The sequence below is a fragment of the Triticum urartu genome, chromosome 7A, assembly GCF_056163025.1.
Source record: "Triticum urartu cultivar PI428250 chromosome 7A, HENAU_Tu73, whole genome shotgun sequence".
Taxonomy (NCBI): domain Eukaryota; kingdom Viridiplantae; phylum Streptophyta; class Magnoliopsida; order Poales; family Poaceae; genus Triticum; species Triticum urartu.
Genome location: NC_141879.1, coordinates 740,647,408 through 740,719,496, shown reverse-complemented (window position 1 = coordinate 740,719,496; position 72,089 = coordinate 740,647,408). Strand labels below are relative to the sequence as shown.

Sequence of the window (72,089 nt, the reverse complement as noted above, 5' to 3'; positions counted from 1 at the left end):
TTACAAAACTGCTTTGGGGGATTGTTCCTTGGTATGTGACTCCTCCAATGGTCCAATTAGTTTTTATTCTAGTGCTTTATTCATTGCATATTTTTGCTGCTTAGGTGACCCTGTTCTTGAGCTTGCATGTCAAATTTATGTGGTCAAAAGTAGTTTTGATGCATCATATTGCCTCTAGGCACTTGTAGGAGTAGTTGCTATCAATTTTGTTGAGTTTGGTTCACTTTTATTTTGAAGTTACTAAAAATTTCAGATATTTTCAGAAAAATATGAAGAGATTTTTGAGGGGCTCATCGAGCCGAAGCTCGAAGGATAAGAAAAATGAGGAGGATAAGAGGCCCAAGTATAATCTCCCTCGCACCGCGGAGGTCCGACCGTGTGAATGGCCTAGTGATGATTTCTTGAGAGCGGTCGGGATTTATGATGATTTCTATGAATTGGCTGAGAATGCAGGCCTCACCGCCTTCCTCCACGACCAACGCGAACAGTATCTCTTACTCACCAATATCTTTGTGCAAAACTTTCATTTCCATGCTAGGAGCTCACCACCTGCGGTGGAATTTTATTTATATGATGAGCATAAGGAGATGTCACTTCGTGATTTTTGTCGGGTTTGTTTGATCCCTTTTGAGGGCAGTGTAGAGGAAACACATCGTGACGATGTGGATGGGTTTATTGATACCATTGCTGTAGGGGAAACGAGGAAGGTTTCAGACGCACGAATTACTAGCATACACTTTCCTGTTCAACGTTACTTTACTATATTTGCTAGTAGATGCTTAATTGGGCGCGAAAACTGTGGAAACCTGAGTGCCCCTGATATTGTTATTTTGTGCCATGCCTTATTTCGTGATGACACATTCAGTATGGGCGCTATTGTTTCAAAACGGTTAAATCTTAACCGTACTAAGGGTCCCGTCCTTGGAGGCATCTTCGCCTTGCGCCTTGCTGCACACTTTAACATACAAGGCATTATGAGAAGGAAGAGAAGTTGTTGCCTCCTGTTTATCTAGACGAGTATGGTAGCACATGACTTTATTCTTAAGAATAGGGAAAAGGAGCTTAAGTACAAATTAATATTTGGTAAAAATCATCCTGAGACTATTACCTTGCCTGCTCCTTCCTTGTTTGATTTATCTGCAGGCAAGTACCTTGTTTCGTTGGAGGCCATTCATGCCTACCGGAGCCCTACATCAGCTACAGAGCCAAAGCCAGAACCACAATTTGATCCTCCATGACAGTCTGATTATCAGTGGGCTCTGGAGGCGATTGCCAACTAGTGGCAATCTGAGGCTTCTTCACAGCACGACCCCAACTATTACTATGGATATCCGCCAGGCCAGCCGTGGCCATAGACCAACTTAAGCCAAAAGCCTAAACTTGGGGGAGTATGTATTTCTCACCGACATTACATTCATGTTCACACACTCATTGCTAGTTGTCGGTGCTCATACTTTTTCATTGTATCATCCATGTTAGTTTAGTTTCCTTTTTATGCTTTCTTCTTGTGTGTTTAATAAACCTTAAGAAAAACAAAAAAATTAGTTGTAGCCTTTAACTAGTTTACTTTCCATGTTTGTAGTAGTAACTAAAAAGAAAACCCAAAAATATTTCTCGTTCTTCTTTTGCTTGTTGGGAGCTTTCCCGTGTAAATAGTTTTATTTTTTTATTTTTCTTTGGGGGTCGATAGGAGAAGACCATAATGAAAATGTTAAAGTGGCTCTCATATGCATTATCGTTGATCTGACGAAGAGCCCATATTACCTTGTCTTCTCTCTTGAATTGAATGCTTGCAGATTCCAGCTTAGTCCAATGCACGTGCACTATTATTATTATCCACACTATTCGGTCGTGCAAGTGAAAGGCAATAATGATGATTATATGATGAACTCATTGAGATGAGAAAAGATGGTATGAACTCGACCTCTCTTGTTTTTGTAAATATGATTAGTTCATCGTTCCTGATTCAGCCTATTATGAATAAACATGTTTGCAATGACAATTAGAGATTATAGTTGCTTATGTCATGCTTAATTAGCTAGGAGCTTATAATGGTTTACCTTGCGTGCCAACATGCTATTAAAATGGCTGTGATGTGGTATGATAGGGTGGTATCCTCTTTTGAACGATTTGAGTGGCTTGACTTGGCACATGTTCACGCATGTAGTTGAAACAAAATTAACATAGCCTCTATGATATTTATGTTCATGGTGCATTATATCCTACTCATGCTTGCATTCGGTGTTGATTAATTTTAATGCATGTTCATGACTGTTGTCGCTCTCTAGCTGGTCGCTTCCTAGTCTTTTGCTAGCCTTCACTTGTACTAAGCGGGAATACTGCTTGTGCATCCAATTCCATAAACCCCAAAGTTGTTCCATATGAGTCCACCATACCTACCTATATACGGTATCTACCTGTCATTCCAAGTAAATTTGTATGTGACAAACTCTAAACCTTCAAATAAACATTCTGTTTTGTATGCTCGAATAGCTCATGTATCAACTAGGGCTATCCGTATCTTCCATGTTAGGCAGGTTATTCTCAAGAGGAGTGGACTCCGCTCCTCACTCACGAGAAAATGGCTGGTCACCAGGATGCCCAGTCCCATGCTTTATGCAAATCAAATCAAAATAATTGCCGTATGCATCTTTCCAATGCAGAGGCCGGGGTGATGTCTACTACACAACCTTCTTCTTGTAGACGTTGTTGGGCCTCCAAGTGCAGAGGTTTGTAGGACAGTAGCAAATTTCCCTCAAGTGGATGACCTAAGGTTTATCAATCCGTAGGAGGCGTAGGATGAAGATGGTCTCTCTCAAGCAACCCTGCAACCAAATAACAAAGAGTCTCTTGTGTCCCCAACACACCCAATACAATGGTAAATTGTATAGGTGCACTAGTTCGGCCAAGAGATGGTGATACAAGTGCAATATGGATGGTAGATAAAGGTATTTGTAATCTGAAAATATAAAAACAGCAATGTAACTAATGATAAAAGTGAGCGTAAACGGTATTGCAATGATAGGAAATAAGGCCTAGGGTTCATACTTTCACTAGTGTAAGTCCTCTCAACAATACTAACATAATTGGATCATAAAATTATCCCTCAACATGCAACAAAGAGTCACTCCAAAGTCACTAATAGCAGAGAACGAACGAAGAGATTATGGTAGGGTACGAAACCACCTCAAAGTTATTTTTTCCAATCAATCCGTTGGGCTATTCTTATAAGTGTCACAAACAGCCCTAGAGTTCGTACTAGAATAACACCTTAAGATAAAAATCAACCAAAACCCTAATGTCACCTAGATACTTCAATGTCACCTCAAGTATCCGTGGGCATGATTATACGATATGCATCACACAATCTCAATTCATCTATTCAACCAACACAAAGAACCTCAAAGAGTGCCCCAAAGTTTCTACCGGAGAATCATGATGAAAACGTGTGCCAACCCCTATGCATAGGTTCCCAATGTCACGAAACCCGCAAGTTGGTCACCAAAACGTACATCAGGCACGTGGTATCCCATTGTCACCACAGATATCCACGGCAAGACATACATCAAGTGTTCTCAAGTCTTTAAAGACTCGATCCGATAAGATTACTTCAAAGGGGAAACTCAATTCATTACAAGAGAGAAGAGGGGGGAAGAAACATCATAGGATCCAAATATAATAGCAAAGCTCGCGATACATCAAGATCTTATCATCTCAAGAACACGAGAGAGAGAGAGAGAGAGATCAAACACATAGCTACTGGTACATACCCTCAGCCCCGAGGGAGAACTACTCCCTCCTCGTCATGGAGAGCACCGGGATGATGAAGATGGCCACCGGAGAAGGATTGCCCCCTCCGGTAGGGTGCCGGAACGGGTCTCAAGATGGGATCTCGTGGATACAGGAAGTTGCGACGGTGGAATTAGGTTTTTGGATCCATCTTTGGTCTAATGGGGGTACGTAGGTATATATAGGAGGAAGGAGCACGTCGGTGGAGCTCCGAGGGGCCCACGATGCAGGGGGGCGCGCCAGGGGGGGCGCGCACTCCACCCTCGTGACCTCCCCGGAAACTTCTTGGAGTAGGGTCCAAGTCTCCTGGATCACGTTCGGTGAGAAGATCACGTTCCCGAAGGTTTCATTCCGTTTGGACTCCGTTTGATATTCTGCTTCCTCGAAATACTGAAATAGGCAAAAAAACAGCAACTCTGGGCTGGGCCTCCGGTTAATAGGTTAGTCCCAAAAATAATATAAAAGTGGAAAATAAAGCCCAATATAGTCCAAAACAGTAGATAAAGTAGCATGGAGCAATCAAAAATTATAGATACGTTGGAGACGTATCAGGCATCCCCAAGCTTAATTCCTGCTCGTCCTCGAGTAGGTAAATGATAAAAAGAGAATTTTTGATGCGGAGTGATACTTTGGCATAATTTCAATGTAAATCTTCTTAATCATGGTATGAATATCCAGATCCGAAAGGTTCAAGACAAAAGTTCATATTGACATAAAAATGATAATACTTCAAGCATACTAATCAAACAATTATGTCATCTCAAAATAACATGGCCAAAGGAAGTTCATCCCTACAAAATCATATAGTTAGGCTATGCTTCATTTTCGTCACACAAAGATGTTCCCAACTTCTATACCCCCGATGACAAGCCAAGCAATTGTTTCATACTCAAATAATCTCAAACTTTTTCAACCTTCACGCAATACATGAGCGCGAGCCATGGACATAGCACTATGGGTGGTATAGAATATGATGATGGGGATTGTGTGGAGAAGACAAAAAAGGAGAAAGTCTCACATCAACGAGGCTAATCAAAAATCTATGGAGATGCCCATCAATTGATGTTAATGCAAGGAGTAGGGATTGCCATGCAACGTATGCACTAGAGCTAAGAATGCTCAACAAAAGAAAACTAGTGGGTGTGCATCCAACTTGCTTGCTCATGAAGACCTAGGGCATTTTGAGGAAGCCCATCGTTGGAATATACAAGACAAGTTCTATAATGAAAAATTCCCACTAGTATGAACAAGACAACTTATGAGACTCACTATATGAAAATCATGGTGCTACTTTGAAGCACAATATATGAGACTCACTACATGAAGAACAAGGTGCTACTTTGAAGCACAAGTGTGGAAAAAGAGATAGTAGCATTGCCCTTTTTATTTTATCTTTTTTTGGGGCCTTTCTTTTTTTCTTTTTGGCCTTTCTCTTTTTTTTTTGATTGGGCAATGCTCTAATAATGATGATCATCACACTTCTATTGATTACAACATAATGATTACAACTCGATACTAGAACAAGATATGACTCTATATGAATGCCTCCGGCGGTGTACCGGGATGGTGCAATGAATCAAGAGTGACATGTATGAAAAATAATGCATGGTGGCTTTGCCACAAATACGATGTCAACTACAAGATCATGCAATGGCAATATGACAAAAGTAAAGCATGTCATGATGATGATGATGATGATGATGGTGGAAGTTGCATGGCAATATATCTCGGAATGGCTATGGAAATGCCATGATAGGTAGGTATGGTGGCTGTTTTGAGGAAGATATAGGGAGGTTTATGTGTGAAAGAGCGTATCATATCACGGGGTTTGGATGCACCGGTGAAGTTTGCACCAACTCTCAATGTGAGAAAGGGCAATGCACGGTACCGAAGAGGCTAGCAAATGGCGGAAAGGTAAAAGTGTGTATAATCCATGGACTCAACATTAGTCAAAAGAACTCATATACTTATTGCAAAAATTTAGAAGTCATAAAAAATCAAGTACTACGTGCATGCTCCTAGGGGGATAGATTGGTAGGAAAAGACCATCGCTCGTCCCCGACCGCCACTCATAAGGATGCACAAGCCAGGTACACTTCATGCTTCAAATTTGTTACACAACTTTAACCATACGTGCATGCTACGGGACTTTCTAACTTCAACACAAGTATTTCTCAAATTCACAACTACTCAACTAGCACGACTATGATATTATCACCTCCATATCTCAAAACAATTATCAAGCATCAAACTTATCTTAGTATTCAACCCACTAAAAAGAAAGTTTCACATATCTTGAATACCAAGTATATTAACATTAAGCAAATTACCATGCTATTAACGACTCTCAAAATAATCTAAGTGAAGAATGAGAGATCAAGTTTCTTTAAAACAAACCACCACCGTGCTCTAAAATATCTAAGTGAAGCACTAGAGCAAAAATTATCACGCTCAAAAAGATATAAGTGAAGCACATAGAGTAAACTATTAAGCTCAAAAGATATAAGTGAAGCACATAGAGTATTCTAACAAATTTCAATCCATACATGGCTCTATCAAAAGGTGTTTACAGCAAGGATGATTGTGGTAGACTAAAAAGCAAAGACACAAATAATACAAGACGCTCCAAGCAAAACACATATCATGTGGTGAATAAAAATATAGCTCCAAGTAAATTACCGATGGAAGTGGACGAAAGAGGGGATGCCTTCCGGGGCATCCCCAAGCTTTGACTTTTTGGTGTCCTTGGATTATCTTGGGGGTGCCATGGGCATCCCCAAGCTTAGGCTCTTGCCACTCCTTGTTCCATAATCCATCAAAAGAATTCACCCAAAACTTGAAAACTTCACAACACAAAACTCAATAGAAATCTCATGAGCTCCGTTAGAGAAAGAAAACAAAAGACTACTTTAAGGTACTGTAGTGAACTTGTTATTTATTTGTATTGGTGTTAAACCTACTGTATTCCAACTTCTCTATGGTTTGTAAACTATTTTACTAGCCATGGATTCATCAAAATAAGCAAACAACACACGCAAAAACAGAATCTGTCAAAAACAGAACAGTCTGTAGTAATCTGTTACTAACGCAAACTTCTAGAACCCAAAAAATTCTACCAAAATTAGAAGACCTGGGAAATTTGTTTATTGATCAGAAGCAATTGGAATCACTATTTTATCACGTTCTGGTGATTTTTGACAATTCGGGCACTGAGCGCAAAGATTCTGGAAATTACAGCAAGATCAAATAACTATCTTCCAAGAAGATCTAATAGGTTTAACTTGGCACAAACACTAATTAAAAGATAAAACCACATCTAAAAAGAATCTAGATGGATTATTTATTACTAAAGAGGAACAAAAGTCAAGGAACAAAAATAAAATTGGGTTGCCTCCCAACAAGCGCTATCGTTTAACGCCCCTAGCTAGGCATGATGATTTCAATGATGCTCACATAAAAGATAAGAATTGTAACATAAAGAGAGCATCATGAAGAATATGACTAGCACATTTAAGTCTAACCCACTTCCTATGCATAGGTATTTTGTGAGAAAAAATTTGTGGGGACAAGAATCAACTTGCATAGGAAGGTAAAACAAGCATAACTTCAAAATTTTAAGCACATAGAGAGGAAACTTGATATTATTGCAATTCCTACAAGCATATGTTCCTCCCTCATAATAATTTTCAGTAGCATCATGAATGAATTCAACAATATAACCAGCACCTAAAGCATTCTTTTAATGATCTACAAGCATAGAAAATTTATTACTCTCCACATAGGCAAAATTCTTCTCATTCTGAATAGTGGGAGTATCATAGGAAAGTCGAATACTATAAATTGTTTCCATATTAAAAGAGTAAAGTTCAGAGAAGGGGTAATCATAATCATGACAAGTTTTATAAATATAATCATCACTACTTTTTATAGCATAAGTTTCATCACAATAATCATCATAAGTAGCAACTTTGTTCTCATCATAATCACTTTGCATATCAAAACATGGAAGGCTAAAAATATCATCATTATTAAACATAGAATCCCCAAGCTTGGGACAGACATTAATTGCAGCAAATATATTCTCAAATATGTCATCCTCATCAAACATAGCTTCCACAAGCTTGGGCCTTTTCGTATCATAAGCATAATCACTCTCATCATTAATAGCATGGATAGCACCAATAGTATAGCAATTATTATATTCTTCCAAGCATGTGCCAAAAAGATTTTCAAGATCATAAGAAGTATCATTATCTTCCCAATCATAATCATCACAACAAGCAATAGGCATAACGAGATCATCATCAAGTGTATCATCTTCATTTTCATGAGGCACAGCAATAATAGGAGCAACTTTATTTAGGAGAGATACCTTTTTACCTCTCTTCCTTTTTCTTTTCTTCTTCTTTACCACATCGTGTGTGGGTTCAATCCTCTTTTTGGAGCTCCTTATTAATGAGATTGGTTGAATAGGAGGCTCCTCCTCGTTGCCTGATTCATCATAAGAGATAATAGGAGGATATTGGGAAGTCTCTTCCCTTTCATTAGTATTCTCTTCATCTTCTATTTGTTTCCTTTTCTTTATGTAGTTGGCAATATAAGGATTTTCAATGCAATTCACCGCACAATACATATAAATATTCTCTAGATCAAAATCAAGAACTCTATCGAGATTAAACTTTGGAATACCCTCAGTTATACGTTTCATTTCTTCATAACCCAAAAGAAGGCTAAGCTCTTTATGATGCTCAAGGGCAATCAAATTATCACAATGTTTGGACACGACTTGATCATGAAACAAATAGCATTGGAGCTTTAAATGACCATGTTCATTGCAAAGTTCACAAGGGGCACGAAAAATATTGAATCTTTCAGCACATTCATCTAGACTTTCTTGCAACAATTTAGTTTCTAAGTACTTATGCCTCTTACAATATCTATCTTCCCTATTCGGTGTGTACTTGCAAACCCAATCTACTCCACAAAAATTGACATGTTTATAGGAGGTATTTTCATCATAACTAGTGCAATCATCATTAGCATCATGGATATTCAAAGAATTCGTACTAACAACATTGCAATCATGCTCATCATTCAAAGATTTAGTGCCAAACATTTTGTAGGTTTCTTCTTCTAGCACTTGAGCACAATTATCCTTTCCATCATACTCACGAAAGATATTAAAAAGGTGAAGCGTATGAGACAAACTCAATTCCATTTTTTTGTAATTTTCTTTTATAAACTAAACTAGTGATAAAACAAGAAACTAAAAGACTCGATTGAAAGATCTAAAGATATACCTTCAAGCACTCACCTCCCCGGCAACGGCACCAGAAAAGAGCTTGATGTCTACTACACAACCTTCTTCTTGTAGACGTTGTTGGGCCTCCAAGTGCAGAGGTTTGTAGGACAGTAGCAAATTTCCCTCAAGTGGATGACCTAAGGTTTATCAATCCGTAGGAGGCGTAGGATGAAGATGGTCTCTCTCAAGCAACCCTGCAACCAAATAACAAAGAGTCTCTTGTGTCCCCAACACACCCAATACAATGGTAAATTGTATAGGTACACTAGTTCGGCGAAGAGATGGTGATACAAGTGCAATATGGATGGTAGATAAAGGTATTTGTAATCTGAAAATATAAAAACAGCAAGGTAACTAATGATAAAAGTGAGCGTAAACGGTATTGCAATGATAGGAAATAAGGCCTAGGGTTCATACTTTCACTAGTGTAAGTCCTCTCAACAATACTAACATAATTGGATCATAAAATTATCCCTCAACATGCAACAAAGAGTCACTCCAAAGTCACTAATAGCGGAGAACGAAAGAAGAGATTATGGTAGGGTATGAAACCACCTCAAAGTTATTTTTTCCAATCAATCTGTTGGGCTATTCCTATAAGTGTCACAAACAGCCCTAGAGTTCGTACTAGAATAACACCTTAGGATACAAATCAACCAAAACCCTAATGTCACCTAGATACTTCAATGTCACCTCAAGTATTCGTGGGCATGATTATACGATATGCATCACACAATCTCAATTCATCTATTCAACCAACACAAAGAACCTCAAAGAGTGCCCCAAAGTTTCATCACGACGAAAACGTGTGCCAACCCCTATGCATAGGTTCCCAATGTCACGAAACCCGCAAGTTGGTCACCAAAACGTACATCAAGTGGCACGTGGTATCCCATTGTCACCACAGATATCCACGGTAAGACATACATCAAGTGTTCTCAACTCTTTAAAGATTCAATCCGATAAGATTACTTCAAAGGGGAAACTTGATTCATTACAAGAGAGAAGAGGGGGGAAGAAACATCATAGGATCCAAATATAATAGCAAAGCTCGCGATACATCAAGATCTTATCATCTCAAGAACACGAGAGAGAGAGAGAGAGAGAGATCAAACACATAGCTACTGGTACATACCCTCAGCCCCGAGGGAGAACTACTCCCTCCTCGTCATGGAGAGCACCGGGATGATGAAGATGGCCACCGGAGAAGGATTGCCCCCTCCGGTAGGGTGCCGGAACGGGTCTCAAGATGGGATCTCGTGGATACAGGAAGTTGCGGCGGTGGAATTAGGTTTTTGGATCCATCTTTGGTCTAATGGGGGTACGTAGGTATATATAGGAGGAAGGAGCATGTCGGTGGAGCTCCGAGGGGCCCACGAGGCAGGGGGCGCGCCCAGGGGGGGCGCCCTCCACCCTCGTGACCTCCCCGGAAACTTCTTGGAGTAGGGTCCAAGTCTCCTGGATCACGTTCGGTGAGAAGATCACGTTCCCGAAGGTTTCATTCCGTTTGGACTCCGTTTGATATTCTGTTTCCTCGAAATACTGAAATAGGCAAAAAACAGCAATTCTGGGCTGGGCCTCCGGTTAATAGGTTAGTCCCAAAAATAATATAAAAGTGGAAAATAAAGCCCAATATAGTCCAAAACAGTAGATAAAGTAGCATGGAGCAATCAAAAATTATAGATACGTTGGAGACGTATCACGGGGTTGTCCCCATTTTCAAAAAAAAATCAAAATAATTGCAAACAAAACTCTCCTGGGACTGTTGTTAGTTGGAGGCACTTGTTGTTTCGAGCAAGCCATGGATTGATGCTTGTTGGTGGAGGGGGAGTATAAACTTTACCATTCTGTTTGGGAACCGCCTATAATGTGTGTAGCATGGAAGATATCGCCATCTCTCAGTTGTTATGTTGACAATGAAAGTATATCGCTCAAAATATTATTCATATCTATTTCAAAACCGAGCTCTAGCACCTCTACAAATCCCTGCTTCCCTCTGCGAAGGGCCTATCTATTTACTTTTATGTTGAGTCATCATCCTCTTATTAAAAAGCACCAGTTGGAGAGCACCACTGTCATTTCCATCCATTACTGTTAGTTTACATTGAGTATGACTTGACTGGATCTCTTTTACCATGAATTACAATGTCTAGTCAGTCCTTGATCTTTAAAGGTACTCTGCATTTATGTTTTGCGGTCTCAGAAAGGGCTAGCGAGATACCATCTTGTTATATCATATCATGATTGTTTTGAGAAAGTGTTATCATCCGAGATTTATTATTATTGCTCGCTAGTTGATTATGTCATTGATAGGAGTAAACATGAGACCTAAACGTTATTGTGAATATGGTTAGTTCATAATCTTTGCTGAAAACTTGAATCTTGGCTTTACATATTTACAACAACAAGAGCAAATAGAGTTTGTAAAAGTTTTTCTTTATCACTTTCAGTTTATCAACTAAATTGCTTGAGGACAAGCAAAGGTTTAAGTTTGGGGGAGTTGATACGTCTCCGTCGTATCTACTTTTCCAAACACTTTTGTCCTTGTTTTGGACTCTAACTTGCATGATTTGAATGGAACTAACCCGGACTGACGCTGTTTTCAGCAGAATTTCCATGGTGTTATTTTTGTGCAGAAATAAAAGTTCTCGGAATGACCAAAAAATCAATGGATAATTATTTTGGAATATATAATAAATACTGGAAGAAAGATCCACGTTAGGGGGGCCTCCACTTGTCCACGAGGGTGGGGGCGCGCCCTACCCCTTGGGCGCGCCCCCTGCCTCGTGGGCCCCTTGACGCTCCACCGACCTCAACCTTGACTCCATATATTCACTATAGGGGAGAAAAAAACCAAGGAGATGGATTCATCGCGTTTTACGATACGAAGCCGCCGCCAAGCCCTAAACTCTCTCGGGAGGGCTGATCTAGAGTCCGTTCGGGGCTTCGGAGAGGGGAATCCGTCGCCATCGTCATCATCAACCATCCTCCATCACCAATTTCATGATGCTCACCGTCGTGCGTGAGTAATTCCATCATAGGCTTGCTGGACGGTGATGGTTTGGATGAGATTTATCATGTAATCGAGTTAGTTTTGTTAGGGTTTGATCCCTTGTATCCACTATGTTCTGAGATTGATGTTGCTATGACTTTGCCATGCTTTATGCTTGTCACTAGGGCCCGAGTGCCAAGATTTCAGATCTGAATCTATTATGTTTTCATCAATATATGAGAGTTCTTGATCCTATCTTGCAAGTCTATAGTCACCTATTATGTGTTATGATCCGTTAACCCCGAAGTGACAATAATCGGGATACTTACCGGTGATGACCGTAGTTTGAGGAGTTCATGTATTCACTATGTGTTAATGCTTTGGTCCGGTACTCTATTAAAAGGAGGCCTTAATATCCTTTAGTTTCCAATAGGACCCCGCTGCCACGGGAGGGTAGGACAAAAGATGTCATGCAAGTTCTTTTCCATAACCATGTATGACTATATTCGGAATACATGCCTACATTACATTGGTGAAGTGGAGCTAGTTCTGTGTCACCCTGTGTTATGACTGTTACATGATGAACCGCATCCGACATAATTCTCTATCACCAATCCATTGCCTACGAGCTTTCCATATATTGTTCTTTGCTTAGTTAATTTTCTGTTGCTATTGTTACAATCACTAAAAAACCCAAAAAAATTACTTTTTCTACCGTTATGTTTTCTATCGTTACCACTACTATCATATTACTTTGCTACTAAATACTTTGCTACAGATATTAAGTTTCCAGGTGTGGTTGAATTGACAACTCAGATACTAATACTTGAGAATATTCTTTGGCTCCCCTTGTATCGAATCAATAAATTTGGGTTGAATACTCTACCCTCGAAAACTGTTGTGATCCCCTATACTTGTGGGTTATCACACTTCCATCCATCGCTAGATTAGATTAGATCCCGTGTTGTCCATCATGCCTCGTCCTGCGCAATGCGCAAATGCGCATCCAACACCCACTCTAGCAGACGAACGTGCCATCTACTGCTACATGTAGTACTACTACTGTGCAGTTTGGATCATGTCCAAACCATGAGACGCCTCGCCTGGAGCTCTCCTAAAAATTGTCTAACACTTATTTCAATGGAGTCCTTAAAGTTTTAGACCTGGCTTACCCTGGATTGCTCAGGCAAAAAAAATTAGCTTGCTAGGTGTCCCGTTCGGTCGCCTGGACCGTAGGCAGCAGCATCTTGGTTTTTTTTTGAATCAAGAGCTTCATTAATTAAATAGCAATATTTATGTAGAAAATCAACTAAAAAATTAGGAACATAACTGATCCATAAACATCTGTGCCTACTAACAGATGCCTGCTTAGCACAAAGATGTGCCCCAATATTAGCTTCACGCCCAACAAAATTCAACTGGAAAGAAGCTAGATTGTTGCTAAGCTCTTCAATGTCGTGAAGAATTGATGCTAGCTCTGATGTTCCATCCATCCTCGCCCTCCATGGCTTGACAAGTTCAGTGGCATCCATATCAAAAATGATGTTTCTGATGCCAAGATCACATGTAAGTTTGACCCCATCTTTGGCAGCAAAAGCCTCCATGATCAACACATTTGCAGCTCTGACATACCAAATAGCTTGTCCTCTGATCAAGGCACATGTATAGTCACGGAGAAAAAGGCATGTAGCACCCTCATCTGATTGTTGGGGAACGTTGCAGAAAACAAAAAAATTCCTACGTTTCACCAAGATCCATCTATGAGTTCATCTAGCAACGAGTGATCGGATTGCATCTACATACCTTTGTAGATCACGCGCGAAAGCGTTCAAATAACGGGGATGAGGAAGTCGTTCTCGACGTGATCCAAATCACTAGAGATCCTAGCGTCGAACGGACGGCACCTCCGTGTTCAACACACGTACGGTCAACGTGACGTCTCCTTCTTGATCCAGCAAGGGGGGAGGAGAGGTTGATGAAGATCCAGCAGCACGACGGTGTGGTGGTGGATGCAGGGGTCACCGCAGCAGGGCTTCGCCGTTCTACTGCGAGAGGGAGAGGTGTAGCAGGGGAGAGGGAGGCGCCAAGACTCAAGGGTGCGGCTGCCCCTCCCTCTCCCCCCCTTTATATAGGCTCCCCTAGGGGGAGCGCCGGCCCTAGGAGATGGGATCTCCTAGGGGGGCGCCGGCCAAGGGGTGGAGTGCCCCCCAAGCTAGGTGGGGCGCCCCCACCCTAGGGTTCCCAACCCTAGGCGCATGGGATGGGCCAAGGGGGGCGCACCAGCCCACTATGGGCTGGTTACCCTCCCCACTTTGGCCCATGGGGCCCTCCGAGATGGGTGGACCCCCGGGACCCTTCCGGTGGTCCCGGTACAATACCGGTGACCCCGAAACTCTCCCGATGGCCGAAACTGCACTTCCTATATATAATTCTTCACCTCTGGACCATTCCGGAACTCCTCGTGACGTCCGGAATCTCATCCGGGACTCCGAACAACTTTCGGGTTACTGCATATTATATCTCTACAACCCTAGCGTCACCGAACCTTAAGTGTGTAGACCCTACGGGTTCGGGAGACATGTAGACATGACCGAGATGGCTCTCCGGTCAATAACCAGCAGCGGGATCTGGATACCCATGTTGGCTCCCACATGCTCCTCGATGATCTCATCGGATGAACCACGATGTCGAGGATTCAAGCAACCCCGTATACAATTCCCTTTGTCAATCGGTACGTTACTTGCCCGAGATTCGATTGTCGGTATCCCAATACCTCGTTCAATCTCGTTACCGGCAAGTCACTTTACTCGTACCATAATGCATGATCCCGTGACCAGACACTTGGTCACTTTGAGCTCATTATGATGATGCATTACCGAGTGGGCCCAGAGATACCTCTCCGTCATACGGAGTGACAAATCCCAGTCTTGATCCGTGTCAACCCAACAGACACTTTCGGAGATACCCGTAGTATACCTTTATAGTCACCCAGTTACGTTGTGATGTTTGGTACACCCAAAGCACTCCTACGGTATCCGGGAGTTACACGATCTCATGGTCTAAGGAAAAGATACTTGACATTGGAAAAACTCTAGCAAACGAACTATACGATCTTGTGCTAAGTTTAGGATTGGGTCTTGTCCATCACATCATTCTCCTAATGATGTGATCTCGTTATCAATGACATCCAATGTCCATAGTCAGGAAACCATGACTATCTGTTGATCAACGAGCTAGTCAACTACAGGCTTACTAAGGACATGTTGGTGTCTATGTATTCACACATGTATTACGATTTCCGGATAACACAATTATAGCATGAATAAAAGACAATTATCATGAACAAGGAAATATAATAATAATCCTTTTATTATTGCCTCTAGGGCATATTTCCAACAGTCTCCCACTTGCACTAGAGTCAATAATCTAGTTACATTGTGATGAATCGAACACCCATGGAATTCTGGTGTTGATCATGTTTTGCTCTAGGGAGAGGTTTAGTCAACGGATCTGCTACATTCAGGTCCGTATGTACTTTACAAATATCTATGTCTCCATCTTGAACATTTTCACGAATGGAGTTGAAGCGACGCTTGATGTGCCTGGTCTTCTTGTGAAACCTGGGCTCCTTGGCAAGTGCAATAGCTCCAGTGTTGTCACCGAAGAGTTTGATCGGCCCCGACGCATTGGGTATGACTCCTAGGTCGGTGATGAACTCCTTCACCCAAATTGCTTCATGCGCTGCCTCCGAGGCTGCCATGTACTCCGCTTCACATGTAGATCCCGCCACGACGCTCTGCTTGCAACTGCACCAGCTTACTGCCCCACCATTCAAAATATACACGTATCCGGTTTGTGACTTAGAGTCATCCAGATCTGTGTCGAAGCTAGCGTCGACGTAACCCTTTACGACGAGCTCTTCGTCACCTCCATAAACGAGAAACATTTCCTTAGTCCTTTTCAGGTACTTCAGGATATTCTTGACCGCTGTCCAGTGTTCCTTGTCGGAATTACTTTGGTACCTACCTACCAAACTTACGGCAAGGTTTACATCAGGTCTGGTACACAGCATGGCATACATAATAGACCCTACGGCTGAGGCATAGGGGATGACACTCATCTCTTCTATATATTCTGCCGTGGTCGGACACTGAGCTGAGCTCAATTTCACACCTTGCAACACAGGCAAGAACCCCTTCTTAGACTGATCCATATTGAACTTCTTCAATATCTTATCAAGGTATGTGCTTTATGAAAGACCTATGAGGCGTCTTGATCTATCTCTATAGATCTTGATGCCTAATATATAAGCAGCTTCTCCAAGGTCCTTCATTGAAAAACTCTTATTCAAGTAGGCCTTAATGCTGTCCAAAAGCTCTATATCATTTCCCATCAAAAGTATGTCATCTACATATAATATGAGAAATGCTACAGAGCTCCCACTCACTTTCTTGTAAACGCAGGCTTCTCCATAAGTCTGCATAAACCCAAACGCTTTGATCATCTCATCAAAGCGAATGTTCCAACTCCGAGATGCTTGCACCAGCCCATAAATCGAGCGTTGGAGCTTGCACACCTTGTCAGCATTCTTAGGATCGACAAAACCTTCCGGCTGTATCATATACAATTCTTCCTTAAGGAAACCATTAAGGAATGCCGTTTTGACGTCCATTTGCCATATCTCATAATCATAGTATGCGGCAATTGCTAACATAATTCGGACGGACTTCAGCTTCGCTACCGGTGAGAAAGTCTCATCGTAGTCAACCCCTTGAACTTGTCGATAACAGTTAGCGACAAGCCGAGCTTTATAGATGGTCACATTACCATCCGCGTCTGTCTTCTTCTTAAAGATCCATTTATTTTCTATGGCTCGCCGCTCAACGGGCAAGTCAGTCGAAGTCCACACTTCGTTTTCATACATGGATCCTATCTCGGATTTCATGGCTTCCAGCCATTTGTCGGAATTCGGGCCCGCCATCGCTTCTTCATAGTTCGAAGGTTCACCGTTGTCTAACAACATGATTTCCAAGACAGGGTTGCCGTACCACTCTGGTGCGGAACGTGTCCTTGTGGACCTACAAAGTTCGGTAGCAACTTGATCTGAAGTTTCATGATCATCATCATTAACTTCCTCTCTAGTTGGTGCAGGCACCTCAGGAACATTTTCTTGAGTTGCGCCATTTTCCGGTTCAAGAGGTAATACTTCATCAAGTTCTACTTTCCTCCCACTTACTTCTTTCGACAGAAACTCCTTCTCTAGAAAGGATCCATTCTTGGCAACAAAGATCTTGCCTTCGGATCTGAGGTAGAAGGTATACCCAATAGTTTCTTTAGGGTATCCTATGAAGACGCATTTTTCCGACTTGGGTTCGAGCTTTTCAGGTTGAAGTTTCTTGACATAAGCATCGCATCCCCAAACTTTTAGAAACGACAGCTTAGGTTTCTTCCCAAACCATAATTCATACGGTGTCGTCTTAACGGATTTCGACGGAGCCCTATTTAAAGTGAATGCGGCAGTCTCTAAAGCATAGCCCCAAAATGATAGCGGTAAATCGGTAAGAGACATCATAGATCGCACCATATCTAATAGAGTGCGATTACGACGTTCGGACACACCATTACGCTGAGGTGTTCCAGGCGGCGTGAGTTGTGAAACTATTCCACATTTTCTTAAGTGTGTGCCAAATTCGTGACTCAAGTATTCTCCTCCACGATCTGATCGCAGGAACTTGATTTTCCTATCACGTTGATTCTCAACCTCACTCTGAAACTCCTTGAACCTTTCAAAGGTCTCAGACTTGTGTTTCATTAAGTAGACATACCCGTATCTACTCAAGTCATCAGTGAGGGTGAGAACATAACGATAACCACCGCGAGCCTCAACACTCATTAGACCGCACACATCAGTATGTATGATTTCCAATAAGTTGGTTGCTCGCTCCATTGTTCCTGAGAACGGAGTCTTGGTCATTTTACCCATGAGGCATGGTTCGCATGTGTCAAATGATTCGTAATCAAGAGACTCTAAAAGTCCATCTGCATGGAGCTTCTTCATGCGTTTGACACCTATGTGACCAAGGCGGCAGTGCCACAAGTATGTGGGACTATCATTATCAACCTTACAACTTTTGATACTCACACTATGGATATGTGTAGCATTACGCTCGAGATTCATTAAGAATAAACCATTCACCATCGGAGCATGACCATAAATCATATCTCTCATATAAATAGAACAACCATTATTCTCGGATTTAAATGAGTAGCCATCTCGTATTAAACGAGATCCTGATACAATGTTCATGCTCAAACTTGGCACTAAATAACAATTATTGAGGTTCAAAACTAATCCCATAGGTAAATGTAGAGGTAGCGTGCCGACGGCGATCACATCGACCTTGGAACCATTCCCGACGCGCATCGTCACCTCGTCCTTCGCCAGTCTCCGCTTATTCCGCAGCTCCTGCTTTGAGTTACAAATGTGAGCAACTGCACCGGTATCAAATACCCAGGAGATACTACGAGTACTGGTAAGGTACACATCAATTACATGTATATCACATATACCTTTCGTTTTGCCGGCTTTCTTGTCCGCTAAGTATTTTGGGCAGTTCCGCTTCCAGTGACCACTTTCCTTGCAATAAAAGCACTCAGTCTCGGGCTTGGGTCCATTCTTTGGCTTCTTCCTGGCAGCTTGCTTGCCGGGCGCGGCAATTCCCTTGCCGTCCTTCTTGAAGTTCTTCTTACCCTTGCCCTTTTTGAACTTAGTGGTTTTATTCACCATCAACACTTGATGTTCCTTTTTGACTTCTACCTCTGCTGATTTCAGCATTGCAAATACTTCAAGAATGGTCTTTTCATCCCCTGCATATTGAAGTTCATCACAAAGCTCTTGTAGCTCGGTGGAAGCGACTGAAGGATTCTGTCAATGACCGCGTCATCCGGGAGATTAACTCCCAGCTGAGTCAAGCGGTTATGTAACCCAGACATAGTGAGTATGTGCTCACTGACAGAACTGTTTTCCTCCATCTTATAGCTGAAGAACTTGTCGGAGAATTCATATCTCTCGACCCGGGCATGAGCTTGAAAAACCATTTTCAGCTCTTCAAACATCTCATATGCTCCGTGTCTCTCAAAACGCTTTTGGAGCCCCGGTTCTAAGCTATAAAGCATGCCGCACTGAACAAGGGAGTAATCATCGGTACGTGTCTGCCAAGCGTTCATAATGTCTTGTTCTGCAGGGAGAACAGGTGCTTCACCTAGCAGTGCTTGTAGGACATAATCTTTCTTGGCAGCTATGAGGATGATCCTCAGGTTCCGGACCCAGTCCGTATAGTTGCTGCCATCGTTTTTCAGCTTGGTTTTCTCTAGTAACGCGTTGAATTTGAGGACAACATTGGCCATTTGATCTACAATACATGTTGTAAAGATTTTAGACTAAGTTCATGATAATTAAGTTCATCTAAATCAATTTATTCAATGAACTCCCACTTAGATAGACATCCCTCTAGTCATCTAAGTATAACATGATCCGAGTTAACTAGGCCGTGTCCGATCATCACGTGAGACGGACTAGTCAACATCGGTGAACATCTTCATGTTGATTGTATCTTCTATACGACTCATGCTCGACCTTTCGGTCTTCTGTGTTCCGAGGTCATGTCTGTACATGCTAGGCTCGTCAAGTCAACCTAAGTGTTTGCATGTGTAAATCTGTCTTACACCCGTTGTATGTGAACGTTGGAATCTATCACACCCGATCATCACGTGGTGCTTCGAAACAACGAACTGTCGCAACGGTGCACAGTTAGGTGGAACACTTTCTTGAAATTATTATGAGGGATCATCTTATTTACTACCGTCGTTCTAAGTAAACAAGATGCAAAAACATGATAAACATCACATGCAATCAAATAATAATAGTGACATGATATGGCCAATATCACATAGCTCCTTTGATCTCCATCTTGGGGCTCCATGATCATCTTGTCACCGGCATGACACCATGATTTCCATCATCATGATCTCCATCATCGTGTCTCCATGAAGTTGCTCGCCAACCATTACTTCTAGTACTATGGCTAACACGTTTAGCAATAAAGTAAAGTAATTTACATGGCGTTTCTCAATGACACGCAGGTCATACAAAAAAAATAAAGACAACTCATATGGCTCCTGCCGGTTGTCATACTCATCGACATGCAAGTCGTGATTCCTATTACAATAGCATGAACATCTCATACATCACATATATATCATTCATCATTCATCACAACTTTGGCCATATCACATCACAAAACACTTGCTGCAAAAACAAGTTAGACGTCCTCTAATTGTTGTTGCAAGTTTTACGTGGCTGCAATAGGGTTCTAGCAAGAACGTTTTCTTACCTACGTGAAAGCCACAACGTGATTTGTCAACTTCTATTTACCCTTCATTAGGACCCTTTTCATCGAATCCGCTCCAACTAAAGTGGGAGAGACAGACACCCGCCAGCCACCTTATGCAACTAGTGCATGTTAGTCGGTGGAACCGGTCTCACGTAAGCGTACGTGTAAGGTTGGTCCGGGCCGCTTCATCCCACGATACTGCTGAAGCAAAATAAGACTAGTAGCGGCAAGAAAGTTGACAACATCTACGCCCACAACAAATTGTGTTCTACTCGTGCAAAGAGATCTACGCATAGACCTAGCTCATGATGCCACTGTTGGGGAACGTTGCAGAAAACAAAAAATTTCCTACGTTTCATCAAGATCCATCTATGAGTTCATCTAGCAACGAGTGATCGGATTGCATCTACATACCTTTGTAGATCACGCGCAGAAGCGTTCAAAGAACGGGGATGAGGAAGTCGTACTCGACGTGATCCAAATCACCGAAGATCCTAGCGCCGAACGGACGGCACCTCCGTGTTCAACACACGTACGGTCAGCGTGACGTCTCCTCCTTCTTGATCCAGCAAGGGGGAGGAGAGGTTGATGAAGATCCAGCAGCACGACGGCGTGGTGGTGGATGCAGGGGTCACCGCAGCAGGGCTTCGCCGTTCTACTGCGAGAGGGAGAGGTATAGCAGGGGAGAGGGAGGCGCCAAGACTCAAGGGTGCGGCTGCCCCTCCCTCTCCCCCCCTTTATATAGGCTCCCCTAGGGGGGCGCCGGCCCTAGGAGATGGGATCTCCTAGGGGGGGCAAGGGGTGGAGTGCCCCCCAAGCCAGGTGGGGCGCCCCCCCCCCACACCCTAGGGTTCCCAACCCTAGGCGCATGGGGTGGGCCAAGGGGGGCGCACCAGCCCACTATGGGCTGGTTCCCCTCCCCACTTTGGCCCATGGGGCCCTCCGGGATGGGTGGCCCCACCCGGTGGACCCCCGGGACCCTTCCGGTGGTCCCGGTACAATACCGGTGACCCCGAAACTCTCCCGATGGCCGAAACTGCACTTCCTATATATAATTCTTCACCTCCGGACCATTCCGGAACTCCTCGTGACATCCGGGATCTCATCCGGGACTCCGAACAACTTTTGGGTTACTGCATATTATATCTCTACAACCCTAGCGTCACCGAACCTTAAGTGTGTAGACCCTACGGGTTCGGGAGACATGTAGACATGACCGAGATGGCTCTCCGGTCAATAACCAGCAGCGGGATTTGGATACCCATGTTGGCTCCCACATGCTCCTCGATGATCTCATCGGATGAACCACGATGTTGAGGATTCAAGCAACCCTGTATACAATTCCCTTTGTCAATCGGTATGTTACTTGCCCGAGATTCGATCGTCGGTATCCCAATACCTCGTTCAATCTCGTTACCGGCAAGTCACTTTACTCGTACCGTAATGCATGATCTCGTGACCAGACACTTGGTCACTTTGAGCTCATTATGATGATGCATTACCGAGTGGGCCCAGAGATACCTCTCCGTCATACGGAGTGACAAATCCCAGTCTTGATCCGTGTCAACCCAACAGACACTTTCGGAGATACCCGTAGTATACCTTTATAGTCACCCAGTTATGTTGTGACGTTTGGTACACCCAAAGCACTCCTACGGTATCCGGGAGTTACACGATCTCATGGTCTAAGGAAAAGATACTTGACATTGGAAAAACTCTAGCAAATGAACTATACGATCTTGTGCTAAGTTTAGGATTGGGTCTTGTCCATCACATCATTCTCCTAATGATGTGATCTCGTTATCAATGACATCCAATGTCCATAGTCAGGAAACCATGACTATCTGTTGATCAACGAGCTAGTCAACTACAGGCTTACTAGGGACATGTTGGTGTCTATGTATTCACACATGTATTACGATTTCCGGATAACACAATTATAGCATGAATAAAAGACAATTATCATGAACAAGGAAATATAATAATAATTCTTTTATTATTGCCTCTAGGGCATATTTCCAACACTGATCTGAGAAGAAAACTAGCATCTACATTCATCTTCAGACTTCCTTCTTGAGGAAGCTACCACTTCGGTTTCTCTTTAGGGTCACCAAAAATGGTTCTTGCCAATCAACTGAGAGGTATGCAGTATCAATTGTCCACTTCACCGATTCAGTCACCATACGTACATGCTCATCATGGTGTCTAGCATTTCTCTTAGACCACACTACCCATCCGTTACACAAGATGACCACTGCATCCTGAGAAGGAACCTTGTCACTGTCAATTATATCCATTCCCCAAGTGTTTGCATGAAGAACATGTTGCTTGAGGGCTATTGCAGACTTAAGCTCTTGCCAGAATTTGTTTGCCTAGGTACAGTCAAAGAAAGCATGTTAATCCTGCTACCTATACGTGGGTTGTGGGGTGGTTTGCAGCATCATATATTGCTTAAGTCCTTAAATAATCTGCCAAGCCAGACATGATCCAAACAAGTCCCTCTCCAGGCTGCCTGACCAGGCTAAAATTTACAAAGGGCTAGTTTGGTTGCCATCCACACCACTCCACGCCTGGCCTGAACAATGCCTGAAGTGTGCCTTGGAGTTGTTTTGTTCATGTCTTGAGAAAGAAAAAGTCAGCCTGCATGTCTGACCCATCAGCGTCGTTAGCCCAGGCAAGTAAAAAACCAAACATAAAAAAGGGCTTAGGTCACATGCCTGGGCATGTCTGAACGAAGGATCAACAAGACCTACCTTGGCATGTACACAACAGGTATAGGTATATCGGCCGGAGCACCTTGGTGCCTATGGGTTTAATCATGTGTCAGGGCATCTTCAATGCCTACCCGCAAATCGGACACTGCATTTGTCTGCGGACTAAGGGACCAGTCCACGGACACTAATGCTGAAGCCAGCCATCTAAATCTATATGCATAAATTTCAAACCGGGTTTCAACTAACCGGGCAAATTTTGTCAAATACGATGGAATTCATTAAAGTTCTGATAGAAAATAGTTCAAATCATTCATACATAGCATAAAAATAAGTCTAGTACAATAGATTCAATTAACGATAACTAGTTCAAGTTCAACAAGATTAATAGGATGTTGAACAAGTTTTTCGTGGGTGGATCATGTTGTCCCACGCATACTACCTTTTCAGCTTCATCCAACAATGTATGTGTCTAAATGGTTTGCCCTTTGACATGTGGTGCATCACGGCAACGCGTACAACCTACACAACATATAGAGCAACATTGAGTGAATGAATGGATCAGTTAACAAGTTCAGTAAAAAGAAGCAAAACTTACAATCTCAATAGTTATCGCGTGCAATGGCCACATTGACCTCAACCGATCAACCACAGCAGTAAACTTCATGACGGAGTTCTGGATGGTGTATCATCGATACGCTAACGACTTCACATTGCGTTTAGGGATGATGTGCATATCGTAGGGCGCAATGTGCTTTCGCGCATGAAACAACCCATGCACGCACTGCCAAAAGACTCCGCCCCTTGTGCTTCTACCTACAAAGTATGTAGATACTGTCAACCACGCGTCGCACAATAACTCATCTTCCATGATCGAGTACCCTGTCATCCTTATTACTCTAAAAAGTGATATGAAGTTTGAAAATAAGATGAATAACATTTAACTGAACACCTACCTACCGGGCGTGGTTTCCGTCATGGACAGTATCAATACGGGGCGGAGGGTACCTACAGCCCACAGCCACTCGATCGGACCAGCCTATAGTGCACAAAGTACAAAAACCGCTTTTTTTTTGCGAGGACAAAACCGCTTTTTTAAGTGTTCGCTGGATCGAGTTTTTCTTTCCGCTTTTTTTTTGTTCGCTGGATCGAGTAGATCCTCCGTCGAGAGCAGATTCTACACAAGAGAGTGAACAGAGGTGCTAGTGCAAGTTTGAACCCCATGTGTGGCCTGCCGCGCACCGGGTACCTTTTCTAAATGGGCCTATTTCTAGCTTTGAGCTTTACTTTGGTCACGGGGCCGCCCAGCCCTTGTATGCATGCATGCATGCATCTCATCGAGACGGCCGGGCTGTGCGAGTCTGTCTGCATACGCCATCCGGCCATGATCGTGTTCATCGCCTGATGATTTTGGACGCGCCACCGCTTCTGGTGAGTTACCGATCAATTAATCGCATTCCATTAGTGTGACTAGTGGACATAGGGATCATACCTTGCGTGCTCACAGTTTCTCGTGGTCAGGTCAACTCTGCGCGTGTAGGTTGCCTTCAGAAGAAGTCTATCCTCCCAAAATTGTGATCATGGTCATGATATTAGTTCTTGCTTGGATGAGTTGGGAACTTTTTGCCAACTCTAGTTCATTTCTTTTAACCAATGTTAGCCCGATCATGAGCAACCACTCCCGGGCTTCATCGTGCTGTGGGCTGCCGAGCGATTCGTTCAGTATGTCCTCATCGTGGAGACCGAACCCGCTCATCGACTGTGGCTCTCCATACGTGGCGCGTGGTTCTACACGCAGAGGGATTTCAAGGCCGTTGTTGTCGCGTTGTGATTATTGTTGCCATCACCATTGTTGTTGCTGTCGGCGTCGGCGCCACCATCGCCATTCGTGGCATTTGGCGTGTTCACCATGTAGATGTCGTAGGTTGAGGCCACCTTCCACTTGCCCGATGGCACCATAGCTGGTAGCGTCTGCCCCAGACTCGCCGACCTCCTCTTCCGTGTCTGTCGCCCCATCGGTGGTTCCTTTGAGGACGTCAATAAGACCTTCGACGTTGGCAACGAGATGGGTCGTGGTGATTTGACATCAAGATCAGGAGATCCGACGTCTGCCACTCATGGATCTAGTGAGATGCCAAACTCAAGAAGATCAGCTCCTCGCAGCAGTCCGCAGTGTACTCCATGTTGCCGAATCTTACGATTCAGCCTAGAGTGAAGGGCACGACCTGGACGAGGTGGCCAATCGAGTTGGCAACCGGGATGACCCCGCCGGAGACGAACATCTGTCCCAGTATGAATGTCGGGCTGGAACCGATATGAGCAATACACACTCCCATCGCACCACCAAGTTCACCTAGCAGGACCTGTATGAGCCACCATTATTTTTTTACTCGGTTTTATTTTAGTTTTTATATATTTTTACATAAATTCTTTCTTATTTTTTCATATTTCTTTCCCTTCTGTTCTTTTCTTTTTATTGTTGTTTTTCTGTTTCCCTTTTCCATTTTCATATTTCTTTGGTCTAAAAAATGTTAGAAATTTCAAAAAAAAATATTTAAAAAATTTAAAATTGTTTGGTTCAAAAATTGTTTGCTGTTCTTAGTAATTATGTTCCAAAATGTGAAAATTGCTCTTCCTTTTTAAATTTGTACACAATTTAAAAAATGTTCATAGTTTCAAAAACAACTTAGCAATTCAAAAAATGCTTTTAAAAAGAGTCCATAAATTGGAAAATGTTTGAGAATATCAAAAAATGTCCTGTATTCAGAAAATTCTCAAAAACAAATCAAAAATTATCGCCACTCTGCAAATGTTCAGGAATTCAGAAACTACTCACTGTTTTAAAATATGTTTGGTATTTGAATAAATATTGGTGTTTCAATAATGTCATAGGTTTCTAAATTTGTTTGCAAAATAAAAATATATTCCCATTTTTCCTATTTTTTTACAAATTCCAATTTTTTTATTTTTTCAAAATTTCCAAAAAAGTTAGAGTTTTCAAAATTTGTTTGTGTTTACAAAATATATTAAGAAAATTCAAAATAATTGGCAACCCAGCCCAGTTTGTTGCAGGAGACCTGCCCCCTGCACCTTACTTCTCTGCTTTTGCCTCACCCAGTGGACCGGACCAGCCGCACAACCGTGTTTGCGAGGCTCCACTGGTCTGCAATAGCTAAGGGCATATAGGTTTCTCAAATAAAATTTTAACGCCATATAGGAGCTCCATCTCACAATAAGTTCCTTCGTTACGGTCATTTCATTGCTCCGTCTGCTTTTCTTTTCTTACTTTTATTTATATTATGAAATAAAAACTATTATACTTATTTTTTTTAAAGTTCAAAGCGTATCTAGAAAATGTTCATGCATTGTAAAAAAGTATCAACTTGAAAAATGGTCATACCATTAAAAAAAGTTCACATGTTTTAAAATTTATCTGTCACATTTTAGAAAAATGTTCACCGTGCATTTAAGAATGTTCATGCAGTGTAAACCAATGTTCGCATGTTTTTTTTTCAAATGTCCTTTCCATTCATAATATTTTAAAAAAGTTAAAAATTTAAAACTTTGTTCATGGCATTTAAAAATGCTCATGAAAATGTACAAAACATGTAGTTCATTACACATGCTGTACCATTTAAAAATAATTTTGTGTTATTTTGATTAATGGTTCATGGAAATATAAAAACAATCACATGGTTTAGAAAAAATGGTCACCATGTTTTTTATAAAAATACTATATATCTAAAAATATTTAATGTAAGTTTGGCAAATGTACAACATGTAATTGGTTAAAAGTTCAACATTTATTTAAAAAGATTTAACCATGTTTCTGAAAATGCTCGAGTTATATGTGAAATATGTTCGACAATTTATTTAAAAAATTCAATATGTATTTGAAAAAATAGAACATAAAAATAAACACCAAAAGAAATATCGATAAAGAAAACATGTAGAAAACAAAAAAAAAGTGTGGATCCTTCCCAAAACTGTCAAAACGAGAGGGAAGGTGACACGAACCGGTCCTTGGAAGCTTCCCTAAACCACTCGTATCACACTTAATGGGGCAGCCCTTTTCATAGGGACCGTCTGTGAGTCATTTGAGAGCTGGATGTGGCATCGCATTCGGATGGTCACTGCATGATCCTGAAAGAAATTAAGACCCGTAGTTTCAATTTTTTGGCTTGTGATTTAGGCCATGAATGGCTGGCATGTAATATCGCAGCTCGAAGGTTGGCTAGGACGACAACGACTCATGATGTTGGCCGCCATGTGTGCTGTTCGGATCCACCAGCCGATATATGTATTCATGTGAACATTGACACTTGAAATAAAGGACGCCATTATCTGGGGAAAAAATTACGAATCAGCCCGGTTCGCACACGCATGGTACGGCCCAGAGCAGCCGACTGAAACTCTTCAACTTTGACACGCCACACAGTTTTTTTTTCCTTTTTTTGAGACATACACGCCACACAGATCGAACGGTGGTTACGTTCCTTGGCCCATGCATGCATGTGTGTATTCTTCCCGCCAAACCGACCAATCTATACAAAGCCCAAAGTGCCAAAGTCCAAAGCCGCTTTCGGGCGTTCCATCATTATCGGTAGATTATAGACCAATCAATGTGTCGTCCATCACGTCTCGTCCTCCCGTCCTGCCCATCCATTGCCCACCCTAAGTTTAACTGCTTGCTTCTTTCTGATGGTGAAAATCTACACGATGAACCGACGAGACTCGCCGCGGCATGCACAGTACAGCATGTGTATCGGCCAGCCGGAGTTCTTTGATTAATCATGAACCAGTTAGGCAGTTACCGGTGGCTGTAATAAAGGTGGTAGGCAGGTTTCGGCGCTAGCCTATGATTGCGTACCTTGACCCGCTCGATGGATCCAGAGCCGTCCGCACAGCATGTGAACTTTGCACGCAGAAGAGGATTGAAAGGTGGTTGGCCAGCCACTCACCTTGGCTCGATCGGACGAGCCTATAGTGTACAAAAGTACAAAGCCGCTTTTGTTGATGAGTCACTTTCTCCCGCGCGCCGTCGTCCTCGTGGTGTCCATCCATTCATCACCAGCCAATGGACCGACGTGAATCGAACGTGAATGTCCGTCCCGAGACACGTACGTAAAAAATGCCAGACTTACGGAAATCCCCCTACGGACGCAGGTTACGGGATTGCATGGCCTAATGACCTAATCTCATTGACTTTCTCCCCATAAAATTAGCAGTGGGGGCTTTAAACGGAGTAGAAGGAACGAGATCAGAGTGAGGAGAGGTGCTGGTGCAAGTTTGGACCCATGCATGTCATGTGTGGTTGCCGCGCCCAAGTCCTAGACAAAGCACAAGCCTGTACTGTAGCTGCTTTTGAGCTTTGGGCACGGGACCGGCCAGCCCTTGCATGCATGCATGTGGAGTCGATCGACCCAGTCTGCACGTCCGCGCTGTCTTCGGCTTCGACCCATCCATCCACGTGCGGCCATGATCGACTTAATCGCCGCGTCTGCCTTCTCACGAGCTAGCGATAAATTCATCGCATTCGACTAGTGTGACTGGTGTACGAAGAGATTATACCTTGGCTACTCTGCGCATGCAGGATTGCCATCAAAGCTATGTTCAATTCTGGTCATGGCCCGCGAACAATCTCTAATTAACCATGCGCCCACCCACGCTTTCCCCTCGCGCGCCCGCGCCGGCGGCGATGGCCGCGGCGTCCTGCGGTAGCTGCAACGCCTCCTGGTTCATGCCCCTGCCGCCGCCCATCGGCCCCCGGCTGGTGCTCCGGCCCGGCCCGCCCCCTCCCCCCCCCCCCCCCCCCGACCTCGGCGCCTTCAGATCTCGATCCGCCGCCCGCCAGTCATGGACTCACCAGTAGCTCTACCCATGTGGAGCTCGTCCCCGACTCGCAGCCTGCTGTGGTGCCTCCGGGCCGCACCCTGGCTGGATCTGTGCGCGCCGCTTCTGCCGCGGGCACCTCGCATTTTCAAATCGACCCTCGCCTTAACTGCGGGGAGACAGGGGCAGCTGGCCTCCTCCCGTCCTGCTGTGGCCGCGCCTTCAATGCCGGTAGTTAGGACGTGCGCGGGGCGCGAGGTTGTGGCGACTGGCGAGGCGACCGGCGACTAGCAGCTCGTCGTGTCACGTAATGGCCCGCGCCGCCCGGCTTTCGCCGCTTCGGCATTCATGCCGCCTCCCATCCCTCGTTGGCTCTTGGGCCGATGCTGTCGGTGCATCGCCCGCGGACACAGAGCTTCGGCTTGCCGCGAGCCCATCCGCTGCTCCCGCTGCCTTCTTAATGGGCACATGTCGCGTGGTTGCAAGAACCAGTGGAAGCCGCTCAGCTTCATTGACGGCCCCGCAGTACCACCACCACCTCTGCCTCACCCTGCTGCTGCTTCGGGTCTGGCGGTGCCGCGTCCTGGTCGTGGCTGGGAGGTTCCTCGTCCGCTTCCGCAGGCTACTGCTCCTCGGACAGCCATGCCGCGCCTCGGAGACGCCTCTGTCAGGCCGGAGGTGGACTACGTCGTCGTCCCCGCCACTCCCGAGATGCAGGCAGAGTCTGCCCTGCTCTCCACCAATGCCGCTGTGGCATGGCTGGAGGGCGCGCGGCAGGACGTCCCGTGCAGGCAGGTCGCCACTGAGCTGGCTTTGGCTCTGGGTGCGCGCCCGGCCGACGTCGAGGTGGTCAAACACTATCCGGAGCAGTTCTTCATCCGGTTCATGCACCAGCACCATTGCGCTGACGCTGTGTCCCGCGGTAACCTCCCAGGCGTCGGCTACCGCATTTACGTGCGCGAGTGGAGGCTTGAGGCGCACGCCGAAAATGAAGACATGCTCCACCGCGTCCGCCTGTGCATGGAGGGTGTTCCTCTGCACGGGTGGAACGAGTACATCGCCACCTTCCTCATCGGCCGCGGCTGCTCACTCGACTACATCGAGCCGCACTCTCGATGCAAAGAAGACACAAGGGATTTGGCTCTCTGGGCATGGATGGTTGATCCTAGCGCCATCCCCAAGGTGAAGTAGCTCACTCTTCCGGCTCGTGGGCACCGTCGCCGTGGACGGCGAGGGCTTCGTCACCGCGTCCTCATCCACCTTAATCTCCATGAGGACCACTCCAAGGCGGCCGACGACGACGACAACCCTCCGCCCCCGGACGTCCACGAGTTCACCTGGTACCGGCGTGTCGTCGACGGCACCATCGCCCCCAGGGACCGACGTGCTGAGCTGGGGCGAGCCGAACGTCGCCCAGACAGGCGCGACGACGACGAAGGGGACCGAGATTGCCGTCGTGGGCGTCCTGAGGACCGCTCACGCGAGGGATGGGGCGCCATGCTGCGGCGCTCTCTCTCCCGCAACACGCGGGAGCGCCTGCGGGATGCGCGCACCAGGGACCGTTCCGGTGGGCGGCGGCGCGCCGGCAGCCCTGCCGCGGCCCTCGCGCCGGCAGCGCCCCCTGTAGATGACGCTGCCATTCGCCTGCGTGGGTCAGGCTCGGGCAGCGGCGAGTCTGAGCGTGCCCCCGAGCTGATGCCTACCCTGGTGGCTGGTGCTCGCGGTCGCAGCCCCTTGCGCTCGGCCTCTCCCCGCTCTGCCAGGCGCCGATCAGCGGAGAGCCTCACCCCCCAGGCGTCCCCCCGCTTTCCCCTACAACAGTCCTGCCGGCAAGCCCGAGGTCAAAGCATGCTGAGGACAGGAGCTCTCCCCTGCTCCTCAGCGAGCCCAGCCCGTCTCTGCTCGAGCTCTACTCACCCGTGACGCTACTTCGGCCCCTGTCATCGCCTGCCAAACCTCCTGGCTTCGAGTCCTCCCCCCTCCACCACTGGTTGCTGACGGACCGTTGCGCCGCACGCCTTCTCCGTCGCGTGGCCATAGCCTTCAGGGCACCGGAGCTGCGCTGGCGCCCATCTTCGAGGCTCGGCAGATGGGCATCCTCGCCTCGCCTGCATCATCTCCGCCCAGGGCACCCACAGCTCGCCGTAAGACGCTTGCCGGCGTTAAAATCTCCACAAGAGGCGGCCTTTCGCTGCAACAGATTAGGCGCTCCGGCGACAAGCAGGTTGCTGCTCCAGCAGCCAAGGAGGCGGAAAAGCTCGTGTGTCACAGTCTGGGGATCATCAGGGACGGGGAAGATGTCACAGTGGACACGCTGGACAAGTTCACAGCCAAGTTCAAGGACCAGCTAGCACTAGTAGAAAACAGGGCTATGGTCCAGGCCGGGTCAGCCCATTAGTCCCGGTTCAGTCTAGAACCAGGACCAATGTGGGCATTGGTCCCGGTTCGTGAGCCCAGGGGGCCGGCCGGGCCACGTGGGCCATTGGTCCCGGTTCATCTGGACCTTTTGGCCCCGGTTTGTGGGATGAACCGGGACCAATGGGCCTCGCTCCTGGCCCACCACCATTGGTCCCGGTTGGTGGCTTGAACCGGGACCAAAGGCTCCCCTTTAGTCCCGGTTCATGTCACCAACCGGGACCAATGAGGTGCCTATATATACCCCCTCGCGCAAGAGCAGAGCACAGTGCTCTGTTTTTTCTGGCCGAGGGGGAGAGGGCTTTGTGGTGCTCTAGCTCACCTCCTATGCACATGAGGTGTTCGATGGAATGCCCGAGCCACACTACTTAAGCTTTCTCCTCTCGAAGCTCGACCTCCAAGCTCCATTTTCCTCGAGATTTGTCTAGATTTAGCGGTCCGTCACGCCCCGTCCCCGTCTTCACCGTCGTCGATCACCCGCGCCGATCTCATCACCAACACCACCGTGGTGAGCCTCTTGTTGTTATCTTCTTTCTGAAAGGAAAAATATTCTTACTATTGGAAATATGCCCTAGAGGCAATAATAAATTGATTATTATTATATTTCCTTGTTCATGATAATCGTTTATTATCCATGCTAGAATTGTATTGATAGGAAACTCAGATACATGTGTGGATACATAGACAACACCATGTCCCTAGTAAGCCTCTAGTTGACTAGCTCGTTGATCAATAGATGGTTACGGTTTCCTGACCATGGACATTGGATGTCGTTGATAACGGGATCACATCATTAGGAGAATGATGTGATGGACAAGACCCAATCCTAAGCCTAGCACAAAGATCGTGTAGTTCGTATGCTAAAGCTTTTCTAATGTCAAGTATCATTTCCTCAGACCATGAGATTGTGCAACTCCCGGATACCGTAGGAATACTTTGGGTGTGCCAAACGTCACAACGTAACTGGGTGGCTATAAAGGTACACTACATGTATCTCCGAAAGTGTCTGTTGGGTTGGCACGAATCGAGACTGGGATTTGTCACTCCGTGTAAGCGGAGAGGTATCTCTGGGCCCACTCGGTAGGACATCATCATAATGTGCACAATGTGATCAAGGAGTTGATCACGGGATGATGTGTTACGGAACGAGTAAAGAGACTTGCCGGTAATGAGATTGAACAAGGTATCGGGATACCGACGATCGAATCTCGGGCAAGTATCGTACCGCTAGACAAAGGGAATTGTATACGGGATTGATTAAGTCCTTGACATCGTGGTTCATCCGATGAGATCATCGTGGAACATGTGGGAGCCAACATGGGTATCCAGATCCCGCTGTTGGTTATTGACTGGAGAGTCATCTCGGTCATGTCTGCATGTCTCCCGAACCCGTAGGGTCTACACACTTAAGGTTCGATGACGCTAGGGTTATAAAGGAAGTTTGCATGTGGTTACCGAATGTTGTTCGGAGTCCCGGATGAGATCCCGGACGTCACGAGGAGTTCCGGAATGGTAAAGATTTATATATAGGAAATCCTGTTTCGGCCATCGGGACAAGTTTCGGGGTCATCGATATTGTACCGGGACCACCGGAAGGGTCCCGGGGGTCCACCGGGTGGGGCCACCTGCCCCGGGGGGCCACATGGGCTGTGGGAGGTGCGCCTTGGCCTACATGGGCCAAGGGCACCAGCCCCAAGAGGCCCATGCACCTAGGGTTTTAAGGAGGGAAGAGTCCCACAAGGGGAAGGCACCTCCTAGGTGCCTTGGGGGGAAGGGAAACCTCCTCTTGGCCGCCTCCCCTTTCCCATCTAGGGCTGCCGCCCCCCCTAGGGGTGGGAACCCTAGAGGGGGCGCACCCTCCTCCCTCTCCCCTATATATAGTGAGGCATAGGGGCTGCTCATAACACGCGATTTGATCTCTCTCAATGGTGCAGCCCTCCCTCTTTATCTCCTCTCCCATGGTGCTTGGCGAAGCCCTGCAGGATTGCCACGCTCCTCCATCACCACCACGCCGTTGTGCTGCTGCTGGATGGAGTCTTCCTCAACCTCTCCCTCTCTCCTTGCTGGATCAAGGCATGGGAGACATCGTCGGGCTGTACGTGTGTTGAACGCGGAGGTGCCGTCTGTTCGGCACTAGGATCTCCGGTGATTTGGATCACGACGAGTACGACTCCATCAACCCCATTCTCTTGAACGCTTCCGCTTAGCGATCTACAAGGGTATGTAGATGCACTCTCCTTCCCCTCGTTGCTGGTCTCTCCATAGATAGATCTTGGTGACACGTAGGAAAATTTTGAATTTATGCTACGTTCCCCAACAGTGGCATCATGAGCTAGGTCTATGCGTAGTTTCTATGCACGAGTAGAACACAAAGTAGTTGTGGGCGTTGATTTTGTTCAATATGCTTACCGTTACTAGTCCAATCTTGATTCGGTGGCATTGTGGGATGAAGCGGCCCGGACCGACCTTACACGTACTCTTACGTGAGACTGGTTCCACCAAAAAACATGCACTAGTTGCATAAGGTGGCTGGCGGGTGTCTGTCTCTCCCACTTTAGTCGGATCGGATTGGATGAAAAGGGTCCTTATGAAGGGTAAATAGCAATTGGCATATCACATTGTGGTTTTGCGTAGGTAAGAAACGTTCTTGCTAGAAACCCATAGCGGCCACGTAAAACATGCAAACAACAATTAGAGGACGTCTAACTTGTTTTTGCAGGGTATGCTATGTGATGTGATATGGCCAAAGGATGTGATGAATGATATATGTGATGTATGAGATTGATCATGTTCTTGTAATAGGAATCACGACTTGCATGTCGATGAGTATGACAACCGGCAGGAGCCATAGGAGTTGTCTTAATTTATTTATGACCTGCGTGTCAACATAAACATCATGTAATTACTTTACTTTATTGCTAACCGTTAGCTGTAGTAGTAGAAGTAATAGATGACGTGACAACTTCAAGAAGACACGATGATGGAGATCATGATGATGGAGATCATGGTGTCATGCCGGTGACGATGATGATCATGGAGCCCCGAAGATGGAGATCAAAAGGAGCAATATGATATTGGCCATATCATGTCACTATTTGATTGCATGTGATGTTTATCATGTTTTTGCATCTTGTTTACTTAGAACGACGGTAGTAAATAAGATGATCCCTCATTAAAATTTCAAGAATGTGTTCTCCCCTAACTGTGCACCGTTGCTAAAGTTCGTCGTTTCAAAGCACCACGTGATGATCGGGTGTGATAGATCCTTACGTTCACATACAACGGGTGTAAGACAGTTTTACACATGCAAAACACTTAGGGTTAACTTGACGAGCCTAGCATGTACAGACATGGCCTCAGAACACAAGAGACCGAAAGGTCGAGCATGAGTCGTATGGTAGATACGATCAACATGAAGATGTTCACCGATGATGACTAGTCCGTCTCACGTGATGATCGGACATGGCCTAGTTGACTCGGATCATGTAATCACTTAGATGACTAGAGGGATGTCTATCTGAGTGGGAGTTCACAAGATGAACTTAATTATCCTGAACATAGTCAAAAGGTCTTCGCAAATTATGTCGTAGCTCGCGCTTCAGTTCTACTGTTTAGATATGTTCCTAGAGAAAATTTAGTTGAAAGTTGATAGTAGTAATTTGCGGACTAGGTCCATAAACTAAGGTTTGTCCTCATTGCTTCAAGAAGGCTTATGTCCTTAATGCACCGCTCAGTGTGCTGAACCTCGAACGTTGTCTGTGGATGTTGCGAACATCTGACATACACATTTTGATAACTACATGATAGTTCAGTGCGTAATGCTAAATGGTTTAGAATTGAGGCACCAAAGATGTTTTTTGAAACGTCGCGGAACATATGAGATGTTTCGAGGGCTGAAATTGGGATTTCAGGCTCATGCCCATGTCAAGAGGTATAAGACCTCCGACGATTTTCTTAGCCTGCAAACTAAGGGAGAAAAGCTCAATTGTTGAGCTTGTGCTCAGATTGTCTAAGTACAACAATCATTTGAATCGAGTGGGAGTTGATCTTCCAGATGAGATAGTGATGTTTTTCCGAAGTCATTACCACCAAGTTGCTAGAGCTTCATGATGAACTATGATACACTGGTAAAAAAAGGGCCTATAGTCCCGGTTCGTAAGAGCCTTTAGTCCCGGTTCCGGAACCGGGACTAAAGTGTCAGTACTAATACCTCCCCCCTTTAGTCCCGGTTCAATCCAGAACCGGGACTAAAGGCCCTCCACGTGGGCAGTGCGCAGAGCCCAGTCAGGTGACCCTTTGGTCCCGGTTGGTGGCACCAACCGGGACCAATAGGCATCCACGCGTCAGCACTTCTGTGGCTGGGGTTTTTGTTTTTTTTTTTGAAAGGGGGGGGGGGTTGGGGGTTTTGCGGGGTTAATTTAGGTGTTTCATATATTGTGTTAGCTAGTTATAATTAATAGAGAGAAGTGTCCTCTCTTATGTCCGTGCTTGGTCGACGCTACGTACTATACATACGTATATAGAGAGGACTAGACACGCTAGCTAGCTAGTAAGCAAACGAAGGAAACAGAAGATCGTCATGAACATATATGCATATATACAGAGAGAAGTGATATCGACCACCTCTCCTTCTCCGAGAGATTGGTCGAACAACAAGTTCTCGTATATCTATCTGACACTACCGGCTACATATATACAATAATTATCTCTTACAAATATAATCATACGGACTCAGGGTCCACATAGAATTCTCCGTCTTCAGGGATCACGTGGTCAAGAAAGAATGCCGCCAATTCCTCTTGAATTGCTCGCATGCGAGCTGGTGCTAGGAGTTCATCCCGCTTCCGAAACATCTAATTTGAAGAAGGGGGTCAATACATATATATATATATATAAAAAAATGAATGAAACTCAACACAAATGATGGTAATAAAATAAAATTGTGAATGTTGTTATTTACGTACTTCATATTGTTCGTTAGAGTACCCGCCCCGCTCACAGGTCGTGTGGCGGATGGACTCGCAGATGTAGTATCCACAGAAATCATTCCCTTGTTCCTGCCACAACCACTTTACAAGAAATAGAGGTCAATCAAACTGATAAGCAAGAATGCTAAATGGTATTGATGAAACTAGCGCTTGAATCACTAGGAGATGCGCGGAACATGCTACTATAGTACTTACTTTCGGGTGTCTAAATTCCAGCTCCTTCGGCAGTCCCGGAACTGTTTTGGTGAATTTTCTCCAAACCCTGCCGGACAAAGAAAACAATTACTTGATATCAGGAAATGAACAAAGTTGCTGATATGGTGGATAATGATCGATTTAACTTACTTCTTGAGGATTTCAGTCATGTCCGCATACTCCTTGGGATCTTTTCGTTTAGAGTCCAAGACGGTTACTACTCCCTGCTCAAGCTTAATCTCTAGGAGAATATAGTGGTAACTGCACACACATGCATAACTCATCAATTACATTACTATAACCTTGACTAATATATAAGGGAAACCGAATACGCACAAGACAGTAACACTCACCTGAAGTTGTAAGGAAAGAGTATTATATCTTTGTTTTGATTTATTACGAACGATCGTAGCAAGCTGGCCTCGATAGCTGCGGCATGAAGTTTAACCTGAGTTGCATCTATGAGATATGTGTTAATGAACCCAATATCACTGACTTGTCTTTTCTTCAATTCGGCGATCTTCAATCTGCATAATATAGTGAGGATGATTATAAATACATGCAATGAAAGAGCTAAGCTATATAGAGAAACTTAATGATAGAAGTAGTACTACTTACAGACAGTAGCAGGCGACCGTTGTTTTATCGAGGGCCAATTTATTGAAAAACTGATAGAACTCCTCAAATGGAACAGGCAACAGATCAATTCCAACGAGGTCATGCTCCGGTTTAACTCTCGCATACAAAGTACTCCTCCCCCCAGAGTCTCTGCAGATTTTCAAGTACCAATCATGCAATCTTCGCATCATCGTTGATAGAGATCTTTCATCTTTGACGAGAGGCTTCCCGTACTCGTATCTTTGTATCTGCACCTCCATGGGTTCATGATGTACTTCGTCGGGTAGGTAATCTGCAAGATTGCTATAACCGGGTACCATCCTCGGATCATTATCGACGTTGTGGCTAGGCACCTTGAGCGGGGGGCACGATTGCTTCGCTTGTTCGCCGAGCTGGGCAATTTGTTTCCCAGCTGCTCGTCGTTCTTTCAGCCTTTGATCACTGACAGTACTTCCCGACCGCTCCGCTTCGGCAAATTCCTTTCCAATAATGCGGTCATAGTTTCCTTTCGGCGGATCAGACTTCGGTGGTTTTGTCAGGGCAGCCAGAGTGCGCTTCACTTTCACCCGATCTACCTTCTCCTCCGGAGGTGGATGTTTCTTTGCTTTCACCCCTTCAAAGAAGTTCCTCACTTCTTCTCGCGCGATCTCAGCGTTCTCCTCCAGGGTCCTCTCATATGGTAACTTCTCTGGAGTCTTCAGAGAAGGACCGAATCTGTATGTCCTCCCGCCTCTGTTTGTACTGCTAGACGCCGACCGGGCAGACGGAGCGGTTGTCTTCTTTACTTGCTTAAGCGGCGGAGGAGAAGGACTACGACGCGCAGGAGCAGCTGGAGCGGCGGCAGGTCTCTTCCGCCCTTGCTGACGAGGCGGAGAAGGAGGAGGCTGGCTGCTCGGGCGCGTCGGCGCAGGCGGAGAAGGAGGCAGAGTGCCGCCACGCGCCGGAGAAGGAGCCAGCCGAGGGCCCTGATCGTCACTCGCCGGAGGAGGAGGCGGTGGAGGCGGAGTGCCCTGACTCGCCGGAGGAGGAGGAGGAGGCGGTGGCGTCCAGTTCGGAAGGTTGATGAGCTCCTTCCGCCATAGGCATGGAGTCTTCAGAGCAGACCCCAGCCGAGTCTCCCCTTCACCGGTAGGGTGGTCAAGCTGGAGGTCCTCAAATCCCTCTGTTATCTCATCCACCATCACCCTAGCATATCCTTCTGGAATCGGCCGGCAGTGAAAAGTTGCGCCGGGTTTAGTAGGATAAACAGAGCCAACAGCCGCCTTGACCTTCAAATTCATCCATTGCGTCATAAGGTGGCAATTTTGAGACTCCGTTATAGCATCCACGGGATAGCTGGCAGGAGCCGTCAAGGCATGCTCCAGCTGAAGCAGCTCGGTGGAAGCCACGCTGCTTCTGCGCTGAGATGGCGGGGTAGCTTCGGGGGAGGCTTCGGCAGTACGTTTGCTGCGATTTGCTTCTCGTTCCTCTATCACGTCTACCCTTGCTTGCAGTGCCTGTATTTGGGTCTGCTGCACTTTTTTCCTCCTCTCATGGGATTTGTAACCGCCTGCGTCCGGAAACCCAACCTTCCACGGAATGGAGCCTGGCGTGCCTCGTGTCCGTCCAGGGTGCTCAGGATTCCCGAGGGCCATTGTGAGCTCGTCGTTCTCTCTGTCTGGAAAGAACGTCCCTTCCTGCGCTGCTTCAATATACTGCTTAAGCTTACTGACTGGTATGTCCATTTGATCGTTCGTCCAAATGCACTTCCCTGTTACAGGGTCCAGTGTTCCGCCAGCCCCGAAGAACCAAGTCCGGCAATGGTCTGGCCAGTTAATTGTCTCTGGTTCGATCCCTTTATGAACCAGATCATTCTCAGTCTTGGACCACTTAGGCCGGGCTACGAGGTAGCCACCTGACCCCGTGCGATGGTGAAGCTTCTTCTTCGCAGCATTTTGCTTGTTTGTCGCCGACATCTTCTTACTCTTTTCTGATGTCTTGTGGGCCACAAATGCGGGCCAGTGATCTCTGATCTTCTCATATCTGCCCTTGAATTCTGGTGTCTCATTATTTTCGACAAACTTATTCAGCTCTTTCTTCCACCTCCTGAATAGTTCTGCCATCCTCTTCAGAGCAAAAGACTTGATTAATTTCTCTTTAACTGGGTTCTCTGGATTATCCTCAGGCGGTAGGGTGAAATTTGACTTCAGCTCAGTCCAAAGATAATTTTTCTGCATATCATTGACATAAGACACCTCAGGGTCTTCTGTAGCCGGCTTAAACCATTGCTGGATGCTTATCGGGATCTTTTCCCTAACCAGAACCCCGCACTGAGCAACAAATGCGCTCTTTGTCCGGAGGGGTTCAATAGGTTGGCCGTCGGGCGCGATTGCTATGATCTCAAACTTTTCATCCGAGCTCAACTTTTTCTTCGGGCCTCGTCTCTTTACCGAAGTTGTGCTCGATTCGGAGGGCTAGAAAAAAGAACAAAGACTTAATTAATATGTGTACATACCAAAACAATGAATGCATCAATCAGCTAGTCAGCATAGGCTTAACTAATATATATACCTGGCCGGACTCGGTTCGGTCACCGGAGCCGTCATCACGGTCTCCTTCTTGCACCGGCATTGGGTCACCGGAGCCGTCCTCATGTTCTTCTTCTTGCACCGGCATTAGGTCACCGTAGCCAGCTTGTTCACCCTCTCCTTCCAGACCATCGGTTTCGTTGAGAAACAACGAGATGGCATCACTTCCTTCTACGATTATGTCCCTCAACAACGCTTCTTTTGTTGCTTCGTCTAGGGCGGTGTCCATAGTTTCTACAAATATTTACAACATGGCAATTATTATTCAAACATGACAGATGGATATATTAGTGCCAAACGTAGAACTAGCTACCTAATCATAGTAAGCTATCGGGAGGGGGTATATATCGACAACGACGACACTACATCTATGTCCCTCGACGACCCTCGTTCCCGATAAAAAAAAGAGGAAGAAGAAGAAAAATAAGAGGAGAAGAAAGAATAGAGGAGAAGAACCCTCGACCCCTAGACGACCCTCTTCTTCCTCTCATGTTCGAGAGGATCGTCGAGGGGTCGGGAGGTTGCCTAGTGTCAAAGGATTCAACAAAACCATGTCTTCATCATTAGGCGAAAGTAACATGTGCATGATGGTACGAAGCTCTTCAAAGTTGTTCTGGAACGGAGTCCCAGATAGGATAATTTGCTTTTTGGTACAAAGTTCAGAAAGAGCCTTCCGAATATCGCTATTTGGAAGGCCTTTGCTGAATTCGTACCAAAAGGCGGATTATTCTATCCGGGACTCCATTCCAGAACAACTTTGCAGAACTTCGTACCAACATGCCCTCGTTACTTCCGGCTAATGATGAAGGCATGGATTTCTTCAATACTTTGACACTAGGAAACCTCTCTCGACCCCTCGGCGATCCTCGACCCCTCGAACCCTCGACGACCCTGGAACCCTCGACCCCTAGACGACCCTCTTCTTCCTCTCATGTTCGAGAGGATCGCCGAGGGGTCGGGAGGTTGCCTAGTGTCAAAGGATTCAACAAAACCATGTCTTCATCATTAGGCGAAAGTAACATGTGCATGATGGTACGAAGCTCTTCAAAGTTGTTCTGGAACGGAGTCCCAGATAGAATAATTCGCTTTTTGGTACAAAGTTCAGCAAGAGCCTTCCGAATATCGCTATTTGGAAGGCCTTTGCTGAATTCGTACCAAAAAGCGGATTATTCTATCCGGGACTCCATTCCAGAATAACTTTGCAGAACTTCGTACCAACATGCCCTGGTTACTTCCGGCTAATGATGAAGGCATGGATTTCTTCAATACTTTGACACTAGGAAACCTCTCTCTACTTCCGGCTAATAAGAAGAAGAAGAAGAAGAAGAAGAAAAGAAGAAAAAAAGAGGAGAAGAAGAAAGGAATAGTGGAGAAAAGAGAAAATAGAATATATTCTATTTTCTCTTCTTCTCCACTATTCCTTTCTTCTTCTCCTCTTCTTTTTCTTCTTTTTTCTTCTTCTTATTTATTTCTCCTCTTCTTTTCGGTAGAGGATAGCCTAAATAGCTAGCAAGTATCGTGGGTGTGAGATACATGTGGCCTTCGGTGTCGGACACTACATCCACGTCCCACAAGTGACGTGGGCGTCGAAGCCCGCGCCACTTGTGGGATGTGGATGTAGTGTCCGACACCGACGGTACATGTATCTCACACCGACGATACTTTCTATTTAGGGTTTCTCCTCTACCGCTCAGCGACCCTCTCGACGACCCTCGTTCCCGATAAAATAAAGAGGAAGAAGAAGAAGAAAAAAGAAGAGAAGAAAGAATAGAGGAGAAGACTTCCTCTTCTTCCTCTCCTCTTCTTCCCCTTCTTCCTCGCCTCTCTCATGAATGTCCGGCGTTCTCGACCCCCCCCCCCCACGTGTCGAAGAAAAAAAAGAAGAAAAAAAAAGGAGAAGAAGAAAGGAATAGAGGAGAAAAGAGAAAATAGAATATATATTTTATTTTTCTCTTCTTCTCCTCTATTCCTTTCTTCTTCTCATCTTCTTTTTCTTCTTTTTTCTTCTTCTTATTTATTTCTCCTCGTCTTCCTCTCCCCTCTCGGCGACCCTAGACCCCCTCTCGACCCTCGACCCCTAGGCGACCGTCGACCCCTCTCTTTTTTTTCTTCCTCTTCTATTTTATCCTCTTCTTCCTCTGTCGCTCGGCGACCCTCGACGACCCTCGTTCCCGATAAAAAAAGAGGAAGAAGAAGAAAAAAAGAGGAGAAGAAAGAATAGAGGAGAAGATCATCTCCTCTATTCTTTCTTCTCCTCTTTTTTCTTTTCTTATTCCTCTTCTTTTTTATCCTCTTCCTCCTCTCATGTTCGACGACCCTCGACCCCTCGGCGACCCTAGACCCCCTCTCGACCCCCTCTTCTTCTCCCTCTTCTAATTCATTTGTTCATATGAATATACAAACATTTTCATATTTACAATAATTAATATCACCAAAAAAATCTATGAACGGAAAAAAATCCTATTTTTCTAAAAAAACTATCATTTGCATATATACATGAACATAGATATATACACAGAGAACATATGTATACATATATATAAAAAAACAAGCATATATATATATATGAAAAAAAGCATATATATGAAAAAAATGCTAGCTAGGGCGCCGGCCGGACCAGAGGAGGACCGCGGAGTCGGCGGCGAGGATGGCGATGGGGCAGTGGGCGCGCGCTTGGGGTAGGAGACGCGGGCGACGGCGACGGCGGGCCGGGGCGGCGGGCAAGGGGCCGGCCGGCGCGGGCGACGGCGAGGGCGGGACGGGGCGGTGCGCGTCGGGGCAGGGACGAGGGCGACGGCGACGGGGGCGGGCCGGGGCGGCGCGCGTCTCGGGCGACGGCCACGATGGGCGCGGGCGACGGCGACGATGGGGGCGGGCGGCGTCGGGGCAGCCTGGCGGCGTCGGCAACTGCAACTGCAAGATGAGAATGAAAAATTCCAAAGTGTGGCCTTATATAGCAGAGGCTTTAGTCTCGGTTCGTGGCAGCAACCGGGACTAAAGGTGGGCATTAGTCCCGGTTGCTTCCACGAACCGAGACCAATGGCCTCTTTTCGGCAGCCCAAAGGGCGGGAAGCGAAGCCCATTGGTCCCGGTTGGTGGCCCCAACCGGGACTAAAGGAGGGCAATGGTCACGGTTGGTGCCACGAACCGTGACGAATGCACCCTTTAGTCCCGGTTGGTGCCACCAACCGGGACCAATGCCCTTGTGCGCCCCGCGCCCAAAAGTTTAGTCCCACATCGCTAGTTGACAGCGCCCAACACCAGTTTATAAGCTCTGCTGCCTCCTCCCTCTCGAACTCCTCTGAACTGCAGGCCTATGGGCCTAATTTGACACTGCTATGCCCGTGGGCCTATTGGGCCTTCTGCGGGCCTGAATCCTGGCCCATGTAGGGTTTCTAGTCGTATTCAGGCCGTGGAGGCCCAGTAGGTGGCATTTTTTTTGGTTTTTTCTTTTTTATTTCTACATTTTTTTGGTTTTTTATTTTTTATTTCTACTAAAAACTAAATACTTACAGTTTTTTAGTGATTTCTTTTTGCTTTTAGGTCACAAAAATTATAAAAACTTTCTGTTAGTGCCATTAGTTTTAAATTTTAAATAGTTTAAATTTGAATTTTTAAAAATTTGTGTGAATCACTAGTTTATGAATAACTTTACTATAAAAATAGAATTTTTTTTCTTCTTTGCTATTTATTTTTTATTTATACTTACAATTAAATACTTATAGTTTGATTTTAGGTCACAAAAATTATATTCTTTTTGCTATTGAAGAATATTATAGTTTTATTTTAATTATCATAACATAATATTTTAATTGATTGTTTTTATTTTCATAAAAGTTTTGTAGTTCATTCTGTTTGCTATTAATTTATTCTTTGAGCTAAATGACTCTGAAATTGGAAAGCATTTCAAAATGAACTCTGAAAAGGTTGAAAGTTGGCATGGTATCATCATTTCACCCACATAGCATGTTCCAAAAAGTAGAGAGGGTTACGACAAAAACTTGATGCACTTTGTGTACAAAATGGACAATCACTTTCGAAGTATCAAAGTTTCGAACCATAAGACATGAAAGCATTTCAAATGAACTCTGAAAAAGTTGAAAGTTGGGATGGTATCATAATTTCACCCACATAGCATTTGCTTATTGCGGGAGAAAGTCTTCACTTTTTCTTCGCTTGTGTCATTTGCTTATTGCGCCGTAACCATGGATAATCTTCACTGTTTATCAGGATGCTTGGGTCAGCCTTGACATTGAAGGGAGGAATTTCATGAAACTTTTCATAATCTTCAGACATGTCTGTCTTGCCATCCACTCCCAGGATGTCCCTTTTTCCTGAAAGAACTATGTGGCGCTTTGGCTCATCGTATGATGTATTCGCTTCCTTATCTTTTCTTTTTCTCGGTTTGGTAGACATGTCCTTCACATAGATAACCTGTGCCACATCATTGGCTAGGATGAACGGTTCGTCAGTGTACCCAAGATTTTTCAGATCCACTGTTGTCATTCCGTACTGTGGGTCTACCTGTACCCCGCCGCCTAACAGATTGACCCATTTGCACTTAAACAAAGGGACCTTAAAATCAGGTCCGTAGTCAAGTTCCCATATGTCCACTATGTAACCATAATATGTGTCCTTTCCGCTCTCGGTTGCTGCATCAAAGCGGACACCGCTGTTTTGGTTGGTGCTCTTTTGATCTTGGGCGATCGTGTAAAATGTGTTCCCATTTATCTCGTATCCTTTGTAAGTCAATACAATCAAAGATGGTCCCCTGGACAACAAGTACAACTCATCACAAACAGTGTTGTCACCTCTGAGACGTGTTTCCAACCAACTGCTGAAAGTCCTGATGTGTTCACATGTAATCCAGTCGTCGCACTGCTCCGGGTGTTTGGAGCGCAGACTGTTCTTGTGTTCATCGACATACGAGGTCACCAAGGTAGAGTTCTGTAGAACTGTGTAGTGTGCTTGAGACCAAGAATATCCGTCCCTGCATATTATTGAGTCTCTTCCAAGAGTGCCTTTTCCAGTCAGTCTCCCCTCATACCGCGATTTAGGGAGACCTATCTTGTTAAGGCCAGGAATGAAGTCAACACAAAACCCGATAACATCCTCTGTTTGATGGCCCATGGAGATGCTTCCTTCTGGCCTAGCACGGTTACGGACATATTTCTTTAGGACTCCCATGAACCTCTCAAAGGGGAACATATTGTGTATAAATACGGGCCCCAGGATGACAATCTCGTCGACTAGATGAACTAGGACGTGCGTCATGATATTGAAGAAGGATGGTGGGAACACCAGCTCGAAACTGACAAGACATTGCGCCACATCACTCCTTAGCCTTGGTACGATTTCTGGATCGATCACCTTCTGAGATATTGCATTGAGGAATGCACATAGCTTCACAATGGCTAATCGGACGTTTTCTGGTAGAAGCCCCCTCAATGCAACCGGAAGCAGTTGCGTCATAATCACGTGGCAGTCATGAGACTTTAGGTTCTGAAACTTTTTCTCTGCCATATTTATTATTCCCTTTATATTCGACGAGAAGCCAGTCGTGACCTTCATACTGGGCAGGCATTCAAAGAAGATTTCTTTCTCTTCTTTCGTAAGAGCGTAGCTGGCAGGACCTTTATACTGCTTCGGAGGCATGCCGCCTTTTTCGTGTAAACGTTGCAGGTCCTCCCGTGCCTCAGGTGTATCTTTTGTCTTCCCATACACGCCCAAGAAGCCTAGCAGGTTCACGCAAAGGTTCTTCGTCACGTGCATCACGTCGATTGAGGAGCGGACCTCTAGGTCTTTCCAGTAGGGTAGGTCCCAAAATATAGATTTCTTCTTCCACATGGGTGCGTGTCCCTCAGCGTCATTCGGAACAGCTAGTCCACCGGGACCCTTTCTAAAGATTACGTAGTGTAAATCATTGACCATAGCAAGCACGTGATCACCGGTGCACATGGCGGGCTTCTTCCGGTGATCTGCCTCGCCTTTAAAATGCTTGCCTTTCTTTCAACATTGATGGTTGGTCGGAAGAAATCGACGATGGCCCAGGTACACATTCTTCCTGCATTTGTCCAGGTATATACTTTCAGTGTCATCTAAACAGTGCGTGCATGCGTGGTATCCTTTCTTTGTCTGTCCTGAAAGGTTACTGAGAGCGGGCCAATCTTTGATGGTCACGAACAGCAACGCCTTAAGGTTAAATTCCTCCTGTCTGTGCTCATCCCACGTACGTACACCGTTTCCATTCCAAAGCTGTAAAAGTTCTTCAACTAATGGCCTTAGGTACACATCAATGTCGTTGCCGGGTTGCTTAGGGCCTTGGATGAGAACTGGCATCATAATGAACTTCCGCTTCATGCACATCCAAGGAGGAAGGTTATACATACATAGAGTCACGGTCCAGGTGCTGTGATTGCTGCTCTGCTCCCCGAAAGGATTAATGCCATCCGCGCTTAAAGCAAACCATAAATTCCTTGGGTCCTTTGCAAACTCATCCCAGTACTTTCTCTCGATTTTTCTCCACTGCGACCCGTCAGTGGGTGCTCTCAACTTCCCATCTTTCTTTCGGTTCTCACTGTGCCATCGCATCAACTTGGCATGCTCTTCATTTCTGAACAGACGTTTCAACCATGGTATTATAGGAGCATACCACATCACCTTCGCAGGAACCCTCTTCCTGAGGGGCTCGCCGTCAACATCACCAGGGTCATCTCGTCTGATCTTATACCGCAATGCACTGCATACCGGGCATGCGTTCAGATCCTTGTATGCACCGCGGTAGAGGATGCAGTCATTAGGGCATGCATGTATCTTCTCCACCTCCAATCCTAGAGGGCATACGACCTTCTTTGCTACGTATGTACTGTCGGGCAATTCGTTATCCTTTGGAAGCTTCTTCTTTAATATTTTCAGTAGCTTCTCAAATCCTTTGTCAGCCACATCATTCTCTGCCTTCCACTGCAGCAATTCCAGTACGGTACCGAGCTTTGTGTTGCCATCTTCGCAATTGGGGTATAACCCTTTTTTGTGATCCTCTAACATGCGATCGAACTTCAGCTTCTCCTTTTGACTAATGCATTGCGTCCTTGCATCATGACCCGGCGGAGATCATCATCATCGGGCACATCGTCTGGTTCCTCTTGATCTTCAGCAGCTTCACCCGTGGCAGCATCATTGGGCACATCGTCTGGTTCCTCTTGATCTTCACCAGCTCCCCCCGTTGCAGCATCACCGTATTCAGGGGGCACATAGTTGTCATCGTACTCTTCTTCTTCGCCGTCTTCCATCATAACCTCTATTTCTCCGTGCCTCGTCCAAACATTATAGTGTGGCATGAAACCCTTGTAAAGCAGGTGGGAGTGAAGGATTTTCCGGTTAGAGTAAGACCTCGTATTTCCACATTCAGTGCATGGACAACACATAAAACCATTCTGCTTGTTTGCCTCAGCCGCATCGAGAAACTCATGCACGCCCTTAATGTACTCGCGGGTGTGTCTGTCACCGTACATCCATTGCCGGTTCATCTGCATGCATTATATATAATTAAGTGTCCAAATTAATAGAAGTGTACAAATCTCGAGGAAAATGGAGCTTGGAGGTCGACCTTCGAGAGGAGAAAGCTTAAGTAGTGTGGCTCGGGCATTCCATCGAACACCTCATGTGCATAGGAGGTGAGCTAGAGCACCACAAAGCCCTCTCCCCCTCGGCCAGAAAAAACAGAGCATTGTGCTCTGCTCTTGCGCGAGGGGGTATATATAGGCACCTCATTGGTCCCGGTTGGTGGCATGAACCGGGACTAAAGGGGAGCCTTTGGTCCCGGTTCAAGCCACCAACCGGGACCAATGGTGGTGGGCCAGGAGCGAGGCCCATTGGTCCTGGTTCGTCCCACCAACCGGGACCAAAAGGTCCAGACGAACCGGGACCAATGGCCCATGTGGCCCGGCCGGCCCCCTGGGCTCACGAACCGGGATCAATGCCCACATTGGTCCCGGTTCTACACTGAACCGGGACTAATGGGCTGAGCCGGCCTGGACCATAGCCCTGTTTTCTACTAGTGATATATCAGGGACATATATGATGATCTTTGAGATATTCGCGATGTTTGACACCACAAAAGTAGAAATCAAGAAGGAGCATCAATTGTTGATGGTTGGTGAAACCACTAGTTTCTAGAAGGGCAAGGGCAAGAAGGGATACTTCATGAAACGGCAAATCAGCTGCTGCTCTAGTGAAGAAACCCAAGGTTGAACCCAAACCCGAGACTAAGTGCTTCTGTAATAAGGGGAACAGCCACTGGAGCAGAATTACCCTAGATACTTGGTAGATAAGAAGGCTGGCAAGGTCGATAGAAGTATATTGGATGTATTATGTTAATGTGTACTTTACTAGTACTCCTAGTAGCACCAGGGTATTAGATACCGGTTCGGTTGCTAAGTGTTAGTAACTCGAAATAAAAGCTACGGAATAAACGGAGACTAGCTAAAGGTGAGCTGACGATATGTGTTGGAAGTGTTTCCAAGGTTGATATGATCAAGCATCGCACGCTCCCTCTACCATCGAGATTGGTATTAAAACCTAAATAATTGTTATTTGGTGTTTGCGTTGAGCATAGACATGATTGGATTATGTCTATCGCAATACGGTTATTCATTTAAAAAGAATAATGGTTACTCTGTTTATTTGAATAATACCTTCAAATGGTCTTACACCTGAAATGAATGGTTTATTGAATCTCGATCGTAGTGATACACATGTTCATGCCAAAAGATAGTAATGATAGTACCACATACTTGTGGCACTACCACTTAAGTCATATCGGTATAAAACGCATGAAGAAGCTCCATGTTGATGGATCTTTGGACTCACTCATTTTTGAAAGGATTGAGACATGCGAACCATGTTTGTTGGTAGATATGCATGAAGAAACTCTATGCAAATGGACCGTTTGGACTCACTTGATTTTGAATCACTTGAGACATGCAAATCATACCACATGGGCAAGATGACTGAAAGCCTCGTTTTTCAGTAAAATGGAACTAGAAAGCAACTTGTTGGAAGTAATACATTTTGATGTGTGCAATCCAATGAGTGCTGAGGCATGTAGTGGATATCGTTATGTTCTTACTTCACAGATGATTTGAGTAGATATTGAGTATATTTACTTGATGAATCACGAGTCTGAATTATTGAAAGGTTCAAGTAATTTCAGGGTGAAGTTGAAAGATCGTCATGACAAGAGGATAAAATATCTATGATATGATCATAGAGATGAATATCTGAATTACGAGTTTGGCATAGAATTAAGACATTGTGGAAATTGTTTCACAACTAATACAGCCTGGAACACCATAGTGTGATGGTGTGTCCGAACATCATAACTGCACCCTATTGGATATGATGCATACCATGATGTCTCTTATCGAATTACCACGATAGTTTATGGGTTAGGCATTAAATACAACCACATTCACTTTAAATAGGGCACCACGTAATTCCGATGAGATGACACCGTATGAACTATGGTTTAGAGAAACCTAAGCTGTCATTTCTTAAAAGTTTGGGGCTGCGACGCTTATGTGAAAAAGTTTCAGGCTGATAAGCTCGAACCCAAAGCGGATAAATGCATCTTCATAGGACACCCAAAACAGTTGGGTATACCTCCTGTCTCAGATCCGAAAGCAATAAGGGATTGTTTCTAGAATCGGGTCCTTTCTCGAGGAAAGGTTTCTCTCGAAAGAATTGAGTGGGAGGATGGTGGAGACTTGATGAGGTTATTGAACCGTCTCTTCAACTAGTGTGTGGCAGGGCACAGGAAGTTGTTCCTGTGGCACCTACACCAATTGAAGTGGAAGCTTATGATAGTGATCATGAAACTTCAGATCAAGTCACTACCAAACCTCGTGGGATGACAAGGATGCGTACTACTTCAGAGTGGTACGTAATCCTGTCTTGGAAGTCATGTTGCTAGACAACAATGAACCTACGAGCTATGGAGAAGCGATGGTGGGCCCAGATTCCGATAAATGGCTCGAGGCCATAAAATCCGAGATAGGATCCATGTATGAAAACAAAGTGTAGACTTTGGAAGAACTACTTGATGGTCGTAAGGCTGTTAGGTACATATGGATTTTAAAAGGAAGACGGACAATGATGGTAAATGTCACCATTAAGAAAGCTCGACTTGTCGTTAAGATGTTTTTTGACAAGTTCAAGGAGTTGACTATGATGAGACTTTCTCACTCGTAGCGATGCTAAGAGTCTGTTGGAATTATATTAGCGATTACTGTATTATTTATGAAATCTTGCAGATAGGATGTCAAAACATTGTTTCCTCGATGATTTTCTTGAGGAAAGGTTGTATGTGATACAACCGGAAGGTTTTGTCAATCCTGAAAGATGCTGATAAGTATGCAAAGCTCCAGCAATCCTTCTAGGGACTGGAGTAAGCATCTCGGAGTTGGAATGTATGCTTTGATGAGATGATCAAAGATTTTGGGTGTATACAAATTTTATGAGAAACTTGTATTTCCAAAGAAGTGAGTGGGAGCACTATAGAATTTATGATGAGTATATGTTGTTGACATATTATGGATCAGAAATGATGTAGAATTTCTGGAAAGCATATAGGGTTATTTGGAAAGTGTTTTTCAATGGAAAGCCTGGATTAAGCTACTTGATCATTGAGCATCAAGATCTATAAGGATAGATCAAAACGCTTAATGGTACTTTCAAATGAGCACATACCTTGACATGATCTTGAAGGTGTTCAAGATGGATCAGTCAAAGAAGGAGTTCTTGCCTGAGTTGTAAGGTATGAAGTTGAGACTTAAAGCTCGACCACGGCAGAAGAAAGAGGAAGGACGAAGGTCGTCCCCTATGCTTTTGTCATAGGCTCTATACAGTATGCTATGCTGTGTACCGCACCTGAAGTGTGCCTTGCCATGAGTCAGTCAAGGGGTACAAGAGTGATCCAAGAATGGATCACAGGACAGCGGTCAAAGTTAAACTTTGTAACTAGTGGACTAAGGAATTTTCTCGATTATGGAGGTGATAAAGAGTTCGACGTAAAGAGTTACGTCGATGCAAGCTTAACACCTATCCGGATAGCTCTGAGTAGAGATACCGGATACGTATAATGGAGCAACAATTTAGAATAACTCCAAGTAGAACAGTTATTTGAAATGGCTCCAAATAAAGCGTGGTAGCTGCATCTAGGAGATGACATAAAGATTTGTAAAGCACACACGGATCTGAAAGGTTCAGACCCGTTGACTAAAACCTCTCTCACAAGCAACATGATCAAACCCAGAACTCTGTGAGTGTTAATCACATGGTGATGTGAACTAGATTATTGACTCTAGTGCAAGTGGGAGACTGTTGGAAATATGCCCTAGAGGCAATAATAAATTGATTATTATTATATTTCCTTGTTCATGATAGTCGTTTATTATCCATGCTAGAATTGTATTGATAGGAAACTCAGATACATGTGTGGATACATAGACAACACCATGTCCCTAGTAAGCCTCTAGTTGACTAGCTCGTTGATCAATAGATGGTTACGGTTTCCTGACCATGGACATTGGATGCCGTTGATAACAGGATCACATCATTAGGAGAATGATGTGATGGACAAGACCCAATCCTAAGCCTAGCACAAAGATCGTGTAGTTCGTATGCTAAAGCTTTTCTAATGTGAAGTATCATTTCCTTAGACCATGAGATTGTGCAACTCCCGGATACCGTAGGAATACTTTGGGTGTGCCAAACGTCACAACGTAACTGGGTGGCTATAAAGTTACACTACATGTATCTCCGAAAGTGTTTGTTGGGTTGGCACGAATCGAGACTGGGATTTGTCACTCCGTGTAAGCGGAGAGGTATCTCTGGGCCCACTCGGTAGGACATCATCATAATGTGCACAATGTGATCAAGGAGTTGATCACGGGATGATGTGTTACGGAACGAGTAAAGAGACTTGCCGGTAACGAGATTGAACAAGGTATCGGGATACCGACGATCGAATCTCGGGCAAGTATCGTACCGCTAGACAAAGGGAATTGTATACGGGATTGATTAAGTCCTTGACATCGTGGTTCATCTGATGAGATCATCGTGGAACATGTGGGAGCCAACATGGGTATCCAGATCCCGCTGTTGGTTATTGACCGGAGAGTCATCTCGGTCATGTCTACATGTCTCCCGAACCCGTAGGGTCTACACACTTAAGGTTCGATGATGCTAGGGTTATAAAGGAAGTTTGTATGTGGTTACCGAATGTTGTTCGGAGTCCCGGATGAGATCCCGGACGTCACGAGGAGTTCCGGAATGGTAAAGATTTATATATAGGAAATCCTGTTTCGGCCATCGGGACAAGTTTCGGGGTCATCGGTATTGTACCGGGACCACCGGAAGGGTCCTGGGGGTCCACTGGTTGGGGCCACCTGCCCCGGGGGGCCACATGGGCTGTGGGAGGTGCGCCTTGGCCTACATGGGCCAAGGGCACCAGCCCCAAGAGGCCCATGCGCCTAGGGTTTTAAGGAGGGAAGAGTCCCACAAGGGGAAGGCACCTCCTAGGTGCCTTGGGGGGGAGGGAAACCTCCTCTTGGCCGCCTCCCCTTTCCCATCTAGGGCTGCCGCCCCCCTAGGGGTGGGAACCCTAGAGGGGGCGCACCCTCCTCCCTCTCCCCTATATATAGTGAGGCATAGGGGCTGCTCATAACACGCGATTTGATCTCTCTCAATGGTGCAGCCCTCCCTCTTTATCTCCTCTCCCATGGTGCTTGGCGAAGCCCTGCAGGATTGCCACGCTCCTCCATCACCACCACGCTGTTATGCTGCTGCTGGATGGAGTCTTCCTCAACCTCTCCCTCTCTCCTTGCTGGATCAAGGCATGGGAGACATCGTCGGGCTGTACGTGTGTTGAACGCGGAGGTGCCGTCTGTTCAGCACTAGGATCTCTGGTGATTTGGATCACGACGAGTACGACTCCATCAACCCCGTTCTCTTGAACGCTTCCGCTTAGCGATCTACAAGGGTATGTAGATGCACTCTCCTTCCCCTCGTTGCTGGTCTCTCCATAGATAGATCTTGGTGACACGTAGGAAAATTTTGAATTTATGCTACGTTCCCCAACACTTACTTGTATGTTTAGATAGATACTTGTATCATTTTCTTACATTTATTATTGCATCTTATATAGTGCGATGGTTTTGGTATCCGCCCCCGTCGGCCCTCGTCCTGTCTATGATTCGGATGTGGTATGTATATTATCTTTATAACTATTGGTTCATTTATTGTTTATGAAAATTATGCCGACCAACGTGACATAGATTTTATTTATCTAGGATGTATGTGAATCGGAAATGCCAACCGACCCTATTGTCGAGAGGTTAAATTTAGTTGAAGAAGAAAACAATTTGTTGAAAGAAAAAAATAAAAAAAATTGAGGAGGAGAAGATGATATCGGAGTTGCATGTTGCGGATGTCGTCGATGATCACAAGATCAAGATGGATGCATTGCGCTTGAAGATTAGAAAGATTAGAAAATATGCCATTCATACCGAGGCTTGGTATCATTATGCCGTTGGATTAATTGTTACCTTGGTTGCGATTATGATCGCATTTGTTTTCGCATTGAAATGTTTTACATAGTTTCAATGTATGGTTTAATTAATTAGATGCTCTGGAGAGCTATATGTTGTTAGATGAGAACTATGTATGCACTTTGGTTTTAATGTGATGATGAACTTCTATTAATTTGGACATTTAATTATATATAATGCACGCAGATGAACCGGCAATGGACGTACGGTGACAGACACACCCGCGAGTACATTAAGGGCGTGCATGAGTTTCTCGATGCGGCTGAGGCAAACAAGCAGAATGGTTTTATGTGTTGTCCATGCACTGAATGTGGGAATACGAGGTCTTACTCTAACCGGAAAATCCTTCACTCCCACCTGCTTTACAAGGGTTTCATGCCACACTATAATGTTTGGACGAGGCACGGAGAAATAGGGGTTATGATGGAAGACGGCAAAGAAGAAGAGTACGATGACAACTATGTGCCCCCTGAATACGGTGATGCTGCAACGGGGGGAGCTGGTGAAGATCAAGAGGAACCAGACGATGTGCCCAATGATGCTGCCATGAGTGAAGCTGCTGAAGATCAAGAGGAACCAGACGATGTGCCCGATGATGATGATCTCCGCCGGGTCATTGTCGATGCAAGGACGCAATGCATTAGTCAAAAGGAGAAGATGAAGTTCGATCGCATGTTAGAGGATCACAAAAAAGGGTTATACCCCAATTGCGAAGATGGCAACACAAAGCTCGGTACCGTACTGGAATTGCTGCAGTGGAAGGCAGAGAATGCTGTGGCTGACAAAGGATTTGAGAAGCTACTGAAAATATTGAAGAAGAAGCTTCCAAAGGATAACGAATTGCCCGACAGTACATACGCAGCAAAGAAGGTCGTATGCCCTCTAGGATTGGAGGTGGAGAAGATACATGCATGCCCTAATGACTGCATCCTCTACCGCGGTGCATACAAGGATCTGAACGCATGCCCGGTATGCGGTGCATTGCGGTATAAGATCAGACGAGATGACCCTGGTGATGTTGACGGCGAGCCCCCCAGGAAGAGGGTTCCTGCGAAGGTGATGTGGTATGCTCCTATAATACCACGGTTGAAACGTCTGTTCAAAAACGAAGAGCATGCCAAGTTGATGCGTTGGCACAGTGAGAACCGAAAGAAAGATGGGAAGTTGAGAGCACCCGCTGACGGGTCGCGGTGGAGAAAAATCGAGAGAAAGTACTGGGATGAGTTTGCAAAGGACCCAAGGAATGTATGGTTTGCTTTAAGCGCGGATGGCATTAATCCTTTCGGGGAGCAGAGCAGCAATCACAGCACCTGGACCGTGACTCTATGTATGTATAACCTTCCTCCTTGGATGTGCATGAAGCGGAAGTTCATTATGATGCCAGTTCTCATCCAAGGCCCTAAGCAACCCGGCAACGACATTGATGTGTACCTAAGGCCATTAGTTGAAGAACTTTTACAGCTTTGGAATGGAAACGGTGTACGTACGTGGGATGAGCACAGACAGGAGGAATTTAACCTTAAGGCGTTGCTGTTCGTGACCATCAAAGATTGGCCCGCTCTCAGTAACCTTTCAGGACAGACAAAGAAAGGATACCACGCATGCACGCACTGTTTAGATGACACTGAAAGTATATACCTGGACAAATGCAGGAAGAATGTGTACCTGGGCCATCGTCGATTTCTTCCGACCAACCATCAATGTTGAAAGAAAGGCAAGCATTTTAAAGGCGAGGCAGATCACCGGAAGAAGCCCGCCATGTGCACCGGTGATCACGTGCTTGCTATGGTCAATGATTTACACTACGTAATCTTTAGAAAGGGTCCCGGTGGACTAGCTGTTCCGAATGACGCTGAGGGACACGCACCCATGTGGAAGAAGAAATCTATATTTTGGGACCTACCCTACTGGAAAGACCTAGAGGTCCGCTCCTCAATCGACGTGATGCACGTGACGAAGAACCTTTGCGTGAACCTGCTAGGCTTCTTGGGCGTGTATGGGAAGACAAAAGATACACCTGAGGCACGGGAGGACCTGCAACGTTTACACGAAAAAGGCGGCATGCCTCCGAAGCAGTATAAAGGTCCTGCCAGCTACGCTCTTACGAAAGAAGAGAAAGAAATCTTCTTTGAATGCCTGCCCAGTATGAAGGTCACGACTGGCTTCTCGTCGAATATAAAGGGAATAATAAATATGGCAGAGAAAAAGTTTCAGAACCTAAAGTCTCATGACTGCCACGTGATTATGACGCAACTGCTTCCGGTTGCATTGAGGGGGCTTCTACCGGAAAACGTCCGATTAGCCATTGTGAAGCTATGTGCATTCCTCAATGCAATCTCTCAGAAGGTGATCGATCCAGAAATCGTACCAAGGCTAAGGAGTGATGTGGCGCAATGTCTTGTCAGTTTCGAGCTGGTGTTCCCACCATCCTTCTTCAATATCATGACGCACGTCCTAGTTCATCTAGTCGACGAGATTGTCATCCTGGGGCCCGTATTTATACACAATATGTTCCCCTTTGAGAGGTTCATGGGAGTCCTAAAGAAATATGTCCGTAACCGCGCTAGGCCAGAAGGAAGAATCTCCATGGGCCATCAAACAGAGGATGTTATCGGGTTTTGTGTTGACTTCATTCCTGGCCTTAACAAGATAGGTCTCCCTAAATCGCGGTATGAGGGGAGACTGACTGGAAAAGGCACTCTTGGAAGAGACTCAATAATATGCAGGGACGGATATTCTTGGTCTCAAGCACACTACACAGTTCTACAGAACTCTACCTTGGTGACCTCGTATGTCGATGAACACAAGAACAGTCTGCGCTCCAAACACCCGGAGCAGTGCGACGACTGGATTACATGTGAACACATCAGGACTTTCAGCAGTTGGTTGGAAACACGTCTCAGAGGTGACAACACTGTTTGTGATGAGTTGTACTTGTTGTCCAGGGGACCATCTTTGATTGTATTGACTTACAAAGGATACGAGATAAATGGGAACACATTTTACACGATCGCCCAAGATCAAAAGAGCACCAACCAAAACAGCGGTGTCCGCTTTGATGCAGCAACCGAGAGCGGAAAGGATACATATTATGGTTACATAGTGGACATATGGGAACTTGACTACGGACCTGATTTTAAGGTCCCTTTGTTTAAGTGCAAATGGGTCAATCTGTTAGGCGGCGGGGTACAGGTAGACCCACAGTACGGAATGACAACAATGGATCTGAAAAATCTTGGGTACACTGACGAACCGTTCGTCCTAGCCAATGATGTTGCACAGGTTATCTATGTGAAGGACATGTCTACCAAACCGAGAAAAAGAAAAGATAAGGAAGCGAATACATCATACGATGAGCCAAAGTGCCACATAGTTCTTTCAGGAAAAAGGGACATCCTGGGAGTGGACGGCAAGATAGACATGTCTGAAGATTATGAAAAGTTTTATGAAATTCCTCCCTTCAATGTCAAGGCTGACCCAAGCATCCTGATAAAAAATGAAGATTGTCCATGGTTACGGCGCAATAAGCAAATGACACAAGCGAAGAAAAAGTGAAGACTTTCTCCCGCAACTTTGCAACACACGAACATGCTACCATTGTCCGTTTTGTACATGCACATGCTATGTGGGTGAAATTATGATACCATCCCAACTTTCAACTTTTTCAGAGTTCATTTGAAATGCTTTCATGTCTTATGGTTCGGCCCTCATAATACCATGACCATTAGTCCCTGGCCCATGCCAACTTTTAACTTTCAACTTTCAACTTTCTAAAACTAATGGCACTAACAGAAACTTTCAACTTTCATCTATTCTCATTTTTTAGTAAGTTAATCACAAACTTGTGATTCAAACAATTTTCAAATAATTCAAATTTTAACTATTCAAATTTGAAAAGTAATGGCACTAACAGAAAGTTTATAATTTTTCTAAAACTAATGGCACTAACAGAAAGTTTATAATTTTGCTGACCTAAAATCAAAAAGAATTAAAAAATAAAGCAAAAATAAAAGGAAATAAATAATGCAGAAAACAAAACAAAAAAACTGGAAAAAAATAAAAATAGCAACAATAAGTATTTTGTTGTAAGTAGAAACAAAATAAAATAAATAAAGAAACAAAGAAAACAAAAAACAAAAAAAGTGTTTTCAAATTTGAAAAAATGGCACTAACAGATAGTTTATAATTTTTCTAAAACTAAAAGCAAAAATAATTAAAAAATAAAGCAAAAACAAAAGAAAATAAATAATGCAAAAAACAAAACAAAAAATTGGAAATAAAAATAAAAATAGCAACAATAAGTATTTTGTTGTAAGTAGAAACAAAATAAAATAAATAAAGCAACAAAGAAAACAAAAAACAAAAAAGTGTTTTCAAATTTGAAAACTAATGGCAATAACAGAAAGTTTATAATTTTTTCTAAAACTAAAAGCAAAAAGAATTAAAAAATAAAGAAAATAAATAATGCAAAAAACAAAACAAAAAAACTGGAAAAAAATATATTTTTATAGTAAAGTTAATCACAAACTTGTGATTCACATAAATTTCAAAGAATTCAAATTTTAACTATTCAAATTTGAAAAGTAATGGCACTAACAGAAAGTTTATAATTTTTCTGACCTAAAAGCAAAAAAAAAATAAAAAAAATAAAGCAAAAAACAAAAGGAAATAAATAATGCAAAAAACAAAACAAAAAACTGGGAAAAATATAAAAAAATTGCCACCTATTGGGCCACCACGGCCTGAATACGACTAGAAACCCAACATGGGCCAGGATTCAGGCCCGTAGAAGGCCCAATAGGCCCACAGGCAAAGCAGTGTCAGATTAGGCCCATAGGCCTGCAGTTCAGAGGAGTTCGAGAGGGAGGAGGCAGCAGAGCTTATAAACAGGTGTTGGGCGCTGTCAACTAGCGAGGTGGGACTAAACTTTTGGGCGCGGGGGAGCACAAGGCCATTGGTCCCGGTTGGTGGCACCAACCGGGACTAAAGGGGGGCATTGGTCACGGTTCGTGGCACCAATGCCCCCCTTTCCGGTGGGTGCCACCAACCGGGACCAAAGGCCGCCGCTTCCCGCCCTTTGGGCTGCTGAAAATTGCCTTTGGTCCCGGTTGGTGGCACCAACCGGGACTAATGCCCACCTTTAGTCCCGGTTTGTGCCACGAACCGGGACTAAAGGCTTTGGTATATAAGTTCACACTTTGGAAATTTTCACTCTCATCTCTCGCAGTTGCCGCCCCGACGCCGACGCCGCCAGGCTGCCCCGCCGTCGCCGTCGCCTCGCCCATGCCCGTCGTTGCCCGCGCCCTCGTCGTCGCCCGGGCCCCTGCCCCGGCCCGCCCCTGCCCCGACACGCGCCGCCCAGGCCCGCCCTCGCCGTCGCCCGCGCCCCTGCCCCGACGCCATCCTCGCCGCCGACCTCTCCTCAGCTTGGTCCGGCCGCCGGCGCCCTCCCTTTGCAAATTTTTTTAGGTTATTTTCATTTGTAGAAATTTTTTATGTATCTAGGAATATTTTTGTTCATAGATGATAGATGATCAAATGATGATTCTTTTGTTCATAGATGACAGATGATCAAATGATGTTTTTTTTGTTCATAGATGATCATATGATTTTTTTAGGTTATTTTCATTTGTAGAAATTTTTTATGTATCTAGGAATATTTTTGTTCATAGATGATAGATGATCAAATGATGATTTTTTTTGTTCATAGATGATAGATGATCAAATGATGTTTTTTTTTGTTCATAGATGATCATATGATTTTTTTAGGTTATTGTCATTTGTAGAAATTTTTGTTCATATATGGATATTTAGGGGGTCGAGGGTCGAGAACTAGTTTAGGGGGTCGAGGGTCGAGAACTAGTTTAGGGGTCGAGGGTCAAGAACGTCGGACATTCATGAGAGAGGCGGGGAAGAAGGGGAAGAAGAGGAAGAAGAATAAAAAGAGGAGAAGAAAGAATAGAGGAGAAGAAGTTCTTCTCCTCTATTCTTTCTTCTCTTCTTTTTTCTTCTTCTTCTTCCTCTTCTTTTTTTATCGGGAACGAGGGTCGTCGAGGGGACGAGGGGGGGGCGGCGAACATTCATGAGAGAGGCGGGGAAGAGGGAGAAGAAGAGGAGAGGAAGAAGAGGAAAAAAAGAAGAGGAAGAAGAAGAATAAAAAGAGGAGAAGAAAGAATAGATGAGAAGAACTTCTTCTCCTCTATTCTTTCTTCTCCTCTTTTTATTCTTATTCTTCCTCTTCTTTTTTTTATCGGGAACGAGGGCATGTCGAGAGTGTCGTCGAGCGGTCGAGGGTCGGGAAACTAGGGCTTACCCGAAGAAGGAGAAGAAGAGAAGAGGAAGAAGAGGAGAAAAAAAAGAAAAGGAAAAAAAGAGGAAGAAGAAAAAAAAAGAGGAGAAGAAGAAGGAATAGAGGAGAAGACTTTGTCAGTTCTTCTTCTCCTCTAGCTATTCCTTTCTTCTTCTCCTCTTTTTTCTTCTTCTTCTTCTTCTTCTTAATTTTTATCGGGGGTTCGAGGGTTCGAGGGGTCGAGGATCGCCGAGGGGTCGAGAGAGGTTTCCTAGGGTCAAAGTATTGAAGAAATCCATGCCTTCATCATTAGCCGGAAGTAACCAGGGCATGTTGGTACGAAGTTCTGCAAAGTTGTTCTAGAATGGAGTCCCGGATAGAATAATCTGCCTTTTGGTACGAATTCAGCAAGGCCTTCCAAATAGCGATATTCGGAAGGCTCTTGCTGAACTTTGTACCAAAAAGTGAATTATCCTATCTGGGACTCAGTTCCAGAACAACTTTGAAGAGCTTCGTACCATCATGCACATGTTACTTTCGCCTAATGATGAAGACATGGTTTTGTTGAATCCTTTGACACTAGGCAACCTCCCGACCCCTCGGCGATCCTCTCGAACATGAGAGGAAGAAGAGGGTCGTCTAGGGGTCGAGGGTTCCAGGGTCGTCGAGGGTTCGAGGGGTCGAGAGAGGTTTCCTAGTGTCAAAGTATTGAAGAAATCCATGCCTTCATCATTAGCCGGAAGTAACCAGGGCATGTTGGTACGAAGTTCTGCAAAGTTGTTCTGGAATGGAGTCCCGGATAGAATAATCCGCCTTTTGGTACGAATTTAGCAAAGGCCTTCCAAATAGCGATATTCGGAAGGCTCTTGCTGAACTTTGTACCAAAAAGCGAATTATCCTATCTGGGACTCAGTTCCAGAACAACTTTGAAGAGCTTCGTACCATCATGCACATGTTACTTTCGCCTAATGATGAAGACATGGTTTTGTTGAATCCTTTGACACTAGGCAACCTCCCGACCCCTCGGCGATCCTCTCGAACATGAGAGGAAGAAGAGGGTCGTCTAGGGGTCGAGGGTTCCAGGGTCATCGAGGGTTCGAGGGGTTGAGGATCGCCGAGGGGTCGAGAGAGGTTTCCTAGTGTCAAAGTATTAAAGAAATCCATGCCTTCATCATTAGCCGGAAGTAACCAGGGCATGTTGGTACGAAGTTCTGCAAAGTTGTTCTGGAATGGAGTCTCGGATAGAATAATCCGCCTTTTGGCACGAATTCAGCAAAGGCCTTCCAAATAGCGATATTCGGAAGGCTCTTGCTGAACTTTGTACCAAAAAGTGAATTATCCTATCTGGGACTCCGTTCCAGAACAACTTTGAAGAGCTTCGTACCATCATGCACATGTTACTTTCGCCTAATGATGAAGACATGGTTTTGTTGAATCCTTTGACACTAGGCAACCTCCCGACCCCTCGGCGATCCTCTCGAACATGAGAGGAAGAAGAGGATAAAAAAAGAAGAGGAAGAAGAAAAAAAAAAGAGGAGAAGAAATAATAGAGGAGTTCTTCTCCTCTATTCTTTCTTCTCCTCTTTTTTTTCTTCTTCTTCCTCTTTTTTTTATCGAGAACAAGGGTCGTCGAGGGACATAGATGTAGTGTCGTCGTTGTCGATATATACCCCCTCCCGATAGCTTACTATGATTAGGTAGCTAGTTCTACGTTTGGCACTAATATATCCATCTGTCATGTTTGAATAATAATTTCCATGTTGTAAATATTTGTAGAAACTATGGACACCGCCCTAGACGAAGCAAAAGAAGCGTTGTTGAGGGACATAATCGCAGAAGGAAGTGATGCCATCTCGTTGTTTCTCAACGAAACCGATGGTCTGGAAGGAGAGGGTGAACAAGCTGGCTACGGTGACCTAATGCCGGTGCAAGAAGAAGAACATGAGGACGGCTCCGGTGACCCAATGCCGGTGCAAGAAGGAGACGGTGATGACGGCTCCGGTGACCGAACCGAGTCCGGCCAGGTATATATATTAGTTAAGCCTGTGCTGACTAGCTGATTGATGCATTCATTGTTTTGTTATGTACACATATTAATTAAGTCTTTGTTCTTTTTTCTAGCCCTCCGGATCGAGCACAACTTCGGTAAAGAGACGAGGCCCGAAGAAAAAGTTGAGCTCGGATGAAAAGTTTGAGATCATAGCAATCGCGCCCGACGGCCAACCGATTGAACCCCTCAGGACAAAGAGCGCATTTGTTGCTCAATGCGGGGTTCTGGTTAGGGACAAGATCCCGATAAGCATCCAGCAATGGTTTAAGCCGGCTACAGAAGACCCTGAGGTGTGTTATGTCAATGATATGCAGAAAAATGATCTTTGGACTAAGCTGAAGTCAAATTTCACCCTACCGCCTGAGGATAATCCAGAGAACCCAGTTAAAGAGAAATTAATCAAGTCTTTTGCTCTGAAGAGGATGGCAGAACTATTCAGGAGGTGGAAGAAAGAGCTGAATAAGTTTGTCGAAAATAATGAGACACCAGAATTCAAGGGCAGATATGAGAAGATCAGAGATCACTGGCCCGCATTTGTGGCCCACAAGACATCGGAAAAGAGTCAGAAGATGTCGGCGACAAACAAGCAAAATGCTGCGAAGAAGAAGCTTCACCATCGCACGGGGTCAAGTGGCTACCTCGTAGCCCGGCCTAAGTGGTCCAAGATTGAGAATGATCTGGTTCATAAAGGGATCGAACCAGAGACAGTTAACTGGCCAGACCGTTGCCGAACTTGGTTCTTCGGGGCTGGCGGAACCTTGGACCCTGTAACAGGGAAGTGCATTTGGACGAACGATCAAATGGACATACCAGTCAGTAAGCTTAAGCAGTATATCGAAGCAGCGTGAGATAACAGAGGGATTTGAGGACCTCCAGCTTGACCACCCTACCAGTGAAGGGGAGACTCGGCTGGGGTCTGCTCTGAAGACTCCATGCCTATGGCGGAAGGAGCTCATCAACCTTCCGAACTGGACGCCTCCGCCTCCTCCTCCTCCTCCAGCGAGTCAGGGCACTCCGCCTCCTCCACCGCCTCCTCCTCCGGCAAGTGACGATCAGGGCCCTTGGCCGGCTCCTTCTCCGGCGCGTGGCGGCACTCCGCCTCCTTCTCCGCCTGCGCCGACGCGCCCGAGCAGCCAGCCTCCTCCTTCTCCGCCTCGTCAGCAAGGGCAGAAGAGACCTGCCGCCGCTCCAGCTGCTCCGGCGCGTCGTAGTCCTTCTCCTCCGCCTCGTAAGCAAGTAAAGAAGACAACCGCTCCGTCTGCTCGGTCGGCGTCTAGCAGTACAACCAGAGGCGGGAGGACATACAGATTCGGTCCTTCTCTGAAGACTCCAGAGAAGTTACCATACGAGAGGACCCCGGAGGAGAACGCGAAGATCGCGCGAACCGAAGTGGATGACTGGTTTCAAGGGTTGAAAGCAAAGAGACATCCACCTCCGGAGGAGAAGGTAGATCCGGTGAAAGTGAAGCGCACTCTGGCTGCCCTGGCAAAACCACCCAAGTCTCTGCCGAAAGGCAACTATGAGCGCATTATTGCAAAGACATGGGCCGAAGCGGAGCGGTCGGGAAGTACAGTCAGTGATCAAAGGCTGAAAGAACGACGAGCAGCTGGGAAACAAATTGCCCAGCTTGGCGAACAAGCGAAGCAATCGTGCCCCCCCCCCTCAAGGTGCCTAGCGACATCGTCGATCCGAGGATGGTGCCCGGTTATGGCAATGTTGACGATTACCTGCCCGACGATGTACATTATGATCCCATGGAGGTGCAGATACACAGATACGAGCACGGGAAGCCTCTCGTCAAAGATGAAAAATCTTTAACAACGATGATGCGAAGATTACATGATTGGTACTTGAAAATCTGCAGAGAGTCTGGGGGAAGGAGTACTTTGTATGCGAGAGTTAAACCGGAGCATGACCTCGTTGGAATTGAACTGTTGCCTATTCCATTTGAGGAGTTCTATCAGTTTTTCAATCAATTGGCCCTCGATAAAACAACGATCACCTGCTACTGTCTGTAAGTACTACTAGTTCTGTCATTAAGTCTCTTTATATAGCTCATCTCCTTCATTGCATGTATTTATAATTATCCTCACTATATTATGCAGAATGAAGATCGCCGAATTGAAGAAAAGACAAATCGGTGATATTGGGTTCGTTAACACATATCTCATAGATGCAACTGAGGTTGAACATCGTCCCGGAGATACCGAGGCCAACTTGCTACGATCATTCAAAAAAAATGAAAACAAAGATATAATACTCTTTCCTTACAACTTCAAGTGAGTGTTACTGTCTTGTGCATATTCGGTTTCCCTTATATATTAGTCAAGGTTATAGTAATGTAATTGATGAGTTATGCATGCGTGTGCAGATTCCACTATATTCTCCTAGAGATTAGGCTTGAGCAGGGAGTAGTAACCGTCTTGGACTCTAAACGAAAAGATCCCCAGGAGTATGCGGACATGACTGAAATCCTCAAGAAGTTAAATCGATCATTATCCACCATATCAGCAACTTTGTTCATTTCCTGATATCAAGTAATTGTTTTCTTTGTCCGGCAGGGTTTGGAGAAAATTCACCAGAAAAGTTCCGGGATTGCCGAAGGAGCTGGAATTTAGACACCCGAAAGTAAGTACTATAGTAGCATGTTCCGCGCATCTCCTAGTGATTCAAGCGCTAGTTTCATCAATACCATTTAGCATTCTTGCTTATCAGTTTGATTGACCTCTATTTCTTGTAAAGTGGTTGTGGCAGGAACAAGGGAATGATTTCTGTGGATACTACGTCTGCGAGTCCATCCGCCACACGACCTATGAGCGGGGCGGGTACTCTGACGAACAATATGAAGTACGTAAATAACAACATTCACAATTTTATTTTATTACCATCATTTGTATTGAGTTTCATTCATTCATATATATATATATATATGTATTGACCCCCTTCTTCAAATTAGATGTTTCGGAAGCGGGATGAACTCCTAGCACCAGCTCGCATGCGAGCAATTCAAGAGGAATTGGCGGCATTCTTTTTGACCAAGTGATCGCTGAAGACGGAGAATACTATGTGGACCATGAGTCCGTATGATTATATTTGTAAGAGATAATTATCGTATATATGTAGCCGGTAGTGTCGGATAGATATACGAGAACTTGTTGTTCGACCAATCTCTCGGAGAAGGAGAGGTGGTCGATATCACTTCTCTCTGTATGCATATATGTTCATGACGATCTTCTGTTTCCTTCGCTTGCTTACTAGCTAACTAGCGTGTCTAGTCCTCTCTATACGTATGTATAGTACGTAGCGTCGACCAAGCATGGACGTAAGAGAGGACACTTCTCTCTATTAATTATAGCTAGCTAACACAATATATGAAACACCTAAATTAACCCCCCAAAACCCCCAAACCCCCCCCCCCCTTCAAAAAAACAAACACCCCAGCCACAGAAATGCTGACGCGTGGATGCCTATTGGTCCCGGTTGGTGCCACCAACCGGGACCAAAGGGTCTCCTGCCTGGGCTCTGCGCACTGCCCATGTGGAGGCCCATCAGTCCCGGTTCTGGATTGAACTGGGACTAAAGGGTCGGGGCATTAGTACCGACACTTTAGTCCCGGTTCAGGAACCGGGACTAAAGGCCCTTACGAACCGGGACTATAGGCCCTTTTTCTACCAGTGTAGCTCCAGAAGTGATTATGGCCATGAGAGAGTTCTTCCATGTTGATGATGCTGCTGTCAACGGCGTACATGACGCCTTGATCGACCATGGTGGCGAGGGTGCCACGGAGCTGGTGGCCGACCAGGACGGGGCCCTGGGCTTGCAGCCGACGGAAGCCTAAGTTGTCAACTACGTTGTTGGGAGTTCCCAGTTTCTATGTTAGACCAACTTTCCATTAGGCCCAGGGTGGCTTCTTTAGTTTTTGTTTTCCTTTGCGTGAGTTGTATCAGAGGCACCGGATTGCTTAGTTGGTTGGGTTGTATGTGGCAGTTTCATCAATGCCTTGCCGTTCAATGTGTTTGTCTCAGTTCTCCATGATTTCACAACCCGTCAACACTTTAAGCTGGAATGTCCGCGGGCTAAATTGCCCTGCAAGGAGGGCAACAGTCAGTGCTACAATTGCTGCCTCCTCGTGTCAGCTCGCTTGCTTACAGGAGACAAAGCTCGACAATGTGGACAAGTTTGTGGCTGCCTTCCTTGGGGGCAACAGACTAAAAAAATTCGCCCAGCGCCCAGCGAACGGGACTAGAGGAGGGATACTCTTACTTTGGGATGATAGTGTGGTCGATGTCTCCGGGGTAACAACCTCGACTTATTGCCTCTCGGCCATGGTTCGAATTCGCGCGACTGACGTGTGCTTCTCACTCACCTCCGTCTACGGGCCCACCGATCACTCGTGCAAATATGCGTTCTTCACCGAGCTTGTCGCCCAAAAGCCTTCGCCGGGTGTGGCATGGCTTGCTGTTGGGGACTTCAATCAAATTTACCGGGCTAGAGACAAAAACAAGAGAAATGTGAACCTGAGTAGGATCAACCGGTTTCGTTCTACGCTTCAATCTTGCGAGCTCAAGGAAATCCACCTCCAAAATAGGCGCTTCACCTGGAGTAATGAGAGGGAGAATCCGACCCTCTGCAAGCTAGACTCATTTTGCAATGCGGCTTGGGATGCAACATTCAACACGCATGTGCTTCATGCCTTGTCGTCTTCGCTCTCCGATCATTGCCCCCTACTACTAGCGGATGACAAGGGTCCTAGGAGGCCACGGTCTTTCAAATTTGAGAATTTCTGGGTATCCTTGCCCGGCTTCAACGAAGTGGTTCAAAAGGCTTGGGACGAGCGGGTGGACCACACAGAGCCTTATCAAGTCCTTCATCACAAGCTAAAGAAAACAGCGCTTCGTCTCATGGAGTGGAGCAAGAGGTTGTTCTCCAGGGCAAAGGTCCAGTTTCACGCGGCCCTTCTTGTGATTCTCCGCCTTGACATTGCTCAAGAGGAGAGGCCCCTCTCTCCCGAGGAGCGAGACCTCCGCTCTAGGCTCAAGCGAAGGGTGATTAGTTTGGCGGTGCTTGAGAGGGCTAGGAAGAGCCAATGCGCTAGGATTACAAATTTGAAAGAGGGTGATGCAAACACAAAATTCTTCCACCGCCGCATAAATGCACGAAGACGGAAAAATCACATCCATCGGATCAAGCACGGGCATGGTTGGGTAACCGGGCACGAGGAAAAGGAGGAGATCATTCATGGCCACTTCTCCGAGGTCATGGGTAGAGGAGGTTCGAGCAACATGGATTTTAACTAGGAGGAGCTTGGCACCGAGCCCCATGCTTTGCACGACCTTGCTGATACAATCACCGAGGAGGAGGTTTGGGCAGCCATAAAGGATATGCCTTGTGATAAGGCGCCCGGCCCGGATGGCTTCACAAGCACTTTTTTTAGAAAGTGTTGGGGAGTTATCAAGTATGATATTATGAGGGTTATCCAACGCTTCGATTCCCTACACACCTCCAACCTGCAATGGCTCAACTCTGCCAATGTTGTTCTCTTACCCAAAAAGGAGGGTGCGGAAGGCATTTCTGACTATAGGCCCATTAGCCTCATCCATGCCATCGCCAAAATCATTGCAAAGATTCTATCGCTCCGGTTAGCCCCCCACATGGATGACCTCATCTCCAACACCCAAAGTGCATTCATCAAAAGGAGAAGCATTCATGACAACTTCATGCACGTTCGGAGTTTTGCGAGGCGGCTTCACAAGAGCAAGACCCCCGCCCTTCTTTTCAAGCTTGACATTAAAAAGGCTTTTGACTTGGTCAAGTGGGGTTATATTCTTTACCTTCTTCAACAACTAGGGTTCCCTCCCAAATTTCGTGATTGGATTGCCGCGCTTCTATCCTCATCATCCTCGCGCATCATGCTTAACGGATTGCCCGGCCCCCCTATCAGGCACGGCCAGGGGTTTCGACAGGGGGACCCCCTCTCGCCCCTCTTATTCGTCCTCGCAATTGACCCCCTACACCAGATTCTTGACTTGGCCACTCGGAAAGGTCTCCTTCACAAAATTCGTGGACGTGGGTCTTTCATGCGAACTTCACTATATGCGGATGATGCGGCGGTTTTTGTGGCTCCAGTCAAGAGGGACATTGACAACCTCGCCTCGATCATGAGATGCTTTGGAGAGGTGACGGGTCTTCGCACAAACTTCCAGAAAAGCTCGGTTGTGCCTATCCGATGCAATCACCTTAATCTCGAGCACATTCTTGGAAGCGTGCCAGCAGCACGGGCGTCTTTCCCCATGAAATATCTTGGTCTACCGCTCTCTGTGTGGCAACTAAAGAGGGTGGATTTCCAATATCTTGAAGACAAGGCAGCCGGCAAATTGGTCACTTGGGAAGGTCAGGATATCACCACCATCCGCCGCACGGCCCTCGTAAAGTCGGTCATTTCATCTCAAGTGGTGTTCTCCATCACGCCACTAATTGTTCCGTCAAGCACTCTTGATAGCCTTAACAAGCTTGAGAGGGCCTTCCTTTGGTCCGGCTCGGACAAGTCGACCGGAGCCAAGTGCAAGGTAAATTGGGAAACGGTTTGTCGACCAAAGGAATATGGGGGTTTAGGAGTGCTCAACACCGACAAATTTGCTCGTGCTCTACGTCTTCGATGGCTTTGGTATGAATGGAAGGAACCTCACAAGTCATGGGTGGGTTTTGGCAACCCTTGCACCGACGACGACCGCGAGTTCTTCTATGCCTCTACTACTATCATCATTAGGGATGGTGCCAAAACGCCTTTTTGGGATTCCCCTTGGCTCCTAGGCCGCAAGCCAAAGGATATTGCACCGCTTATCTTTGACGCTTCGAGGAGAAAAAAATGGAAGGTGCGGGAGGCCCTCAATGGGAATGCATGGATCCTCAAGATCAAGCCTGACACCATAATCTCCATCGACCACATCCGGGAATTTTTCACCTTATGGATGCTTGTGCATGATTTCCACCTTAACGAGCAGATCGAAGATGATATTGTTTGGAAGCACTCTAATGATGGGATCTACACAACGTCAATAGTGTACAAAGCTCAATTTCTTGGCTTGGTTCTATCCCCCATGGATCTCATGGTTTGGAAAGTATGGGCACCTCCAAAAGTGAAGTTTTTTGCTTGGTTGGCATTAGAAAATAGGATTTGGACCGCCGACCGGTTGGAAAAGCGTGGTTGGGCAAATTGTGGCCTTTGCCAGCTATGTAAAAGAGAACAAGAAACGGGTGCACATCTCTTCTTCAAGTGTCGATACACGCTTAGGCTCTGGAGATCAATCATTCAGAAGCTTGGTCTTGCTCACATGGACACCTCCAATTGGCACCTTGCGGACTCCGTCAATGAATGGTGGGATAAGAGAATTGACAATCAAAACCCCAATAGACAAGCCATGACCTCCCTCACTATACTTGTGTCTTGGACTATTTGGAACGAACGAAATGCTCGGGTGTACCGACACAAGTGTGCGCCGCCGCCCATTCTCCTTAACATCATCCTAGAGGAGGCCAAGCTTTGGGTTACCGCGGGTGCTAAAAAGTTAGGGCTAATTATTTCGTGTGAGTAATTGTCATGCCGTGTATGTGGGTCACCTGTAACACTCTAAACTCTCTTCTTATTTAATGGATGAGGCAAATCTTATGCCTCTGTTTTGAAAAAAAATTCTGGTCATGGTCATGATATTTGTTCTTGTTTGGATGCGTTGGCAAACTTTTTGCCAACTCTTCATTTCGGCACCACGCGGCCAACTCTAGCTTCTCTCGCAACTATAGTTCAATTTTCTATCCGATATTAGCCAAACCATAGGCAAGCAAAAACCTAACCAGCCAAAATTTTGGTAAAATAGAACCATTCTTAGCTCTCCGATGGCTGTCACGATGAGATTCCTCCTAGCTGAGGTCCGAGCATCTCTAGCCAATCCAAACTACATTTCAATCACATATTTGCACACTTATTATATCCAAACTTAATAATAAAAGTTCACACAATTCACGCATATTGCAAATTTAAAGTTCAGAATTCAAATTATTCAAATTCAAACACATGGAACTGTCCAAATGAAGTAAAGAGCATGATAGAAGCACAACAATCACCTGGTGCTATGGAGTAGCCACTGGTGCTCAACAAGATCAACTTGGAGTTGCATATGAACTTTGCAGTTCTTGATGCTTCGATGCGCTCCGAAATATCTATGTATCATGTTTGCATCGTGTTTCGGTTCAACAGGATCCCCATTGGTGATGTATCGAACGTTCTTTGTCATGCCTCTCATTTTCAATGGTCATGTTATGCAAGATGATGCAACATGTCATTATTTGTCATAGGACCCGCGGGTTCCAATATTGCGCAGGGCCACGAACAATGGCAAAGCGCTTCTGAAACACATTGAAAGCCCTCTCAAAATTCTTCCTTGTCGACTCTTGACACATTGCAAAGTGAGATCTCTTGTTGCATTGATGATGTGTAATTGTCTTCGCAAATGTGGGCCATGGAGGATAGATGTCATCTGCAAGGTAGTAATCCATCATGTACCGATGGCCATTGACAACATAGTTGCAAGGAGGGGCATGTCCGACAGCAAGCCTTACGAACAGTGGTGAGTTCGACAACACATGCAGATCACTATGAGAGCGAGGCAAGACAAAGAATGAATGCCAAATCTATAAATCTTCCAATATGCCTCAAGAACAGTTGTTGGATCTTTTGAGTACCCTTTATACCGACCTTTACATCCCGCATGACAACTCTGCCATGTTCAACGCATGCAAATCAATTGATCAAAGCATACAAGGCCATCCTTGTTGTTCATTCGAAGCCAAAAGCCTCTCGTATCTTCATCATTGAGTGCCCTCAAGTACCCCGCCCCCTAGATCTTAATCAAAGCCTGTGTGTATCTCCGAATGGACTTCAAGATTGAATCTTCCCTGATGTGGACATAGTCATCGATGGCGTCAGCCGAACACCCATAGGTAAGCACTCAGACAACCGCGATACACTTCATCAAAAGCATCAAATTTATCTCTCCCGATGCACTCCTCCTCATTTTAAACCAATCATCATGCTTATCTACAAGTGTTGGCAAACGGTGATAAAGAGACCTCGGTGCATCCGAAACCACCGACGAAAATACTTCTCTGGATAAGTTGAATTGGGGTTGAAGTAATCCTTCATAATCTTCTCATGACCCTCTGTTCTATCTCGATTGATGTACAAGCGGCCGAACTATGATCCTAGTCTCATTTCCAAAAGTCCTCGTCAACGATCACGACAATGGTCATTTTGAAATTGTCATCATCTTCATCCTTCTCGTCCGACTCAACAAAGATTCGTCGAAGAACATCTCCCTCGATCTCTTCGTCTACACTATGCAATATTCTACGTGGAATTTGATTGCAAAAATAGCGAACAAAATTAAAATAACTTAAAACGCAGCTAGGTAAATGAAGGTGAAGAAGGTGAGAGCATCGGCCGGGGCATTGAGCTGAATCCAAAAATCCAAAGCTCGGCATGGACCTCCCCGGCCGACGGGGAAGCTAGCCGACCACATATGAAGATGATGTTGGGGAACGTAGTAATTTCAAAAAATTTCCTACGCACACGCAAGATCATGGTGATGCATAGCAACGAGAGGGGAGAGTGTGATCTACGTACCCTTGTAGATCGACAACGGAAGCGTTTGGTTGATGTAGTCATACGTCTCCACGGCTCGACCGATCAAGCACCAAAACTACGGCACCTCCGAGTTCTAGCACACGTTCAGCTCGATGACGATCCCCGGACTCCGATCCAGCAAAGTGTCGAGGAAGAGTTCCGTCAGCACGACGGCGTGGTGACGATCTTGATGTACTACTGTTGCAGGGCTTCGCCTAAGCACCGCTACAATATTATCGAGGACTATGGTGGAAGGGGGCACCGCACACGGCTAAGAATATGATCACGTGGATCAACTTGTGTCTCTAGGGGTGCCCCTGCCTCCGTATATAAAGGTTCAAGAGGGGGAGGCCGGCCGGCCATCATAGGGCGCGCCAGGAGGAGTCCTACTCCCTCCGGGAGTAGGACTTCCCCCCCAATCCTAGTTGGAATAGGATTCGCGAGGTGGGAAAAGAGGGAGAGAGAAGGAGGGGGGCGCCGGCCCCCTCTCTCCATGTCCTATTCGGACTAGGGGGGAGGGGCGCGCGGCCCAGCCCTGGCCGCCTCTCCTCTTCTTCCACTAAGGCCCATATAGCTCCCGGGGGGTTCCGGTAACCTCCCGGTACTCCGGTAAAATCCCGATTTCACCCGGAACACTTCCGATATCCAAACATAGGCTTCCAATA

General features: G+C 45.5%; 1 protein-coding gene and 1 pseudogene across 1 annotated transcript; both read left to right on the top strand.

Annotated features, from left to right (window-relative positions):
- Positions 1-29,661: 29,661 nt before the first annotated feature.
- On the top strand, positions 29,662-30,942 carry LOC147962584 (uncharacterized; annotated as a pseudogene).
- Positions 30,943-31,108: 166 nt separating this feature from the next.
- On the top strand, positions 31,109-67,045 carry LOC147962583 (uncharacterized). Its single transcript, XM_087534235.1, has 2 exons — positions 31,109-31,375; positions 65,774-67,045. Exons 1-2 carry the CDS (start codon positions 31,109-31,111, stop codon positions 67,043-67,045), a joined length of 1,539 nt encoding a protein of 512 aa, XP_087390361.1.
- The last annotated feature ends 5,044 nt before the right edge of the window (positions 67,046-72,089 follow it).

What these genes read in the sequence shown, in the direction of transcription:
- LOC147962583 (XM_087534235.1), top strand. Translation starts at nt 31,109, where the DNA reads ATGGGCATCCTCGCCTCGCCTGCATCATCTCCGCCCAGGGCACCCACA. An exon ending in TCAAGGACCAGCTAGCACTA is followed by an intron (nt 31,376 to 65,773) that starts GTAGAAAACAGG and finishes TGTTTGTCTCAG; the next exon opens with TTCTCCATGATTTCACAACC.